This window comes from Esox lucius, chromosome 1, assembly GCF_011004845.1.
Source record: "Esox lucius isolate fEsoLuc1 chromosome 1, fEsoLuc1.pri, whole genome shotgun sequence".
NCBI lineage: Eukaryota > Metazoa > Chordata > Actinopteri > Esociformes > Esocidae > Esox > Esox lucius.
Genome location: NC_047569.1, coordinates 10,747,169 through 10,819,257, shown reverse-complemented (window position 1 = coordinate 10,819,257; position 72,089 = coordinate 10,747,169). Strand labels below are relative to the sequence as shown.

The 72,089-nt window shown below is 45.3% G+C and overlaps 2 protein-coding genes across 6 annotated transcripts; both read right to left on the bottom strand.

The window, feature by feature from the left end:
* Positions 1-24,931: 24,931 nt before the first annotated feature.
* On the bottom strand, positions 24,932-28,054 carry phox2a (paired like homeobox 2A). Its single transcript, XM_010902278.4, has 3 exons — positions 27,420-28,054; positions 26,004-26,191; positions 24,932-25,632 (listed from the first exon to the last, which is right to left on the bottom strand). The coding sequence occupies exons 1-3, from the start codon at positions 27,640-27,642 to the stop codon at positions 25,150-25,152; spliced, it is 894 nt and encodes a 297-aa protein (XP_010900580.2). The 5' UTR covers positions 27,643-28,054; the 3' UTR covers positions 24,932-25,149.
* Positions 28,055-36,756: 8,702 nt separating this feature from the next.
* Positions 36,757-66,972, bottom strand: clpb (caseinolytic mitochondrial matrix peptidase chaperone subunit B). Of its 5 annotated transcripts, none has more exons than XM_034292471.1 (17): positions 66,876-66,972; positions 66,326-66,769; positions 66,144-66,195; positions 62,844-62,930; positions 54,829-54,932; positions 53,485-53,613; positions 49,867-49,964; positions 47,440-47,554; positions 42,925-43,002; positions 41,448-41,503; positions 41,317-41,361; positions 40,025-40,186; positions 39,747-39,903; positions 39,037-39,110; positions 38,796-38,915; positions 37,495-37,599; positions 36,757-37,094 (listed from the first exon to the last, which is right to left on the bottom strand). In XM_034292471.1, exons 2-17 carry the CDS (start codon positions 66,765-66,767, stop codon positions 36,873-36,875), a joined length of 2,046 nt encoding a protein of 681 aa, XP_034148362.1. In that variant the 5' UTR covers positions 66,768-66,769; positions 66,876-66,972; the 3' UTR covers positions 36,757-36,872. The 5 variants fall into 5 exon arrangements, with proteins under 5 accessions (XP_034148362.1, XP_034148360.1, XP_034148359.1 ...); XM_034292469.1 differs by having other exon boundaries at positions 66,326-66,796; positions 66,876-66,957; XM_034292468.1 differs by having other exon boundaries at positions 66,326-66,969.
* Positions 66,973-72,089: the final 5,117 nt, after the last annotated feature.

Below are 72,089 nucleotides of genomic sequence, written 5' to 3'. Positions count from 1 at the left end.
TATTGCGATAACTGTATATCGTGCACCCTTAATATAGATGTATACACTTCTGGTAGTTTACTGCTGACCTTTGTATCATTTCAGGTTATTCACTGGATGTGAATTGCTTGAATTTCAATCAAAACTGGGAAAGTGGGGGTGTTCTAAAATGTTGTGTACATAAAAATATGTGAAAATGCAGACTAGAGATCCCTCAACAAACAGTTCTTACAGATCTAGTGGTCGTCGGCGACAGCGGGTATAGCTACTCTGGAAGGAAAAATCTCCCAGCGACAGTTCAGGGTTGAGAAATGTTTTACTTTATGCTAATTTCCAGCGAGCGGGCAGTGACGGAGTTCTGCGACTACCAATAGCAGGGAATATGTTCTCTGCAAGTCCCTTCTCTTTTCGACTCGCTAGCTAAAAACGTATTTGCTAACTAAAAAACATTGACAAAAGAGAAACATATGTTTGCGGTGTCCGGTTTCCCCATTATTTTTGGTGCTTTTCTGGCTTCATACGGAGATATAATAACAAAAAAATAGATGCATGGAAGGTTTCAGAGATCGTTGGGATCACGGTTGAGTGATACATGCATAACATAAATCGAAGTTAATTGCTATTTTAACATTGACAAATCATTGATTTGTCGTAAAAATGTAATTATACATTTTTAGTAGTGGAGTCACGTAAATACTAAATACTTGTTTCCCTTATACTGATTGACTGGTTGTCGCTGGCATAGATTAGGAAGACACAACCTGCCCGAGCAGGGAGTGTGCATGCTAGGTTCGGCTCTGTGACAGCTCACCAGAGGTTGGGCGATTTGCAAGTTGAGGGAGCGGACAGTGTGCACATAGGGTAACACCTAACCTTAACCCCAATTTAAACTTAACCCTAAACATAACCGTAACCCTTATTCTAACCCTAAACCCAACAAATGTCCTAATTTCTATACGTTGTCTATGGTTCACTATATTTGCTAAGTTTTTGAGAAATTTCAGCAAACACACAACCACACCTGTTTCCATAAGGATAACAAAAAAAGAATTGTGGGGCTTATAGCCAACCACAGAGACAACATTATGGCCTTGGGTGCAGAGAACATTTTACAGTTGTAACGGCAATATCTTCAAATTCTATCTACATCTTGAGATGCTGCTATTAAACAGCAGCTAAATTTAATATAGGGGAAACCCTGCACTTCTCTATTCCTCTCTGATTGTTCAAGCATTAACTCTCTTTCTCTCTGTGATTGGTCAGATGGGGAGGATGAGAAGCCCCCCCTCCCTCCACGTTCTGCCTCCACCTCCACCCCTACAGGCCCTTTGCCAGAACAACAGATCGACAGGTACCAACCCACACACAGTACCAACACACCCACAGATACGCACACATTAAAGTGCTCTCCAGAATTATTGCCAGTGTGGGGAATTGTTTTTTCCCATTACAGCATTTGTGCTGGCATAACAGAGCTGTCAAAGTCTAGTCCTGATTCTAGGCTTTGCGTTTGCATTTGTATTTCTGCTATTGGTGTCTCTCAACATGTCAATGGAACTAATGGAAGCCATAATTAAGCTGAAGATCTAAAACATAGCTGACATTTTTGGCTTTCAAAATACAACTGTTGGGAACATTGTTAAACATAAGGAAAGGACTAGTAAGCTCAGCACTCTCAACTGACCCAGTAGGCCTTGGAAGATCCCTACAGTGGATGATCAAAGAATGCTGACCAGTTCCTGCAGAACTCTGGAAAAGGTATTGCGAACCTTTGAGTCAAAGATTAGCTTGTACCAGTTTCATGACATGAGGAAAGTGTGGAGAAAAGAAAAGGTTCTCAGCGTAACACCTCATCTGTGAAAGGACAAGGTGAAAGTGGTATTGTGTTTTGGGGAGATATGTCTGCCACTGGAACAGGCTCACTTGTCATCATTTATGATGCTGTTGCTGACGGAACATTGTGGCCCAATCCCAATGTCCCCCCTAAGCCCTGAACCCTCACAGACTTAACTGGCATCACCTGGTGAGTGATTAAGTGCAAGAGGCTGCAATGGCTCTAAATGCTATAAATAGTAATGAGACAGCACTTTGTGACTTTATATTGTTACCTTGACGACGCTGAAACATGTTGCACACTATTGTGGGTTTGGGAATTTCATTTTACCTTTTTGAATTTTTTCGTGGCCAATGCACTTAATAGACTGACTGCCTGATTTATGTCTTGTAGGCTCTTGCCCTACAGAGTGGACAAGAGGTAATTGTCAATAACAATCTATATTTGTCAATAATCAGTGTACTATTTTTGGTCTAGACAGCATAAAAACTAAAATAAGTAGTTCAATATACTAGGTGTGTAATAAGGTGATTACATTCCTCAGATTTCATGTTTTCTATGTGCCAGCTTAAAACCTTGTTAAGGTAGTGTAGTTTACCATTCTCTTATAAAGCGGGCTTTCCAGGATTTTTCTGTCGCATCCGGCCTTCCCCTGGTAACCCGTGTTTCACGTCACAATGCTATGAACTGTGGGCAATTCCCTCAGGCAAACTGCAGAAATGCAGACTTACGAAAACGGTGCATAAAGGGCTCAAAATGTCTGCAAAAGAGCCCTTGCACACTTGACGATTTGACAGTGGGACTGCCCTAAGACCTCACAGACGTAATGCGAATGCTTCAAAGTCTGTGAGTGTGGACATTGGGATTGGGCCTGTATCTGCCTAACTGCATGCCAGTACCTCCACACTCATTGGGCTGTATTGCATCATAAAGCAAGACATTGACCAAAAAGATACAGCAGTAGAGACTTTGGAGTTTATCAGGACAGATAAGTGGAAAGATCTTCAGTGGCTAGTCACTGTCCATATTTAAAGCAAATTTAACATAGCTTTGATTTTCTATGAACTCTAAGACCTGAAAAGCAACAGGAAGTGAAGATTGCTGCTGTACAGGTCCTGCAGAGCTACACCGGGGAAGACACCTGAGATCTGGGGATGTCCGTGGTCGCTCACTTCAGGCAATTCATTTGTACTTCATATTAATCTGACGCCAAACCTTTGGGGCACTGAAATAGGGGGTCTAAATAGGTTTTCTGTTTCTAAATGGTGAACCAATATCTATTCTCAAAATAGCCTCAAATAAATACAAAGGATCTATAATTTAAATTCTCAGTAATGGTCTGATTTCAAATCCCAAGTTCTGAAATAGAGAGGAAGAAATTCCTTACCGCCCCACTTACTACTTAGTAAACGGTATACAATTTTGAGTGACCTGATAAATGCTCCTAGTCCTGAACTAACTGTTCAGTTTCTCCCCCTGAGATAGGAAGACCACATCCTGTTTGAAAGCAGCCAGCTCAGAGAGGATGCTCTGCTTGTGTGTGTTGTGTGTGTGTGTGTGTGTGTGTGTGTGTGTGTGTGTGTGTGTGTGTGTGTGTGTGTGTGTGTGTGTGTATTTGGGGCTGGGGTTGTATATGTGTTTTATTAGTTGTGTGCTTGATTGCAAAACTATGATATAGCATTTTGAAAAAGGCTGATCTAGCCGACGTGTCTCTGTCTCACCCAGACTCGGCAGAACACTTCCCAGTGTCTGTGTGTCGGGTCTGCAGTGAGTCAGCAGAAGTCTGCGCCTGAGGAAGTCTGTGACTGGTCAAAGTCTCCGTTGTCATGACGCCTACGCTGGTGACAAAGGCCCTCCGTTGACTTGTTGGCAGCTACGGAGGGTTTGAGCCCTGGGTGTTTCATTAAACCAGTTCCAATGTCGTTCCTTCCTTAGTGCCCCTGCGGCTAACGGCCTGAGCACCATTTCCCATGAGTACCTGAAGGGGAGCTATGCTCTGGACCTGGAAGCTGTCAAACAGGGAGCCAGCTCTCTGCCCCACCTCAACAAGACTCTGGTGTCGTCCTGCAAACGCCTGAATGGGTAACACACACACACGTGATATATCTATATATAGATATAGATATATATCTATATCTCTCACAAACATCTATCTCTCTCTGTGTTTAGGGAGGTGGATAAAGTTCTGTCAGGATTGGAGATTCTGTCCAAGGTGTTTGACCAGCAGAGTGCCTTCATGGTCTCCAAGATGATACAGCAGGTACTTGTGTGTGACTGTACCAAACCCACCAGACACTGTTATTGCGGGTGGAGCCCAGAGGGTGGTCATCTAGGAAGTGGGCTGCTCATGTGACCGCTACATGGAGCTACATTGGCTGACAAAATCCTAAAATATCAGACCCTTGTGTCAAGCCTGATCAGCCTTGGGGATTGATGCAGACTTGTAGTTCTGGTATCAAGGAATCTCTACGTCCAAGGCTTAGAGCCTGGTGAGGCACTGATGGGTCAAAGGTTATGGGCAGCCTGGTGGAATGGAGAAGTCCATCTGCCTGTCAGAGTACATCCATTACCATTAAATAGTTTAAATGGCGAGGGCTAATGTGGATCCTTGACGCGCCTCTGACACAAATGCGTTGGATATCGTCCAATCACTATTCAGCAGCTGTCTTGAGCACCGACTAGCTCTGTTCTGTCAGGCAAACCTGCTTTAAACATTTGTTTAACCGGTAGCAAAGCTATGCTTCTAATAGTTTTTAATTCAAATGAAGAGGTTCATAATTATGTTAAGGAAATTGTGAAACATTGTTTGAATGGAGCACTGTGTAGAATCCAGCCTCTAAAGTTCACAAAAATGTAAACAATAACACGTCTCTCTTCCCCGTCTTTCATAACCGAACCAGACTAATAGTATTTTGTCCTGGGTGGTTTAGGGTGTCAATGACAGTACTGCAAATGTCTAAAACCAGTATGAGAAGATTACAAGTCAATGCAAACTGATAGACAGACAGGTGAGAATGTTTTAATGGTGAACATCTTAGGCACTCTGAACAATTTTTAGAAAAAATTAAATCTGAAATGTTAACTTAAAACATTAACTCCAGATGTTTTCTGGTCATTTATGCTCAGATTTATGCTAGTTAGACAGTAACAATCGTACATATGGCTCCTTTAATAATTGAGTTCTAAATGCAAAATAATATGTATTTATAAGGGCTGCACAATTAATCGGAATATAATCAAAATAGCGATACTGACGTGCAATATCCAAATCGCAGACGCGATTTTTAGCTCCAAAGAGGTAATTGATATGCGCTTCACGCGAGGCAATGGCATGAATTGTACGTCTGTATTTGTTTTTCTTGCGGTGCTGTAGGTATTTTTGTTGTTTACCTAAAATACCTGGACTAATTTTCTTTAAACACTTTGTTTTTCAATATTTGAGTTAACACTGCCACTGCAAGCGAAGATATCTGTTTCAAGTTAAGGAGTGGCATCAAGATATTGTCCCACATACACAACAGTGTTGTTATTAAAATGTTTGGCTTCAATGTCAGTGCCTACAAACAAACTTAATATGGGAGAAAATATACCTCAAGTGTTGAGAAATTGTGCCTAACCAGCTATGGTAGCGGCACAAACATAGCAAATGCTGCAAACGCCATTGCATTAAATGAGCAGTTAAACGAATAGTTAGGCAATATGATTTTTTTTACCCGTTTCATGACATGAAACTGAACTTGAAAAAGATTTTTATTCAGTTTAATAGCACATTATGTAGGTTATTATCTCTATTTTTAAGTGAGATTATCTACGCTGTTTACACCCATGTTTGAAAATCGCAAATCATAAATGTAATTGCAGTATTTGTCAAAGATATCGCAATTCAATATTTTATCCAATCTATTAAGACATCCAGTTATAAACCTCAGTAAGGTAGTTATCTGTTAGCTCTTACATACCTGATACCTTTTCTTTAGGCCTTGGTCTTGGGCTAAAAGAGATGAGATTGCCGACTACAAACATTTAAAGGCAGAAATTGGAAACTAATTACCCTATTACTTTCAACTTAACCCTTGTACCCCCTTCAAATTTACTACCCTTTGGACACCTTGGTGGACAAAAATGTACATGTACAATAAACTGACATAAAATATTTGTACATTAATATTTTTTAAGCTTTTTTTCCCATAAATCTCTTAAACAACTTGAAACCTGCTCAAAACAACCAAACATTCAATAATCTTCAGGATTTTAACCCTTTAAATGCCAGCTTGATTGTTTGAATTACCTCATTATTTATTACAAAAAATCATTTAAAAAAGTATATTTTCCATATAATAAATAGTAGGGACACGGGGCTTTGGTGGTGATTAGAGTCTTGGATATGTTAAAGATTAGCAAGAAAATTGATATGATTGCATGTAGAGTCAGATACTCCCTCTGTACACCTTCGTGGACAAAAATGTCCCATTGACTTCCATTAAAAACATTCTTTATTATCTCACTGCCATTACAGTATGAAACCATGCATTCTGTAATGTAAGCATTTCATTTTGAAGAAAAGTAGTGATATTTGACATTTTTACTGTATTCCACCACACCCACACACATATACAGACAATGTTTTTAATGGAAGTCAATGGGACATTTTTGTCCACGAAGGTGTCAAGAGGGTGCAAAATTCATTAACAGAGTATGAAAGAGTTAAAGACATTGGATTTCAAAAATTTTACAAAAAATAAGAGTTCTGCCAAAAAGCATACCCCTAGCTGCAACACAGACAAAATGATCCCCAAATCAAAAAAAACATTGAGACAATTGTACAAAAATGCCCGAGGGGCGCACAGGGGTTAATAATTTAGCAATCACTTTAAACGTGGAACCCGTCATCTAAGCTATGTATGCCATGGAAGGATAGACCAATCCCAGAACATTTGCTGTCAAAACTCTGTAAAGCACACAAGCCGTCAGCTGAATAGTGATTGGGGGATATCCAATGCATGCGCCACATGGGGACACGCCAAGGATCCAGAATAGCACTCACTGTAATGAGATATCAAAAAAGTATTTTGTGTGTGTCTGTTTGTCTGTCTGTCTGTCTATCTTATCTACGTGTGTGTCTCTCTCTCTGTCTGTGTGTGTCTGTGTCTGGTTAGACAGGAGGAGACTGCTGGTGGGGTGAAATGAATCACTCAGGGAAGCACAGGAAGTTTAGTTTATGCCTCACCTTGGTTTCCTCCTTAACACACACACTCTCTGCTTCTGGGTGTAATGGGGGTCATGAGGAAAGAGCTCTTTGTCTCCCAAAGCGAAACAACAAGAGTTCCTGGAGACAGCTGGGCTTCAGTGTCACACTGTAAATACAGGCACACAATGGGTTCAAGTCTGCATAACGTGTGTGTGCTTGAGAACCGGTGTGACTGTGTAAATGGGGACAAAAACATCTCTAAACAGTGTCTGAAAAGGAAAACGTTTAGTGATTGGGCCTTTTTTCCTGTCCATGTTTTGAATAAGGATAGAGGTTTCAGGCTGAACGTTAGAATTCTGTTCATGGTTAAGGTTTGGTTTATGAGACCCCTCCATAAAACTATTAGGGCTTGGGAGAGTCTAAGCACAAAGGTTCGGTTTTTGAGGTCAAGGTCACTTTTCCGACAAACCTCTCAAACACCGGCCCCTTGTATCTCAGCTAGACAGCCTGGGTATCTAGGTCATGGTCCTAATGGTTGTCTCAGCCCCATACACAGCCTAAATGTATGTGGCCTCTAGATTGCCCACCCAGCAAAGATCAGAGCGAGGCAGCTGGCTAGGCAACATTCTTGGTTGGCCGTTAGGTGCAGTGTGGAGATTCTAGTAACCTTTTCAATGTTTGAATGCTTTATCGATATTAACTGTCTCGTTTTCTTGTGTAGTCGGTCAATCAGGGTGGCGATCAGGAGTTGGAGAATCTAGTCACAAAGCTGGCTATCCTCAAAGACCTGCTGTCTTCAATAGAGAAGAAGGTAACACAAACACACACACACACAGCTGTTAGTGAGTGTTTAGTTGACTCCTCCCTTTGATGGATAGTCTGCCATGGGGGGGTGGTGGATGGCGACTAAACCAGCGGGTGTGCTCTAATCTGGGTTAAAGAGAGGGGGAGGATACCCCCAATCCCCAATACAAATATAATCTAATAGTCATTCTATTTCAACCCCCTGTTCTCTCTGGGCTCAGGAGGTCAGGCTACACATGAAAGGGGTGGGGAGGGGTGGGAAGTATCAGTGACATCACAACCAGGAAGTGAGGTGAGCAGAAATGTTCTTAAAGACAAGCTTCGCCTTTGCGAAGAAGAAAAATGTGTCTTTTTAAATGAGCCACCCATCATTTCCCTCTCTCCAGGCTCTGAAGGCGGTTCAGGATATGAGCTTGTCAACTCTCTCATCCCCTCCTCCTCTGACACGCCACTGCAAAACCATCCCTGTGCAGGCCTTCGAGGTACATGGACAATCACACGCACACACATACGTGCACTCACACACATTGAAGTAGGCATGTTTGTTTTCCATTTGCTAGGGTGGCCAGGGTGGGCGGAGCTTGGCCGTTTTTGCCCGTTTAACTGGTCCGTCAGTGAAATCTCCACCCACCCAGTGCACCGGGCTATGCAAAACGAATTGACCAAGTTTCCCCTGGAAGCCAAATATGTGAACAGTCCTTCTTCTGTGTGTAGCTTTCTGTTCTGTGACATCACAGGGCTAGCTAGTTGACTGGTCAGAGTGTTGAGCCTCGAGTCCTTAACACTGTGTTCATTGGCGACGCTAACTGCTGGTTTGGGGTGAAGGGAGTATGATCACTATCAGGAACCGGAAGCAACTCAACTCTCGCTTTAGGGTGGTCAACAGGCTGGGGCATTGTTCACTTTAAATCACCATGCAGAAGACTTTTCATATCAGAAATGAAAGATGGCGAACTCTGTTGAGATTACAGTGAATCATGAGATTTCTGAAGGTTGGAGTGGCAGGATTTGAGAGGCTGGCATCTGTTGGTTGGAGCTCACAAGTTGAACATCGATTTACTCGTTGATTGGTTTTCCACACACTGGGAGCTTGTGGTCATGTTCGACGGCATCAAACGTCATAATGTCGGAAAGCTCCGTGGGTGGCGCAAATTGGCCAATATGGTACAGTGAGGGATGCCTGGTCAGCAGGGATTTCCTGGGCCAGTTTGGCCCCTGGCTCCTGCAAAGGTATTCAGGTGAGGCATGCCAACTTTGTGGGGGGTTGTTGCAGTCAGTCAGAGAATACACAAAGAATTAATTAAATTCAACTTTTACGTTCTGCTTCCCTATTTCATGATATCCAGTTTGTTATTAAGGCCTTAGCTGAAGCCACTCAGAGTGGACTTAGGAAGTTGAGACTAAAATCACTCTTGATTCAGCGCATAGTTGCTCAAGTCGCCACAAGGTGCCGCTAGAGTCTGAGGAGGCAAGGCAAACATTTGTTTTCCAACCGGACAAACTTTGTGTTTTACCAGCCAATAGCACAGCTTTACACTGGACCCTTCGGCTAATCCGCAAGCTGGACTCAAACCCGGGTCTCGCAGTGACCCAGCTAACAGCTAGGCTGTGACGTCACTGACATTTGTAATGGTTTGGTAATGTCCCTGACATACGATGCATCTGTATCTGGCCAGGACAGTTAAGTCCATTTTCACTGTCGTCTGAGAACTGTATTTGGAATGTTTCAGATTGTTCGCAATTCAGGTCAGGGCACAGCACCATCGCACGCACGAATTCTGCTGCTTTCTGTCGTTTTGTGCTTCATTGGACAGTATCGATGTGTTGGATTCAGATCCACGCTGCGCTACATGCGCCAGAGGAAGTGGCTGGCACATGACCATCTTGGCCCACCACAACTTCAGCTGTAAAAGATATCATCAATGTGTGGAAGCTAAACCGATGTGCTGCTTTAGAATTTTTACTGACCGGTTTGCCTCGATAGGCTTGGGATAGGGAGCCTATTAATGGTTTTAAATACCTATTCATGACTATGACCAACATCCAGCAGCACTGAGTACATTTTTCTCTGCCCGTTGCTGGACCCCTGGGCACTTTCAGGATACTTTGACCTGGATTCGAACACCTGGCTTCAATGACTCCTGTGTTCTGCGATACAGCAGGCATCCATTTTGTGTCATCATTGTATCCTGAATTAAAGGGTTGGCTTGACCTCAATTAAGACCCACAGATTTCTTAGTTTTTGTGTAGAAAGCCTTACTACGTAATCTTCACAGTTACGTAACTAAAACCTCAGTTGCAAAACCATTTGGCCATGATTGGTTAACTCTTGACATTCCCATGATCTCTGCGATTTTGGGTGTATCTGTGTTTAATGTCCACAACCATTCAAACGTGGTCTTAATAGTGCTACAAGAACAATTTTTCCCCTGCAAAACTAAACCAGGCCTCTACAGTATGACAATTTCGATCTTACATGTGAAAAATAACGGAGGTACGCACATTTATACAAGTTTTAGCGTATGTGCAATTAGCAATGTCTACTCAGAAAACCAATGTGGTGGTAGGGGCCAAATTGGCTATACAAGGACAATTTCACACAAAAAACAAGTACGAAGGATGTGACTGAATCTTTGACATTGACTGCCGTTTTTTCTTTAAGTAAATAAAATATTAAGATTACTAAAAACACTGGAATTGAGAACTGAATTTACATAGCCCCTTTTACAGTATTTATATACCCAGGTGTGTTGACAGAAAACATTTGTGTGAATCACTTGTTTTGCTTTTAATAAAAGTTGCTCTCATACCCGGAAAGATTGGAGAACCCTGCCTACACATTGATGTATATTACGCAAATGTTGAAGCAAGCCTAGTTGGTTCTAACTGTGGTTCATATAGTGGTTTTCACAGATAGGGGGATATATCCGATGGTTTCACATCCACTAAATGCGAAGTGAGTCTTCTACTTTTTTTTCTCTCATTTAGCCACTTCCTGTTTACAGGAGAAGTAGTATGGGTGATTTTATTTGGGGGGTGGGGGGGCTGTTCATCGGCAAAACGACCACATCGGATTCAACCCAGACCGTATGAGGCCTTATTTCTAAATGTCTACTGAGCTCTGTGATATTTTATTGTTATATTGACACTAAAAAAATCTGGGACAGAGTCCACTGAGAATCCAGGGCGAGCTTGTCGTTGCCATGGAATGCCTGGGTTGCAACATGGAGGACGGTGGTTTGTGGCGCCTGGCGTGCATCGACTCACTGAGTCCCCCTGGTGGTGAAACCTACGGTGTCACAGCTGTTATGTCACACTGAACACATTCTACACGGCGTGCATGCGGGGGTCAGGTTGCCTGGGTGTAATCGCTCGGTCTGTCCAGGTGAAGTTGGACGTGTACCTGGCGGACCTGACGAAGATCGGGAAGAGCCAGAAACACAGTCTGTCTGTAGACGTGGAGGGCGGGAAGCTGGTGGTGATGAAGAAGATGAAGGACAGCCAGGAGGACTGGAATACCTTCACCCATGACAAGAGTGAGGACACACGCCTCCATAATTAACACGCACACATTCAAACATGTCAGATGTGAGGACACAGACACACACAAGTTCTCTAACACAGTTCTTTCCGTCCCGTGTTTTTCTCCTCAGTTCGTCAGCTGATTAAGTCTCAGCGTGTTCAGAACAAGCTGGGCATCGTATTTGAGAAGGAGAAAGACAAGAGCCAAAGAAAAGACTTCATCTTCACCAGCGCTAAGGTTCTCTCTCTCATACAATCACTCATGATGGGGCATATCTGTCTAAATGTCAGATTATATTCAAATAAATGTTTGTATAGTGACATGATGATTGATCACTAATTTGCTAGCATAAAATATGAACACACACTACATTCTAACGTTACACTGTGTGTTTCAGAAGCATAAAACACACTCCATTCTAACGTTACACTGTGTGTTTCAGAAAGATAAAACACACTCCATTCTAACGTTACACTGTGTGTTTCAGAAAGATAAAACACACTCCATTCTAATGTTACACTGTGTGTTTCAGAAAGATATAACACACTCCATTCTAACGTTACACTGTGTGTTTCAGATGCATAAAACACACTCCATTCTAATGTTACACTGTGTGTTTCAGAAAGATATAACACACTCCATTCTAATGTTACACTGTGTTTCAGAAGCATAAAACACACTCCATTCTAACGTTACACTGTGTGTTTCAGAAAGATATAACACACTCCATTCTAACGTTACACTGTGTGTTTCAGAAAGATATAACACACTCCATTCTAACGTTACACTGTGTGTTTCAGAAAGATATAACACACTCCATTCTAACGTTACACTGTGTGTTTCAGAAAGATATAACACACTCCATTCTAACGTTACACTGTGTGTTTCAGAAAGATATAACACACTCCATTCTAACGTTACACTGTGTGTTTCAGAAAGATATAACACACTCCATTCTAACGTTACACTGTGTGTTTCAGAAAGATATAACGCACTCCATTCTAATGTTACACTGTGTGTTTCAGAAAGATATAACACACTCCATTCTAACGTTACACTGTGTGTTTCAGATGCATAAAACACACTCCATTCTAATGTTACACTGTGTGTTTCAGATGCATAAAACACACTCCATTCTAATGTTACACTGTGTTTCAGAAGCATAAAACACACTCCATTCTAACGTTACACTGTGTGTTTCAGAAAGATATAACACACTCCATTCTAACGTTACACTCTGTGTTTCAGAAAGATATAACACACTCCATTCTAACGTTACACTGTGTGTTTCAGAAAGATATAACACACTCCATTCTATACTGTGTTTCAGAAGCGGGAGGCATTTTGTCAGCTCCTGCAGCTGATGAAGAACAAACATTCCAACCAAGATGAGCCAGACATGATCTCAATCTTCATAGGGACCTGGAACATGGGTGAGTAGTGCCCAAACACACACACCAAATACACACACACTACATTTTAACGATAACTCTCGAATCACGTAACTGAATTTTTCTTGCCGTGTGTGTGTTTAGGCTCGGTGCCTTCCCCCAAGTTGGTGGGTTCCTGGGTGTTGTGTCGGGGGCTGGGGAAAACGCTAGACGAGATGACCGTGACCATTCCACACGACCTGTATGTGTTCGGAACGCAGGAGAACTCCGTGTGCGACCGCGAGTGGGTCGACTCTCTCCGCGCCGCGCTCAAAGAACACACCGAACTGGATTACAAACCGGTGAGAGGGGACGAGCAAACGGCCGGGGGGGGACGGGCAGACGGCCGGGGGGGGACGGGCAGACGGCCGGGGGGGGACGGGCAGACGGCCGAGGGGGGGACGGGCAGGCTGCCGAGGGGGGACGGGCAGACGGCCGAGGGGGGGACGGGCAGGCTGCCGAGGGGGGACGGGCAGACGGCCGAGGGGGGGACGGGCAGGCTGCCGGGGGGGGACGGGCAGACGGCCGGGGGGGGACGGGCAGACGGCCGGGGGGGGACGGGCAGACGGCCGGGGGGGGACGGGCAGACGGCCGGGGGGGGACGGGCAGACGGCCGGGGGGGGACGGGCAGACGCAGAGGGGGGACGGGCAGACGGCCGAGGGGGGGACGGGCAGACGGCCGAGGGGGGGACGGGCAGGCGGCCGGGGGGGGACGGGCAGACGGCCGGGGGGGGACGGGCAGACGGCCGAGGGGGGACGGGCAGACGGCCGAGGGGGGACGGGCAGACGGCCGAGGGGGGACGGGCAGACGGCAGAGGGGGGACGGGCAGACGGCCGAGGGGGGGACGGGCAGGCTGCCGAGGGGGGACGGGCAGACGGCCGAGGGGGGGACGGGCAGGCTGCCGAGGGGGGACGGGCAGACGGCCGAGGGGGGGACGGGCAGGCTGGCCGAGGGGGGGACGGGCAGGCGGCCGAGGGGGGGACGGGCAGGCGGCCGAGGGGGGGACGGGCAGGCGGCCGAGGGGGGGACGGGCAGGCGGCCGAGGGGGGACGGGCAGGCGGCCGAGGGGGGACGGGCAGGCGGCCGAGGGGGGGACGGGCAGGCTGCCGAGGGGGGGACGGGCAGACGCCGAGGGGGGACGGGCAGGCGGCCGAGGGGGGGACGGGCAGGCGGCCGAGGGGGGGACGGGCAGGCGGCCGAGGGGGGACGGGCAGGCGGCCGAGGGGGGGACGGGCAGGCGGCCGAGGGGGGGACGGGCAGGCTGCCGAGGGGGGGACGGGCAGACGGCCGGGGGGGGGACGGGCAGACGGCCGGGGGGGGGACGGGCAGCAGATCTGTAGCTTGATATGCTTTTTGGTGTTTCCCACCTCACCCAGAAAGCAAAGTTTGAGTCCTGTTCATTCGTATTCCTGTACCCACCTTGGCGTGGTGTTTGACCACCTGGAGACTCCTGTTACCCCTCTCGGTCAAGCCACTGTTTTTCTTTTCATCCTGTTACACCTGACACACATTTTCCAGGAATATAATCATGTTGCTGAATTTATCCAGAGTTTTATTCAGATTCATTTTTCTTTTATGAACAAATGCAGAGAAAATTACACAAATGGAGAAATGCACATCACATCAATAGTTTGGATCCAGTCGTTTGTGCTGTTTACTACTGTGCTCTAATAATTGGTCTGACAATTTCCCCTAATGTAATAAAACAGTTTTCAATGGCCCCCATTGCATGGTTTTTATATTTGTTCTGTAAGACACGTTTGATTGTAGCTCAAACCCAATCAGGCCAATACCAACTAGCGTAAGGGGTTAACATCAGCGTTACTCTTCCATCTCCTGGGTTCTAGATTGCGGTTCAGACACTGTGGAACATCAAGATAGCGGTGCTGGTTAAACCAGAACATGAAAACCGAATCAGTCATGTGGGAGTGTCCAGTGTTAAAACTGGCATCGCCAACACATTGGGTAAGACCTTTATACACGCAAATATACACACAGACATTTACAAACAGTTCACGACGCTCACGCTGTTTGCCTTTTCTTGCTAGGTAACAAAGGGGCTGTGGGCGTGTCTTTCATGTTCAACGGAACTTCCTTTGGCTTTGTGAACTGTCACCTAACGTCAGGCAACGAAAAGATCGGCAGGTATACACACAAACCCACCGAAATCATACAGCATGCTGAACGTGTCGCTGTGACTGCAGTCTGACTGGACCCCTCCCCCTTAAAACCCTACTCGACCTCTGAACCCTGCAGGAGGAACCAGAACTACCTAGATATCCTGCGGCAGCTCTCTCTGGGTGACAAACAGCTGAGCTCATTTGACATCTCCCTACGCTTCACTCACCTCTTCTGGCTGGGGGACCTCAATTACCGGCTGGACATGGATATACAGGTGGACTGATGTAGACGCTTGCAAAAACACATGTGTTCCTGTGTGAGTGTGTTTTTCCCACTCCGTTCCTCTCTCACACACATCCAGGAGATCCTGAACTACATCAACAGGAAGGAGTTTGAGCCTCTCCTCAAGGTGGACCAGCTTAACCTGGAGAGAGAGAAGAACAAGGTGTTCCTGCGCTTTGGTCGGTAACGTGCGCATGCACACTTATTTCCATCTTTAACGATGCGCTCAGCTGACTTCTGTGAAAGACCACATCAGAGGGGTGTGTGGTAATGTGGTTGGTTGGTTCCCTGTTTTAGCGGAGGAAGAAATATCCTACCCTCCCACTTACCGCTATGAACGAGGCTCTAGGGACACATACGTGTGGCAGAAACAGAAGGCCACAGGGGTACGTAAAACACACAGACACACAAAGATTAAAACATCTCCCATTGTCTGCCTTCTCGTCTCTTTCCCTCTCTCCTCTGTATGTCCCTCTCTCCTCTCTGTACGTGTTTGTCTTTGTATCTCTCTCTCTCTGTGTCTCTGTTACTGTATCTCTCTCTCTGTGTCTCTGTTACTGTATCTCTCTCTCTGTGTCTCTGTTACTGTATCTCTCTCTCTGTGTCTCTGTTACTGTATCTCTCTCTCTGTGTCTCTGTTACTGTATCTCATTCACTCTCTGTCTCTGTGAATATGTCTCTCCCTCAGATGAGGACTAATGTCCCTTCCTGGTGTGACAGGATCCTGTGGAAGTCGTATCCAGAGACTCACATTGTCTGTAACTCCTATGGTAAGACCCTGTTAGCCTCTTTAATAACCCATGAATACATCCTGTTTCAGTTGTCTTAGGCCCCTCCCACTGGCTTGTGTTACTTCGTCTATACAAAGTAGATTTACTGGAAGCGTTTGTAGTTGGCTGAGTGGTGTTAAGTCACAGGTTTTACAGTGCAGCTGTAGGAATTTGAATCCTGGTTTCAACATACCAACAGTTGTGAGAGGGTCCAGCAGAGGGCACTTTAGAGTTGCTCAGGGTGGGAGGGTGGATGTCGGACAGGGCTGCCTTGGCTCATCACTCTCTAGCGACTCCTTTTGGTGGGTCGGGCACCTGGGAGATAAATAGAAGTTTCCTACCTAGGACCGTGTTCTTCTACGTAGGCGACGGAAAATGGTTGAGCGAGCAGTGTGAGAAACAGAACGACTTGATGAAATGCACATCGAAGGAGGCGTATCAAGTTGTATTGATGAGGCAAGGCCGTAACACATTAGATATTTGATTCATAGGTGTGAAATAAAACTACTAGAAAAAGTACAGTGAGGGGAAAAAGTATTTGATCCCCTGCTGATTTTGTATGTGTGCCCACTGACAAAGACATGATCAGTCTATGGTTTTAATGGTTTATTTGAACAGCGCCGTGTCCTCCAAACACGGCGAGTTGAGTTGACGCCAAAGAGCTCGATTTTGGTCTCATCTGGCCACAACACTGTCACCCAGTTCTCCTCTGAATCATTCAGATGTTCATTGGCAAACTTCAGACGGGCCTGTACATGTGCTGTCTTGAGCTGGGGGACCTTGCAGGCGCTGCAGGATTGAAGTCCTTCACCACGTAGTGTTACCAATAGTTTTCTTGGTGACTATGGTCCTTGCTGCCTTGAGATCATTGACAAGATCCTCCCGTGTAGTCCTGGGCAGATTCCTCACCGTTTTCATGATCATTGCAACTCCACGAGGTGAGATCTTGCATGGAGCCCCAGACTGAGGGAGATTGACAGTTCCTTTGTGTTTCTTCCATTTGTGAATAATCGCACCAACTGTTGTCACCTTCTCACCAAGCGGCTTGTCGATGGTCTTGTAGTCCATTCCAGCCTTGTGTAGGTCTACAATCTTGTCCCTGACATTCTTGGATAGCTCTTTGGTCTTGGCCATGGTGGAAGAGTTTGGAATCTGATTGATTGCTTCTGTGGACAGGTGTCTTTTATACAGATAAAAAACTGAGATTAGGTGCATTCCCTTTAAGAGTGTGCTCCTAATCTCCGCTTGTTACCTGTATAAAAGTCACCTGGGAGCCAGAAATCTTTCTGATTGAGAGGGGATCAAATGCATATTTCGCTCATTAAAATGCAAATCAATTTCTAACATTTTTGACATGTGTTTTTCTGGATTTATTTGTTATTCTGTCTCTCACTGTTCAAATAAACCTACCATTAAAATTATAGACTGATAATTTCTTTGTCAGTGGGCAAATATACAAAATCAGCAGGGGATCATATACATTTTTCAGCTACTTTAACCCCCTCATGCCTGAAGAATGAGATGCACAGCTTCCACTCCGTACCCTCAGAGTCATCCAGGACTGGCGCTCATGTCGCTCTCATACTTTCAACACCAACGGGGTCGCAGCGTGGTCGCTAGCAGTAGCATTTTTGCGAGGCCGTCTACTTTCTTTAAGACACGCCAGATGGAAGTGCTCAGCGTCATGGTTGATGGACCGGTCTTCCTTTCAGGCTGTACGGATGACATCGTGACCAGTGACCACTCACCAGTGTTTGCCACTTTTGAAGTAGGGGTCACCTCGCAGTTCGTCTCCAAGAAAGGTACGTCTTGTCTATAACCTCCGCTGTTTGTCATGATGTCAGCGGACCTGGCGGGGTTTGTAACGCTGTCCTTCTCCCCGACCCTTTTCTCCAGGCCTCCCTAAAACCTCTGAGCAGGCCTATATTGAATTTGAGAGCATCGAGGCTATAGTGAAAACTGCCAGCAGAACCAAGTTCTTCATCGAATTCTACTCTACCTGCCTGGAGGGTGAGATCCACACACACCAGTTGCCACTCTGAAGGGGTATAGACGACTTCTGGTTCTGAAGGTCCAAGACACTTACAGTGGGTATAGAAAAGAATCAGCCCCCTTTAAAATGATCACACTTTGTTGCTTTGCAGCCTGAAATGAAGACAGACACAGTTTTTGTTTCATTCCGCTGTATTTACTCAGTGAAAATTATAACATCCAAGTGAAAGATATAACACCAACATGTCAGAAAAAAATACAAAAACATAATCACTGAGTTGGAAAAAGGATCACCCCCTTGTGTCAGTATTTTGTTGAACCACCTTTTGCTTTAATCACAGCCTTTAGTCTGTTGGGACATGTCTCTACTAACTTTGCACAACTAGACATTGCAAAATTTGACCACTCTTCTTTGCAGAACTGCTCAAGTTCAGTTTAATTTGATGGTGGTTTAAGTTTGATGGTGGTTAAAGTCCGGGCTCTGACTAGGCCATGCAAGGACATTCACCTTTTCTCCTTCAACCTTTGTGTGGTCAGTTTTGCTTTGTGCTTTGGGTCATTGTCATGTTGGAAGGTAAATCTTCTTCCCATTGACAACTTTCTGGCAGAAAACAGCAGATTTTCCTCAAGAATTGACAGTATTTTGCCCCATCCATTTTTCCTTCTATCCTGACAAGTGCTCCAGTCCCTGCTGCAGAAAAACAACCCCATAAGATGATATTACCACCTCCATGCTTTACTGTAAGAATGGTGTTATTTGGATGGTGAGCTGTATTGGATTTTCGCCAGACATATCGTTTGGCATTGAGGCCAAGTAATTTTTTTGTCTCATCTGACCATAACACATTTTTCCACGTGGCCTTAGAATCTTCAAGGTGCGTTTTGGCAAAGCTCAGTCGTGACTGCATGTGGCCTTCCTTGAGGAGTGGCTTTTTTCTTGCAACTCTCCCATACAAGCCACAATTGTGGAGAATTTGTGATATTGTTGTCACATGCACACAATGACCACTCGTTGTCATGAATTCCTGCAACTGCTTCAGAGTTGCTGTAGGCCTCTTGGTAGCCTCTCTGACCAGTTTCCTCCTGGCTCTTTCATCCAGTTTGGAGCGACGTCCTGACCCAGGGAGGGTCTGTGTTGTACCAAATACCTTCCACTTCTTAATAATAGACTTCACTCTGCTTCTAGGCACTGATAAAGCCTTTGACATTTTTTTGATCCATCTCCTGACTTGTGCCTGTCCACAATTTTATCCTGGAGATCTTTTGACAATGCCTTGCCCCCCATAGTTGATTGTTTTCTTCAGTTGCACTACCAAGGATTGAAATGCTTCAGGAAAAGCTTGTTTCATGCTGAGCAAATCAAAATGACCACAGCTGATCACAGCTGAAAGTCAATTGGCTTTGTGTGCTATTGAGAAGGTGATTAACTACACCTGGTTGGGTTTACAAGTGATTCTTTTTCCAACTCAGTGATTCTGTTTTTTATTTTGTAAAACAAAATTCTGACAAGTTGGTATTATGTCTTTTACTTGGGTGTTATAAGTTGTAAATACAGCTGAATTAAACAAAAAAAAATGTCTGTCCGTTTTCATTTCAGGCTGCAAAGCAACAAAATGTGATTCTTTTAAAGGGGGGTGATTCTTTTTCTATACCCACTGTAGTCAATGTACTTTTCATCCTGAGAATTCAGTCCTGGGAGACCAGATGTGTTTCTGTTCTCCGGGACCATAGGTAGAGGGACCCAAAATGCATCTTAAAACACAGTTCGTTAGTCACTGTCAATCTATCAAATGTATTTTATAAAGCCATTTTTCCATCAGCTGTTGTCACCAAGTGCTTTTACAGATACCCAGTCTGAAAGCCCGAAAAGCAAGCAACAACTGAGTTGATGTACGGTCAATGCCCGGTCGGGTCCGGGGGACATCGGGTAAGACTGGATGACGCGTGATCATCCTTCTCTGACCGTCTCTGTCGGTCTCTCTATCTCTCTAGAGTTTAAGAAGAGTTATGAGAATGACAGTCAGAGCAGTGACAACGTCAACTTCCTCCGCGTGGGCTGGTCCAATAAGCAGCTAACCACGCTGAAGCCCCTCCTCTCAGAGATAGAATACCTCCAGGACCAACACCTGCTGCTGACGGTCAAGTCCCTGGATGGATACGAATCCTACGGTGCGTGCGTGCGTGTGAGCAAGCTTCATCTACAGTTGTGTGCCTTCGGCTCATTATGTGTTTTCGACGGTGTGTGTGTCTCCAGGAGAGTGTGTGCTGGCTCTGAAGTCCATGATCGGGAGTACAGCCCAGCAGTTCCACACCTACCTTTCTCACAGAGGGGAGGAGACAGGCAACATCCGGGGGTCCATGAGGGTCCGCGTGCCCGCTGAGAGGATGGGCACCAGGGAGAGGCTCTATGGTAACCGCGTGTGTGTGTGTGTGTGCGTGCGTGTGCGTGTGTGTGTGTGTGCGCGGATTCAGGAGTAAACACGTGGTGTGTGTGTGTGTTCTGTAGAGTGGATCAGTGTGGATAAGGATGAGACGGGAGGCCCTAAAGGAAAGTCCACCCTGCCCCCCCGATCAGGACACGACTACGTCAAGTGCGTACCCCCCCGAATCATCTGGAACGGAGTCTGTTTCTGTTTGAGTCCCGCCGTGTTCTAAACACATTCCTCCTGGTCCCGCAGGCCGTCGCTGACACGCAAACATGTGGGGGCGGAGCTTGGGAAGGTGAGCGAGGAGGCAGAGAGGAGCACCAAAGAGGAGGGGACTACAGTCAGGTAGTACAAACACAAGCATACTCGACCTCGCTCGCTCACACACGCACATGTTCACACTCCTCATTCCGTGTCTTCCAGGGCTAAGCAGGACTCTGAGGTCGACCCGTCCGCCTGTAAGAACAACAGCTACAATAACCCTGCCTACTACATCCTGGAGGGTGTTCCTAACCAATCGGCTGCAGCCCTGTCCTCGGAGCTCCTCCCCTCCCCTTGCTCCCCCCCAGCCGGCAAGGCAGCGCCCTTTGGAGGGGGCCGGGGTAAGCCCCCTTCTGGGCCCTCCCAACCCCGCTGGCACGCGGCTGGTCAGCCTGTCCGCGCTATCAGTGAGGAGGGTTCTTCGGAGGAGGACGGGAGCGCTGTGGCTGTGGGGGCGGCGGTGCAAGCGGGGGGAGGGGCCACTCTGAACCGCCCTCCTCCGGACTTCCCCCCTCCACCCCTCCCTAAAGGTGCCCTGGAGACGGTGGACGCTTCCTTTCCCAAGTCCCGCCACCTCTACCCCGACCTGGCAGAGGTGAAGATCCCTGCAGCCAATCCCGGCCCTGCCTTCTGCCTCGGGGAGGGCTTTAGGAGAGGAGGGGGAGGGGCCGGGGGGCTGGACGACCAGTCATGCTCGGTGCTGCAGATGGCGAAGACGCTGAGCGAGAGCGAGTACTCCCCGACCCCGCATGCCCCCTCTGCGCCACCCCACCCCAGAGGTCAGGGGTTGGGGGATGCCTGTCGCACCTTCCCTCCCCGCGCTCCCATCACCGAGATCATAGCTGAAGATCTGCCAGAGGAGGTGCGCGTGTGTTTGTGTGCACATACCTGCATGTTGCTCTTTTACTATCTTAGTGAGGACCGATGGTCTAGCAAATTACAGACCGGCAATTTAGTACCACTTAAAAAAATAAAGATTAATCCTTAAACTTAACCTTTACCCTTAACTTAAGCCACCTAACCTCAATAACCTACCTTTCTTCCCAAAATATAACCAAACCCTAAGCACAATCTAACCCTTTCTTTCAGGTAAGGTAAGGCTTCTTGGCCATGAGTATTGGCCAAAAGTCCTCACTTTTATCCTTTTACTGTAAGAATGTGTCCCCTTACTAGAAACAGGGTTGTATTGTTTAAATGTGTATGCATGTGTTTGTGTAGGCGCTATGGGGTAGCAGCAGTTTGTCGCTCTCTGTCGGGGAGTCTTCTGTTGGGGAGTGGCTACTGAGGCTTGGCCTGGAGTGTTACGAGGAGGGACTACTTCACAACGGCTGGGATGACCTGGAGTTCCTCAGGTAGACATGAACACCCCTCCGATTAAAAAAGAAAAATAATGTAACGCACTCCTTCCTGAGTCTAATCAAATCCGCTTCATCCTTCACAGTGACATCACAGAGGAGGACCTGGAAGAGGCGGGGGTTCTAGACCCCGGCCACAAGCGGATTCTGCTGGAAAGCCTGAAACAGCAGGCACAGCAGAAATGAGCTGAACCAGCCGAAACTAGTCCATACTGGGTCAAACCCAGTTTAACTGAGCTGAACAATCTACGCCAGACTGTGCCTTTTGAGAGAAATTGCACTCAATTTGACAAACAGATTTGTTAAACGTCCTTTTTTTAAGACCGTCATTATAAATGTGGCTACCGCGTTTGCCAGCCTTATTTAAACAGTAGAAAGATTTCAGTCCTGCATTAGACATCACTACACGGATCTGCCAACCTCCTAACTGTCCGACACCCCCGAAACCTCCCCTCTTCTTAAGAAACCAGTCTGCTCCCGAAAGGAAGCAAACCTGGAGTGACAAAAGAGATGGGAACTCAGAAGTGACTTCTGGGAGCAAAGTTTTCACATGCGAACTTGAGAACACCAACAAAAAGTACAGCGATTATGCTAGTAAGCATATTTAACTGTTCCGAAACGATATTAATAGATTGATTTTAAAAATGGTTAAACTACCAGAAATGCTGTTATTAAGGTAACATGCTTATAACAGATGTCAAAGTTCAGTGTGTGTGGGAAGTCTGAGCTCAGGAATGATTTCCAACCAGTAACGAAAGTGGATTTTCCTCAGTCACATGGTCATATTGACAAGATGGTATGCACGCAGCGAGAGCTTTTCTTTAGGTATCACTCACATTGCCTCAGCCAACGAGAGCACCTTGCTGAAACTACATTTAGTATTGTTCTTATTCTGCTCATCAAAAGGAGTAATAGGAGGATCATTCGTGTTGTTCTTAGTGTGTTTTTATGTTTGAGATAAAGGGAATGCAGAGGACCGAGCCAGCACTGTCCTCTGTGTGAGTAACCCTGTTCTCCTTAAACCAATATGTTGTTTTTTGTTGTATTGTGACGGGCTCCCGTGGCCCTACTTCCTCCAGTCGCACAAACTTCTGTACCCATCATGCAGTAGTCCATGTACTAATTAGGACCGGAGGAAATGGGACCGGAGGAAATGAGGATATTCCAGCCAACGCAGTGGGACCCCGGGATCCATAGCGAAAACACTGCCACATATCACAGGCTGCTGATCGCTCATTTCACCACTTGATGGTGCTGTTGTCCTCTCAACCTCAGTAGGCACAAGGGTAAAAAAAAAAAAAGGAAGACACCAAGTTTGTCTTGTTTTTGACATTATACTGTAATGTTCACGTGTTTTATATGAATGTATATGTTGACCCTTTTTGACTGTGGTTAAAAATGGACTGTCTCGCACAATAAGTGGAACCAGGAGTGATGTGAGTGAATGTCTTTTTATGTGTAGTTGTCAACAGTCCTGCCATATAGCATGAAGTAGATTTATTTCATTCCATAGTGCCTTTTCCCATCAGGGCCTTCTCCCTGTTGCCCTCTCCAGTTTTCTTTCTCCAGCCACGTGCTCCGACATCCTTTTTGGGTAATTTGTTGTACAGAATGTCTGCATCTCCAGACTTGTGCTGTAACTGTGTAACCATTGACCTCATGTTGTCGGTCAGTCGCTAATAAAAACTAATATTTAATCTGTAAACGCCATTTGTATATTGTGGCACTCGGAGGTGCTTGTGTTTCTAAGGGTAAGACCAATATGAGAAAGCACCGTTATTGTTTACGTTAATGCGACACAGACTGTATCGTACAGCAGCACATTATTAAAACCGAGGGACTAAAAACGGGCTCCTGTCTTAGAGAGAGAGAGATGTGTGTTGGTCAGGTGATCAACTAACATACTATAGTGGTCCCTTGGTTGGTCTCTTGGCTTCCCATTCATTTTCACAGAAAGTGAAACACAACCACATTGTTTAAGAGTTTAAGCAGTGCTTTTATAGTGTAGATTTATTTGACAGAATATTACAGCAGCTCTTTAACCCTTCACACAACTGCTAAAAACCTTCCCTTTAACCTTATGACAAAATGGCCCATGAGCTGAGAGATACGCTCTTTGGGCACATTAAAGCAATGTCGAGGGTGGAAAAAAACACTAGAACTAATATTTATATTACTATTTACAAATCATTTCAATTACAACATTTTGATATCTGTCTATTTAAAAAGGTTCTACTCCTTTTGGTCACACAAAAACACTTCTTTATTGTTATTCCATTATTTTCTCATTAATAAATAAACCCACCACTAGTATAGTTGTCTTGGGGACTTTCACAAACCTCAAGTGATGCTTGGGTGCGAGGTTCTATGTTTTATGCAGTAACATCGGCCGACCACCGGACCACCACTTTTCACGGTCAGAGAAATTCTTGCTCACCTCCTGAATCCCTTAACTGAACTATTTAACCTTTGCTCTCCTTTCCTCAGTCGGTCAGTCAGGGGGGGGGGCACTTCTATGGAAAGGGTAAAGGAGTGAGGCTCATGAGATGTTTGAGCTGCTTGCCTGACCGTGGTAACTGTCTCGAGGGAGGGGGGGGGGGGTCACTGGCTGAGGGACAGTGAGGCTGTGAGAAGGGGTGTGGACTGGCCTTCAGGGGGATAATTGGATTTGGGGGTTCCTTGCTCTCTGCCAGCGGTATTAAGGAAGTTGTGCTTGCTGTTAACAGTTTTGGGTTTTGTCCCCCTGATTCTCCCAAGGGAGACAGACTGTTTACCTCCGCCCTGGCTGGCTCACATACCAGGCACAGGGCCTAGGAGCTACTGTTACTAAGTGCATGACAATGTCTCCTAATGCCTTTTTTGTGTTGTGTGTGTGTATGTGTGTTTGCGAGGGGAGGGAGGGTGAATATGTGTATCTTTGTTGGAGTTTCAACATACAGAACAACTAACACACACACACACACACACTCCCCATATGAGATGCATGAAACACACTTCAAACAAACAGTCACGCACCCTGACACACTACAACTGACACTTAGAGTCCAGGTGGTAATAAATTAAAGGGTTGGTCCCCTCCAGAAGCAGAAGTTAGAGGGGAAAGGGGAGTACAGATATAGTTATACTGGAGATGTCTGCTCCATGTCTTTATCATCTAGAAGGGAGAGTACTGTGTGTCTCTCTCTAGAACAGGTTAGTCTTCAGGGCATTGGGTTTCCGATGGAAGGAGGAGAGCACTCCAGCGAAAGGCCCTGTCATACTGTCTGCTGGCTGCCACGCCTTCAGCAGCTCAGGAGCCTGGGCTGCGGGTTGGGCCATGCCAGGGTTTGAAGGGCCTAGGCTGGGCCAGCCAGGGGGTTTGAGCCCCTGGAGGACAGGGGAGCTGGAGGTGTTAGAGTAGCCGCCGTTAGGGGCGGGACTGGGGCTGAGGCTGGCTGGGCTACCCATGTTGCCATTGGCCGAGCCGGGCAGCGAGGCGGTGCTGTCAGGGGTCGGGCTGCAGGTGGACTCTTTCGATTCGTCGTCGTCTGAGGAAGACCTAGGCTCACCCTTTTTCCCACCAGTACTTCCATTACTCCCTCCTGAGCCCCCGGTCCCGTTGCCTGATTTAGAGCTAGCAGCACGCTCCACCTTACGGAACTTGGCCCGTCGGTTCTGGAACCACACCTGATGCACAAAGACACGTAGTTTAGTCTTATTCAACCATCTTAACACACAACTATTAAAACAGCAGCAACAAAATCAATACATAAGACAAACTAGTCCTAAAACAAAACTCAAATAAAGGAATTATTGTGTATATAGGTCTATATTGAGAAAAGGAGACAATTAAGCAAAATGGAACATTTATGGTTATGGAAATCTTTGTACCCGGTTTTCACAATACTGATTTTTTCTATTTACACACTGTTTATCTTACAGACATTACAATTTCGTGGATGGCCACAATATTGACAGTAAAAGTGCGTCTATTTTTGTAATTATATATTTTACTAGACAGACATGATAATACCTCACTACATAACCACTGGACTCACCTGCACCCGCGCCTCGGTGAGGTCGATCTTTAGGGCAAGCTCCTCGCGCGTGTAAATGTCGGGGTAGTGGGTTTCCGCAAACACGCGCTCCAGCTCTTTCAGCTGTGAGCTTGTGAAGGTGGTCCGGATACGCCGCTGTTTCCGCTTCTCGTTCAAACCGGACGGGTCTGAGAAGAACTTATATGGAACTGCGGAATCAACCAGTCATAACAAAACAAATCATTGATTTGAATTATGGAAAAAAATCTCGGAAGTATTTTTCGACAGGTTATGTTATGGATTTGCTTTAATCTGACTATAGCTTGACTCTGAAAAATTGTTGTCCTGAACAAGAGGTTTTTAACTTACATAAGTTACTATCAATAGGCCTAGGTAATTCACATATTTATGTAATTGATAATTTTATTTACATTGATGTTTATATTTTGCATCAGTCTATTTCAAAGTAGCCCAGCATTTTAAATGTAATCATTGTTATGCAAATGCATAGTAAAAGTCTAATTATACTCATTATAGCCGTGTTCAAATCATTATAACAATGTGTTAAATAATACAATTTATAATTTGAATAAGAGCATTTAATGAAATTTTATAACCAAATACATACATTTTTATTTAACTGAAAATGTTTGAAATTAAAAGTGTCATACCGTTAATACATAACGATTATCTGTAATAAATCAGGGTTTTTTTCCACAGCATGGGAAAAAACGAATATAATGTTCTGTGCGTAGATAGATTAGATCCGAAATGGAAACGTCTTTTAAAAACTATTTGATCCAAAAAGTTAGAGATATTTCGTTTCCTCAGGAAATCATCAACACATTTGCGTTTTAGGTTTACGAAATCGAAGGGAGTGCCAACAAATCTTGCGTATTAATGAGCGTAAGATAAATCATATAGTCATGACGGATATGTAGTCAATAAAAATGTGTAAATAAGTGCCTAACAAATGAAAAAGAAAATTATGGTTAGACGAAATTATTAATGTTATGGTAATTGTCATGACATTTATTAAACTGATTACAAATTAGATTGGTTGAAATTACACATACATTGGCCATCTAACGAATTTTTCCCTGATTGAATTATTCGGATGCCAACAAACACAATAATGATGTATTTTAACCACCCTTCACTTAAATATATATGGAAATGTTAAGCAGAATATTTAGGCTTATTATTTCAATTAATCGTGTTTTCATCTATTTAACAAATGTTATACTTGGATTAGTTTGTATAACAAACACGTCGTTTTAACGTATACATTCCCAACAAAATCCAACGCTTTAGCCACGGCCTGTACCATCAACCAGAAATGTGCATCTGGAGATGAAACGATGAGCAATTATTTGCCTGATTACCAATTCGTCCTGATTACCTTTACCCGCTCCCATTTACAATGCATACTCTTACCTGTGGAGTAAGGTGTGGGCTGGTGCTCGCGCAGGGCGCCCAGTGTGCAGCTCGCGGTGCTGAGGGGCGGACAGCCCGGGTTTGCACCAAATCCTGTCCGGATCGGGTTATACTGGAACGAGCTGGCCTGGCTGCACGAGCTGAAGTCTGCATAGGCCGACGCCTCCATGGCCGCCATGCACGAGTCATAGGAGTTCAGGTAGGAGTAATCCATCTTATACATGGAGGCGCAAGGGCGGCCAACTCAGGGGCAAACCTGGATGAAATTAACTTCTCAGGATTTGAGAGTAATTAAAACGTTTAGAGCTAGAGAAGACAACAGAATTAGTTTATTTGTTTATAATTTCTCCAAGGACCGGCTTTAGGTCCCCAAGTTATCAGTTCCTCACTCCAAATCTGTTTTCTTGTTTCCCGTCAAACCATAATATATTTTACCATAGGCCTATATTTCGTCACGTTCTTCTCTCTTCATTGACAGCAATATTCCTGAAATGTCTTTATTTTCTGTTTGTATGAATATCTTCCTTTTCCATTCACGTCCGTGTCTCTCTTGCTCCCTCCCTGAACTCCTCCGCGTAGTGTTCGGTATGACAGCGTACCGGCCAGCTCGCGCAGTGTTTATAATAAACTTGGCAGTCCGCGAGACAATAGCGAGGCGGTGGTCTCTTTCCATGACAATGTCTCGAGAGTCTATTGGGGGGCATCGCGCGGCCAGCCCCCTCCCACTGCTCATGCATTACTAATGCGTACGAAGTTAACCCTCTCAGCTAGACGTCTTTACTATTCGAGAGAAAACTGATATGATTCAGATTCCTGAAATTAAATGTTTTATTTGATCTTCTAGTATACGATGCCACCGTCTCGGTATGAGAATGAGATGCATGGGGCTTGGCAGTGTCAACTCAGTGTCTCACTCCAGAATCAAACTAAACGCGTTTCAATCTGTGGATGGATCCCATGGAACGCGTTCATAAACGCATTGACGCCCCATAAATTGGTTTAGTTATTGTTCAGTGGCACCCGATGTGATATGAAACACACTGAAGCGCTTTTTTGGCCTACCAGCCAGGACCACAGTGGTTACAACAAAGTAGCATACCAGCATCTACTCTTATTTCGTGGCTTAAATGGAAGTGAACACTGAATCGATTTAGCTCCATTAAATATATGTAATCAGTCGCAAAAAGCAGGGTTGTCCTCTGCTATCTCTACGCCTGGGTATTCTGTTTCCCTTTGCCAATACGTTTGAGAAATGAAGAGTATTTTCGTTAGATGAGAATGGACAAAATAATATTATCCAAACTCTAAATTATCTACGAAATAAATGGATTATGGGAATGTGGCTAGTGGCTTTGTGTGTGTGTGTTGGGTGGGTGTGTAATGGGGTTTTATATGTAAAAAGAGCACTTCTCCACAGCCGCCAAGGACTCTTCTCGTATTAACACTGCCTGGCCAGTGGCTGCGTCTAATGACATTATAAACCGCCGCCCTGCCATGTTTATCCCTTAAATAACCCGCTTGTGCTGTAAGTATTCCATACTAGGGGGTTCTCATCATACAATACTCCAACAATATCAGTACCGTCAAGAATCTTCGAGAAAACGTATGCTGTCTGACCGGGTGGCAATTGGTGGTGTCGCCAGGGCAGCAGTCAAGCCCAGTTTTCAATGAGTTATGTGTGGCAGGGCAGGGAGCGCCGGGAGGGTCCTCACATATTCAGGGTCATTCAGCCATTAAAAACCCGGTGGTTCAAATACAGATTGACAATTTTCTGAAAGCCGCGGTATACGATGGGACACCAAAGATTTTCTAAATGTTCTCATATCTACGGTTGCGAACATCCCAAAGGTAGGGAAAGAGAATCCGTTTTACTCTCTAATTTGCCTTTGTAACCTTTACATTAATTTAATTAAGGCTCCACGGGGGGTTGTGGTATATGGCCAATACACCACGGTTTGTGTCGCCCATAAAACAGTCCTTATCCAGTGAATATTAGCCATATACCACATCCAAATAGTCTTTAAGTAACTATACTTTTTCATGTATTGACTTGTACATCACTTCATAAAAACGAGGAAGTGGATAAGGACTTAACTTACAACAACGATTATACAGCAGTGTCTAAGGCCTACAATAATATCGGCTTACAATAATAGCATTTTAATAACATGCAGTCACAATTTATGAGTTCATTTTATTTATCGGTTATTCATAGCTTATTCATGGACATACTCGTGCCCATACACTATCATGTGTATTCATTTGAATGCCTCATAATCTCCCGTGGTCCCTATTACCATTGCCACACATATATATAAATATATATATAGACATAGGCCTATTGAAACTTGCATTCTTGACTTTGGTAGGTTTCAATTGCCGTTTTTTTTTTCATTCCAATGCTAACAATTTGCAGCTTACAAAAGTGAAATAATGTTAGGAGTGCATTTCAATCATTGATTGATTTTATGTACTATTTTACGATGCACCCTTTCCTTTAACATTCGTTTGTAAACATTAATTCAATATACTGTTCAATATGTTGTTTTAACACTGTTTTCACTTAATCGATTTACTGTAGTTAATCAACTGGATAAATGTATTATCTTAACAAAATGCCCAATACATATTTCCACACAATGCAAACTGGTATGATTGTGAAATTTTTGAAGAATCGTTTCTGATTTATTGGTACGGTAAATGTCTTGTTTTGCACGTTCTCGGGGAACAGAAGAAACTCGTTAGTTGGACCCAGGATCATACCCGAGGCCTCTGAATATGTTGTGCACCCCTTTCTTATTCTCTCTTTTCTCTCTGTTCTTTCCCAACACAGACCTGGCACCACTAGTCATAGAGCTATCGCGCGCTCTGACTTTAACCGGGTTAGACACGGGCCGCCTCGAGCGGGTGCGTCACGGTGCATTTAGGTAATTCGGGATTGAATGGCTGGTGTGCCGACGGGACCCCATCGCGCAACGTCCCTCATCCATCACCGGGTAAATCATATGCACGCGCTAGTTCTCTCTACACTCAAATGTATACAGACGCACCGTATACCTAATTCTAATACCCGCACAGAGCAGAATAAAGGAAATACATAAATACAAAACGTGTTGAAGTCACACTTTCATCTTTGCATTGACAGCAACAGGTGCATGGCAGACCGCCGGACACACTAGCTTTCTATCGCCGTTTCAGCAACGTGTCTACCTCAATGACATATAAAGGTTAAAATGAAGCAGGTGAATGTGACAGACTGTTGGCCGCTGAGTTCTGCCTCTCAACTGAAAAGTTTGTGTTTATGCCCCGTGACATGCTCTAGGATAAGGTTGGTGAAATAACCTCTAACTAATACGCTGAATCTATAGTCTGGCTGACACGAGCTCTCAGTGAGTCACGGCATCAAGATGTGCAGCACGGTGGTTCACGTCAGCCTGGCTATATGCATGCTAGGATTTTGGATGCATGCTAGGATTTGGGATGCATGCTAGGATTTTGGATGCATGCTAGGATTCAGGATGCTTGCTGGGATTCAGGATGCATGCAGTTCGTGTGATTGTTTTAAACATCTATGACTTTCTAAAATACTGCATTAAATTGACTAAAGCATAATACAATGCCACGTATTATATATTTAAAAAATAACGATTTAAATAACCATTAGACACCTGTGAGCAGACTACCTACACCTCCGTGAAAACCGACAGATATTGGCTAGCCTATAACAATTTGATTAATTTACTTTTAACAGACGCTGTGGCTTAGGGTGATTTATGCCAGTTAAAGTATTCATCAGGATAGCTAGGTTACAAAACCCACATATCACAGTCGTAATAACACAAGTAATCTGCAAAGTCAGTGATAGTAGGATTATATTTACAATTAATTTAAAACTCTTAATTGTTTTGTTTGTGTTTTATTTTAATACCGCACTGAATATGGTTATGAGCATCATTGTTTACTAATAGCTACAATTTTAATACAATGTTTATTAGAGCAGGTTCGTTTTTCCCTTTATATTATCTTAAGCAGTCGTCACACGTGTGATATGATTTGAGTCTTGATTTATGAACGTAGTGTTGTTAGTTTCAGAGTGTAAACAGTTTACAGCCTATTTTACACATTGACTATGGTTATTATTTGTGGGAAATATTTATATTATTAATTTGTGATAATATGTTTTATTGTCTTTTTTGTTTTGCATAACCCGTTAATTTAATAGAAAATAACATATTTATATTTTTCTGAATCGCATTATAAACATTTCTTCAATCACAGAACTGATTGCTGTTTTGGTTAGGCTACCAATACAGTAATGCCTTATCATGAGGTTGTAATCACGCTTATCAGGACTGGTCACTATTCTGTTCTCTTGACGGATCGGTTAGACTCTTTTGATTGACACCCCTGCGCGCTCCAGACCACCACCGCGTGCCCGGGGACAGATACCGGCTCGGCCCCCCGCGCGGCCTTTCTCTTAACCCTGTAGCCTATCCGTCCCATCCTTTGCTGATCCCTCATTCCCCCCGTTTCCCATCTCTCCATTTCTCCATCCATCTCCCTCTTCTCCAACTATCCATCACTGCGGCACCAGTCTCCCTCAGTCTCATCAATCTTTACTCTACCCCCCACCCCTTCCTTCATTAGCCCAATCTGCATGCAGCTATCGGTTTTACCGCCCGGTCTACGGTAACGGCGGGGAGTTGGCGAGGAGTTGCCCCGTTCTAATGGGAGGACCATCGGAAACGATTACTGTCAGACCGATGGGAAAACCAAAACCATAATGAACTGAATTTGATTAGCAATTATGAGACGTGCCACGTTTTCTTTTAAAATGAGACATTTTTGAATGCAAGGCAAAAAAACTGCAGATATACTTCAATGGGACAACCAATAGATGGATTATACCAAGCATCTAGTCCATACAATACCAATTTGGTTTAGCAAGGTGTCTAGAGGCCTATACGAAGTGAAGACACATTTGGAGCTATAGGAAGAGTCTTGCAACTTCGGGAGATCGTTAGAATCCCACTCCGGGGTCTCGAGGAGCCTCTTGTGGCTATTGTTACCGCCTCTGTTGACTCAGACGCTATGAATGCGAAAGGCCACCGTTACTGTTTCCGTTAAATCGCCCATGAATTTAAAAGTCCAAAGTTAAACCCCCGTGCGCCCACTCAGGCCCCCGCGCAAAGGCATTATCCCGGATTAACGGCCCTCGGAGACAAACACGCAGCAAGCCGCTGTGGCTCTTTGAAGGGATTAAGTTTTAACGTTTAAACTCTTAAGTGAAGGTCACTGCTCTTTTTCGCTGCATTGGAAAACAGGCAAGGCAAATCTAACTTTGGAAACAGTTTAACTTTCCCAGCAAACTCACCTCTGAACCCGACAGACGGGACCAACAGACACAGACGACCCACAGGACCCTGACTACTGTTGCCAGGTGCAGACAGACCCCTATTCAGTTCAGCAATGTCACCGATCATTTTAAGTTTTGGGGAGTACGGCGGAAAGGCCTATATCAGGAAATAGATAGGGAATAAGGATTATTTAAATTCACGAAAAGTGTTGTCATTAAAATGTATGCTCAATGTTAGTGGTCGTCATGCACATGTTGAAGCAGTGACAATCTCAGTAACATACACGTATGCATTAAACCAAACCAAAACAACTGGATAGATTGTAAGAACGTCAAGCACCATCATAGGGATATATTATGTATGCCATCCACATCTCAGGTTTATACTGCAGTGTTCTAAATTAGACGGATGGATCTATGTAGAAAAAGGCTTTTTAGTATAAAAACCAGACCAACTGTCCCGAGAGAAAACACACGCAGGCGGACATACACAAGCGCGCGCGCACACGCACGCACACACCACAGCTGGAGGAGCAGAGATGGCCGCGCGCAGGAGAGCTTCTCCAAACACGCTAATTAGATCTCGAGCTCTGGCCCTGCGCTCTGAAAGCAGGCCGGCGGCGGGGCGCGCGGAGCTGTGGAAAGTTAATTGAATTAAATTCCCTCTAAACTAATTAGGCTGCAATCTGCCACGCGAGCTGTCCCTGAGCAAGGTTCGAATTAGGGAGAATGGATTTTTCTTTTCTTTAGGAGAAGGGGGCAGTCTGGTTGTGTTTTGGGGGTCTTTTATTCCCTTTTATGCTAATTCTCCCGGTGGGACCGGGGAAGGCGTGCGTAACCGCAAGGTTTTTTTGGGGGCAGCTACAGTCTTGAGATGCTCTGGTTCACGTCTCCATCCCATCCGCACACTCCTGCTTACCGTCACCATGTCAGGAAGCAGACTGTCCCTGTGCATCTCTATTATATATTTGGCCCAAACTCTGTGAAGGGAACACTTGTCAATATCAGAATATCAACCATTCATCTTCTACAAGTTCGTTGTGACATAATTGCTCATTACAATGCACGTCTTCCACATGCGTTGACTTCCAGGCGCCTACGGTTGTATTTTCATTCAGATCTCGATAGCTCATGCTGGTATATTGGCCTCTCTTTCCCAGTCTGGCACGGGATGAGTTAAGAGCAGTGTAATGGCGGATCGATTCGTCCCTGCAACGGGGGAAAGCGAAAGAGAGAAGAGGTAGAAAGGGGAGGGGAACACGGATGAAAATCCTCCGTTAAGGGCGCGGACAGATATGATAATGGAGCACGAGGCTATCCGAGCTCTGAGTGATGCTCGCAGGCCGAGCTGAGTGCTCTCCCACCAGTCATCACCACTTCTGCATGCGGCCTGTTGACGCGATAGAAATAATGGAGATTACTTCAAACAAATTATTAGGTATAATAGAAAGATAAAACCTTTTTGCATATATTAAGAATCTAAATAGCAACACGTGTCATAGGTTACAGATGTGGTTGTTTGAATTTGTGAGTGTGGAGATGGAGTTGAACTCATTCACAGTGTGTATGTAAAGACAGTGCAGTTTGTGTGTGACTTGTGAGAGACAGAGTTCTAGTTTGAAGCTGCATCCCCCAATAAACACCAAGCAGTCAAATAAGAATCAAACCTGCTACCCTGATGCAGAGACCCGTATCTCTCTCTTACCCCACATTCCCATTTCCCCCACCAGTCCCTAAACCGGTTCCCCTCGATCTCAGTCCACTTTCCTTACTTCTTTTCCTCCACATCCTCTTTCTGTTTCACCATCTCCTTGAAGCAGTAGCTGCTCTGTCTCTCAGGGCGTGGGAGGGTGGACGGGGAATGAGAGGTAGAGGCTGGGTTTTCCGTTTCCCTGTAATCTAATCAGAGAAATGGCATCAGGCAGAAATAGCTGGACGGACAGACTAAGAGGCTCTCTTATTCCTCAGCCTCTTTTACCTTAGGATGGGGAAACACTGAAAGGGATTGTGTGTATTACTCTAAGTACTGTGATGTGCCTTCCAGAGTTCTCCACCTGAATATGTGGCTGCGGACTAGGGCCAAAGCACCACCATAGACTATAAACATCCTATAAAGTGACAATCTACACATCTACAATACTAGCTGTTCTGTCCAGCAGGGGTGAACAGACCATCCATGTATGCTGCTGTTGCCATTAGGGGTCCTGGATGTCCACGTTTTTCTGAGGGGTCTAGATTGGACGGACTGAGGTGCCTGTGCATCTGGGATTGGGGAAACTGAGGTACAGTGCGTGTGTGCGTGTCTGGGGGATCCAGAAGGACCCAGTTCATGGGGGGGTAAATGCATCTTTTCCTCCATTCTAATTCCATCCCTGCAGGGAAGAAGGGCTTCCACAGCTCTATGGGACTGGGATTGAGGGCCATCCCTCTGTCTCCCTCCACGCCAGTCCCATAGAGATGTTGAAGCTCTTCTCCCCTGCTGGGAAGGAATTAGAATGGAGGAAAACGTATTCACCCCCCCCGAACTGGACCCTTCTGGACCCCCCAGATAAATACACTGTACTGCGTCAGCTTCCACCCAGCCATCACACACACACACTCAATAAATTCCTCAGTCATGTTATGTCACCAGAATGACAACTGTTATTTGTTCTCGACTCCCCACCCAGGCTCTGTGACACGAACTGACAGCAAAACACAGGCCTCCGACAGTCCCCAGTGACAGGCAGAACCGAAACAGAACAAAGACAGGAATCTCCATTGATCATCGCAGCTTTATTTACAACATGATGCCGTTGGTACACATGGAAAAATGTGTCGCTTCTTAACCCTGTTCCTTGTAAACACCCCCCCGGACACATTGAGATGTTTGAACAACATTTACATCTTTACATTTCCAGTGTGAGACGGATTGGCCTTTGAACACCACCAAACAAGACTGAACACATGACTGAACGTATTCACGACAAAGACTTCTAACACCTAACAACCAAAACATTTCACAAGACAATCTGTTGATATGCGTCATTTATAATCGATAAACCTTAGTTACTATTTTCTTTGTAATAAACATATTTTACATGACTTAGATGAAAGTCATGGTCTATTAGAATGTTTTTGCAAGACCCAATGCGTTTCTGAGACAACACTAAGCATTAAGCTTTGGCTTAGCTTTTGATTTCTTTGAATTCTGTAATCAAGCAAAGACAACTCTACACTTACATATTGCTCTCCATGTATGGATATATATATATACTTGCTATCTTAATTTCTATACACATCACATAACTATTTGGTCTTTCCTCCAGCTTTCATCAGATAAATAGTGCTTAAGAACAATGGGGTTTCAATCCCCCAGGCTAAGTCTGATGTGGATACGGGTTCAAGTCACTGACAGGTTTGTGTTTTGGGTGTATTTTGTGTGTGTGTTCTGGGTATATTTAGAGTGTGTGTTCTGGGTATATTTAGAGTGTCTGTGTGTGTTCTGGGTATCTTAAGTGTGTGTGTGTGTGTATGTTCTAGGCTGTGTATATTTTGTGTGTGTGTGTGTGTGTATGTTCTAGGCTGTGTGTGTGTGTATGTTCTAGGCTGTGTATATTTTGTGTGTGTGTGTATGTTCTAGGCTGTGTATATTTTGTGTGTGTGTGTGTATGTTCTAGGCTGTGTATATTTTGTGTGTGTGTGTGTATGTTCTAGGCTGTGTGTGTGTATGTTCTAGGCTGTGTATATTTTGTGTGTGTGTGTGTATGTTCTAGGCTGTGTATATTTTGTGTGTGTGTGTGTGTGTGTGTATGTGTATGTTCTAGGCTGTGTATATTTTGTGTGTGTGTGTATGTTCTAGGCTGTGTATATTTTGTTTGTGTGTTCTGTGTATATTTTGTGTGTGTGTGTGTGTATGTTCTAGGCTGTGTGTGTGGCGTAGATACAGAATAAAGTGAAACAAACAGCCAGGTTAAGAGAGGACATTGAGAGGGACCACAGTGATGTTCTGAGGCAGGTTTATTTCCTATAAGCTTCAACTCATTGCTATGTGCTGATATGTGATGATGGCAGTGCGCTCCTCAGGGAGTCAATTTACATATGCATGTGTACTTCCATTAGTGTCCAGGGCTGAGAGGAGGCCGTATGTCCAGCATCCGTGCTTTACTGTCCTTACCCACCACCTCCAGGCGCAAACTGGGTGTGCCCTGGCCCAGCCCCTCCCCTTCCTGCCCCCCACCCCTGTCCTCTGAGTGGACAGACAGGCGGAGGGTGCAGCCTTTCGGAAGGAGCTCCTGCTCGTAGGCTGCCGCCAGTTGGTTCACCACCCTGCGTTCCACCTGGCAACAACACCGGAGCAGACCGTTGGCTGACAGCACAGTCTGATGCAGCTCAGCGCAAACTTACCCTGCCGAAGAGTCTGATTCAATAACTGTACGGGTCGAACTGAGTTCAATGTTAACCAGATGAACAGAGAACGGCACTGAAGTCTCTCAAGTACTAGAAGCATTGTGTTTTTTCATTTTCGCTGGGTGTTTCTGACAGTTGGGCGCTAATCTTTTCTTCCCTTACATATATTTCCCTCTTTATTGAGACAGTAAGAAAAGTAATAAAGCACTCCGACAGGTACGTGGGAGGGCTCTGCATGGACCAGAACTTATCTCATCGGTAGTTGTAGATGAGAAACACTGGTGTGATTTGATAATGACTGAAGTTACTACAGATATGTTCAGCGTGTACCTCATGTTTGATGGAGCGGGCTCCATAGTGTAAGTTGTAACCTCCAGCCAGCAGGTCCAGAACTGGGCGATCCCAAAGAAGAGTGATTTCATGCCTCTGCTTCGCCTAAAGAGGGAGGGAGGGAGGGAGGGAGGGAAAGAGAGAGTAAGAGAGAGACAGGATGTAGAGATGAGGGCAAGACACAGGGTGTCAACAACTATTTCTCCCTGTGTTAAAGAACCACAATCCTGTGCTAATGCACTTAGCTTTGATTCATCAGCCGAGCTGACAATGCAAGCCTCGGCTAACTACGCCTAATCAAACACCTTTGATCACTCCAAGAAGGAGCAGGATGAATGATCCCTGAACACTGATCTGATCTAAGTTTGGCTTTACACCCCCCCCAGGCGGTTGACGTTAGGAGTTAGGAAGGCTGGTCTGATTCTAGATCTGTGCCTAAGGTCAGCTTTTATCCGGGATGCCACAGCAGCTAAATCCCTCTGGAGTTCTTCTAATAACAATTGCTATTATCACCATTCATCACTTGGCAGAGGTAGACACAGTCATGCACACGGCCATGAGTCAGGTCTCTATCAGTTCCCAGAGGCCGCCAGGGCTGACAGAAACAGAGTGATATTGATAATTAAATATTTATGAAGCCTCACGTGATGTTAAACACTACAATCAGATCACATCAGACAAGGACGCGCCTAGTATTGATCTCAGCAGAGAATACATATTTGAAAGTACATATCACACAGAACACATCTGCTTAACTAGGCAAGCACTTTTAGGAGTCATTTTGTGTATTTGACTTAATCTGTAAGTAACACCAAAAACCTAAACTATATGTTTTACTTTAAACATAACACCTAAATTGGAAATATCCTTTTCCTTGGGGTGACGGTCAAAAGGTGCTCAAAGGTCAACTTGTCCTCTTACTATGATTTAGAAAAATTTATACAAACACATAAACAATCTTCCTTAACCCTTTGACCTAACCCCACAACACCTTACTTAAACACAAAATCCAAACCTAACCCGAGGCATAAAATGTATTTATTTTCTAAGAGAAGACTGGACAACAAATCCTCACTAGAATAGTTTGCAGCTCAAACCGGTCCTCATTTCGATAGAAATTTTAGTATATTCACTCACACAGGTTTATTTAACTATCTAAATGGGGACACCAAAGTCGATTTACCTTGAAAAAATAGCACTTTGACTAATCCTAACCCTTATCTTAAATGCAACCTCAACCTAACCCTAACCTCAATAACCTAACATTCAGGCCTACACACACACACACACACACACACTACCTTCTTGGCCCAGAAGTTGAGCTCTTTGCTGACGAGCTGCTGCAGTTCAGAGGGGCAGAAAGGCAGAAAGTAGACAATCTCATTGATTCGCCCCAGAAACTCGTCCCTCCGGAAATGCGCCTGGGAAACGAACAAGGACATTCCCTATCAGACCTTTTCCGAACATAGGCTTCATCAGTCCGTTTTGGAGACTGACAGTAAATGCAACAATTGGGCACATGGCGAGGAGGCGGGACGTTACCTTCAGTATGGGACGAATCACAACATCCTTAAACTGCTTGGAGATTGTGACGTCATCACTCTTCTGAACCTCATCTGGAAAAAAAGGAGCATTGAACAACCTGGACAAATAGTCCCTGTGGAAGTCTATAATGGAATTGTAACAATGGAAGTCTATACTGGAACTGCGACTATGGAAGTCTATACTGGAACTGCGATTATGGAAGTCTATAATGGAACTGTAACTATGGAAGTCTATAATGGAACTGTAACTATGGAAGTCTATAATGGAATTGTAACAATGGAAGTCTATACTGGAACTGCGACTATGGAAGTCTATACTGGAACTGCGACTATGGAAGTCTATAATGGAACTGTAACTATGGAAGTCTATAATGGAACTGTAACTATGGAAGTCTATACTGGAACTGTAACTATGGAAGTCTATACTGTAACTATGGAAGTCTATACTGTAACTATGGAAGTCTATACTGTAACTGTAACTATGGAAGTCTATACTGTAACTATGGAAGTCTATAATGGAACTGTAACTATGGAAGTCTATACTGGAACTGGAACTATGGAAGTCTATACTGTAACTATGGAAGTCTATACTGTAACTGTAACTATGGAAGTCTATACTGTAACTATGGGAGTCTATAATGGAACTGTAACTATGGGAGTCTATAATGGAATTGCACCTGTGGAAGTCCATGTGTCTGTGTCTCTCACCTAGGTTGTCGGCCATTTTCCTGCGGCTGAGCTCCTGGGCCTCCTGGCGAAGCTGCAATGCATGCTGGGCGATGTCGTCACTGGCCACATTTGATGTCATAATGAAAATAGCGTCCTTGCACTCAATGGTCTTCCCCTTCCCATCCGTGAGACGGCCCTGACAGATGGAAGGAAATAAGTTTGACTGACACTCTAGGATGCAGAACAAAGACAGTCAAATCTGCTATTGTGACAGGTTGTGACAGTGTGTGTGTGTGTGTGTGTGTGTGTGTGTGTACTTCGTCAAACAGCTGTAGCATGATGGTCAGCACATCTGGATGGGCCTTGTCCACCTCGTCAAATAAAACCACAGCGTTGGGACACGCCTTCAACTTTTTAGTCAGTTGACCTCCTTCCTCGTGACCCACGTAACCTGGAGGAGAACCTATGAACTTGGCCACCTAGAGAGGAGTGGTGGATAGGGTTGAAGGCACAGTCATATTTCCCTCATATCATGCAAATCACAAAGAATTTGAAAACATTGTCGGTGGGGTCTCTGGTTCATGTGGACCACTGCGGTGTGGGTTCGAGTCCGACCTACTGATTTGGCAAAAACTCTCTGTCTTTCCACACCATCATGTGCAATGATGCTTAGAAATACCAGAACAAGTCTTAATAAACACAATCAAGATGTATCTCTTCAGTTTCCCGTTATTTCGACTTTCATTACACAGATGTTATGTATAGGTAATATGTATCCATTTGAAAATGTTCAAATTGTATTTATTATTTAAATTTTATCTTACTTTTAATTTTCCAATTGCTTAAGCAGTGTGAACAAATACTTGTGCTATTAAAGCACTTTCATTTGAAATGTGGACAAAGAGGACATACAGTTAAACTGCATGAGAAAGATGAGCTCAAGCAACTGAAGACGAAATATGTCGAATTTCAATCCTTTGATACAAAAACATGTTTAGAAGCCCATAAAGAAGAACGAGATGTTCCTCGCTTCTGAATTTCTGTAGGTACCCGGACAAGCCTCTTTAAACTCAACTGTGGGAGACGAGTCGTAGAGTGCAAGGTTTTTTAGCCCAAAGCTAAACAGTTGGTGACAGTGCTGATGGGAAAGTATCATAATGAAGACCTAAGTGATCAACACAGGCTGTGGTCCGTAGCGTATCCTACAGCACAGGGACACAGGCTGTGGTCCATATCGTATCCTACAGCACAGGGACACAGGCTGTGGTCCGTAGCGTATCCTACAGCACAGGGACACAGGCTGTGGTCCGTATCGTATCCTACAGCACAGGGACACAGGCTGTGGTCCGTATCGTATCCTACAGCACAGGGACACAGGCTGTGGTCCGTAGTGTATCCTACAGCACAGGGACACAGGCTGTGGTCCGTAGCGTATCCTACAGCACAGGGACACAGGCTGTGGTCCGTAGCGTATCCTACAGCACAGGGACACAGGCTGTGGTCCGTAGCGTATCCTACAGCACAGGGACACAGGCTGTGGTCCGTAGCGTATCCTACAGCACAGGGACATTCCCCCTTTTGGGGGAAAGGGCCACCGATGATGTCACACCTCGTGCTTCTCCTGAAATTCGGACATGTCCATGCGGATGAAGCCCTGAGAACAGAACGGTCATTGGTATAAAAAAGCAGCAATAATGCACAGACGGAACGGTAGAGGATGTGTGTAGCCGTGACACAAACCTTTTTGACGTCCTTGTGCATGTAACGAGCCACCTGTTTGGCCAGCTCAGTCTTGCCTGTTCAGGGAGGATGAACCCTTTAGAGGACAGCATGGACAAAACAAGGAACCTAGCACCTGTACATTAGTCTAAGTTTAACCAAGTGTAGCGGCATTTGAGATATTTAAAGTTAGTCTCAACTTTAAGTGGAAAAGGAAGTTCAGTTGAAAACACCGGTTCCCTGAAAACTGGAGGCTTCCGTATTCTAACATCAAATAAACCCGACCTCTGAACTCTCTAAAGATGATCTGGGTGGAGCTACTGAGTTACTGATTGGTTATGATCCTAATGTAACCTCTGAACTCTCTAAAGGTGATAAGGGTGGAGTCTCAGGTAAAGACTTTGAGGGTTTTTCACTGCAGCCTGATTCATGGAACCATTCCTATTTAATCTCTGTCAGAGTCACAGGTGAGTTGGCGTTGGTTTATTATAATTTTGGCAGTAAATCGCTCTCTTTCTCCCTCCATCTCCCTCCCTGCCTCCTCCCCTGTCCCCCCACGACTCTCTAACTCCCTCCCTGCCTCCTCCCCTGTCCCCCCACGACTCTCTAACTCCCTCCCTGCCTCCTCCCCTGTCCCCCCACGACTCTCTAACTCCCTCCCTGCCTCCTCCCCTGTCCCCCCACGACTCTCTAACTCCCTCCCTGCCTCCTCCCCTGTCCCCCCACGACTCTCTAACTCCCTCCCTGCCTCCTCCCCTGTCCCCCCACGACTCTCTAACTCCCTCCCTGCCTCCTCCCCTGTCCCCCCACAACTCTCTAACTCCCTCCCTGCCTCCTCCCCTGTCCCCCCACGACTCTCTAACTCCCTCCCTGCCTCCTCCCCTGTCCCCCCACGACTCTCTAACTCCCTCCCTGCCTTCAAGAAAGTCTCTCTGTATTTCTTTGTCCGTCAAGGATAATGTTTGGCAGTAAAATATTCCTCTTATAAATGTTAATCTCAATATGGATGGCATATGCATAATATTCATATGGATTGTGTGTGTGTGTGTGTTTGTGTGTATTATCTGCCGACTAAGAGAGATGTCAGACTTGTTGCTGCTCCTGTGTTAAATATTCATGTCTGCGATCCACTGTCGCTGGAGGCACAGAGAATATGAACACTGCCTCTTCTCAATCCATCTCCCAGCTGTCATATCTGACACACACACACACACACACACACACACACACACACACCTCTATCTACAGTAAGTCTCCTTCAGCCTGGTCATATCTCAAAAACAGACACTGCTGCTTTCCCTGAAACAGACTGTGTGTGTGTGTGTGTACACAAGTACATGTTTTACATACACATAGAATAATTTCCCATAAGTTGCTTTTGGTACCATATCATGATGACTTATCAAAATGTAAGTGAACCCTTATCAGAAAATAGAAAGACTGACTTTATAGCCGAGTGGTACGAACGGGAAGAGCCAGGGATGGGGGGAGGAGTTACCGATTCCAGAGGAGCCGAGGAAGAGGAAGACCAGGGGATGTTCTTCGTCATACCAGCCATTCTCCTTCCTCCTGATCGCTGTAGACAGAAAGAGAGAGAGGGGGGGGGGTTAGAGAACTAAGGGAGAAACAAAGGGAGGGGTGGCAGATAGGGTCTGATAAAAGAGACAGGAGGAGGGGATTGAGCTAGGTCAGGAGCACCTGGTAGAGAGACAGAGAAACAGAGCAGGGAGAGAAAGGGAGAGAGTGAGAGGGAATGAGTGAGAGAAGCGAGACCTCTAAAGTTGTATCCATCCCGGCAGAGGGGGGGATAATTATCGCAGGCTATCCTGCCTCCCCCCACCCCTCCCCTCCCCCACCCCCTCTCTCAGTCAGTCGGGCCATTAGCCAGAGGTAATTGTGTTAGCCTCCCCGGCGCGGCCAGGGCTAAATCAGGTTAGCATGGATCTAAACCTCTCTCTCCCCCTCTCTCTCCACACAGACCTCGCCCAGAGAAAAGCGTCTACTTTACCCCACCATCACCCCAGCAACCACACACACACACACCCCACCCGACTCACCCCCTCCCCGGGCGGAAGGGAGGGAGGGATGCGGGGTGTAGTACGAGATGGAACACACAGACAGATAGAGGGCACTTAGGTCTGGTACAAGCTGCCAGAAAACAGACAAACACACATTACAATAAACATATTCATATCTCACTCTGCTTACACATGCAGGGGAAATGGCCAAGCGCCACAATCAGCCCACGTTGGTGGTGTGTGTGTGAGAGAGTGTGTGTGTGTGTGTGTGTGTGTATGTGAGAGAGTGCATCCACTTGTGACAGGTACGGTGGATGAGAGAAACCGACTGGTCCGCCCACCTTGACGGCAAACGCTGCCCGCCGAAAACGTCATGGAGCGGGAGACGGGGGCTACGGATGACAGACGGGCGCTATGGATGACAGACGCGCGCTACGGATGACAGACGGGGGAAGAGGTGGAGGAAAGAGGAGACGGACAGATGAATGGAGAGATCGAGGAAACAAAAGGAGCTTAAGGGAAGGTGGGGGCTGAGGAAAAGATGAAACCCAGGGAGGATGGAGCCACTGGAGACGGAGGGATGGACTGAGGGAAGGAAGATGAATGATGACGCCCACAGGCTGCACTTCAGAGACTTGGTCTCCATCTTGTGTGTGTTGAACAGAATGAATGACAGGACAAGCTCCAGTAGTGTGAGCCCCTGAGTGTCTATGGAGACTGACTTTGGCAGAAGGACACACTGACATCCCTTAAAGGCCGGGCGGACAACACACACACACACAGGCAGAAAGACAGACAACACACACACACAAGCAGACACACACAGACCGACAACACACACAGACACAGGCAGAAAGACAGACAACACACACAGACACAGGCAGAAAGACAGACAACACACACACACACACGCAGACACACACAGACCGACAACACACACAGACACAGGCAGAAAGACAGACAACACACACACACACACGCAGACACACACAGACCGACAACACACACAGACACAGGCAGAAAGACAGACAACACACACACACACGCAGACACACACAGACCGACAACACACACAGACACAGGCAGAAAGACAGACAACACACACACACACGCAGACACACACAGACCGACAACACACACAGACACAGGCAGAAAGACAGACAACACACACACACACGCAGACACACACAGACAGACAACACACACAGACACACGCAGAAAGACAGACAACACACACACACACGCAGACACACACAGACCGACAACACACACACACACAGGCAGAAAGACAGACAACACACACACACACGCAGACACACACAGACCGACAACACACACAGACACACGCAGAAAGACAGACAACACACACACACACGCAGACACACACAGACCGACAACACACACAGACACAGGCAGAAAGACAGACAACACACACACACGCAGACACACACAGACCGACAACACACACAGACACAGGCAGACCGACAGACACACGCAGACCGACAGACACACGCAGACCGACAGACACACGCAGACCGACAGACACACGCAGACCGACAGACACACGCAGACCGACAGACACACACATGATTGAAATACTTTGTATCCTTATCTACACTGTGACTACCTGTAGTGAACAGGTACATTTTCACCCCGGCCCCCTGTGAGGACCAAATCCCTGTGTTGCAAGTGCCTTGCTCAAACGACTGAACAACAGCGGACGCACGCACACACACGCACACACACACACACACACACGCACACACACCTGACATATTGACCAGGTCCGGTGGACTACAGCACTGTAATGTGATTAGAGCAGGATCATCCTCTTCAATAACTTTTAGCCTGAGAGCTAAACAAGGATCAATCTACTCCTTCCCTCTGTGTGTGTGTGTCACAGAGAAAGGTGTGTGTGTAAATGAGACAGAAGGAAAGGGGTTGTGTGTGAGCCCGATGGAAGAGCCAAATAGTTCTCACCAGTCTCTAAACAGGGACAGTATTAGTTGCTAGAGGCCAGTCATCAGTCATCCAAGTAGAAACCTGTCTGTCTGTCAATCTGCCTACCTGCCTGTCTGTGTCTGTCTGTCTGTCTCTCCTATTGTCTTTGTCTCTCTTGCTTCGTTCACACGGTCTCATCCCTCCAGGCCGGAAGGTTCCTCACCATCAGCACCTCAGTTCTGCCAGCTGATATTTCCACTGTGTGCGCGCGTGTGTGTGCATGTGTTTGGGCACACGGAGGGGGGCGATATGATCGTGTGTCTGATATATTCACTATATTACTTCACAGGGATCAATAATCTCTTCCTTTATCGTCGCGGCGATGTGTCTCAGATTGCTTTCAGGACAATTTGCTACGGCAACAACTACCATTTATCACATCAGCTGCGGAGAGATCTCGCCCACCGCGCTGAACTATGGATCCTGGAATGCAGTCTGTTTCACCGGGTCGCCACGTACTACAAATCCCAGTGTCCCCCCGCTGGTCATGGCCATTGTCTGGGTTGGCACTGACAAGCGTTCACGACAGTACACATTCACACTACGAGGACATTCCTTTCTGGTTTTGTGCCGGCTGCCGTTGGCCACCCACCACATGCCGCCTGGCCACTACAGGCACCGGGCCCAATGTCTCTCAGTGGCCTGCTGATCGATACCCGTCCTCCATAGATCCCAAATGTAATATCAGCTATTTACTGGCCTTCAGTGTTATTGTACTCCCAGGCACCTCTCCTCCGCCTGTTCCTCCTCCCTCTCGCTCTATCCTGCCAACTGTCATCCACTACGGCTCCAGCTCGTCCCTGCATCCCTCCATTTTAATGTCTCCGCCATCTTTACATCTTTGGGTTCTCGCTCTCTCTCTCTCTCTCGTTCGCTCACCCCGCTCACTCTCTATCTCAAACAATGAAGTCGTGTTCCAAGATAGCATCACTTCCTGGTTCATTTCCTCCAGGAAGACGCTGGCCCGGGAAACGATAGGAGGTATGGATGAAGAGGGAGTCATTGAAAGATGGAGGCGGGCGATGAAAATGAACAGAACGGGCAGAGACTGAGAGATGGAGAGACAGAAGGGGGGAGGGAGAGATTGAGAGAGGTCTGGAATATGTCTCTCTGTAATTGTGTTACGCTGGCGGCTTGAGGCCTGGCCTCTACAGCTGTTCCAAGTGCGCACACACACACACACACACACACACACACACACACACAAACACACCACCTGTGTCTGCCTGACGGACAGCTCATTCATCACAATTAACCAATTACAGCTTCAGACTACCCGACTGAACCCGCCCCCACAAGGGGAGGGGGGTGAGCGGAAGGGGTTGGAGAGAAAGGGTGAAGGGGGGCTAAGTGAAGGTCATCTGTAGGGGAAGGGGTGGGAGAGAATGGGAGAATGGAAGAGCAGGGGTGAGTGGAGGTGGACTAGAGAAGGGGGGTGAGTGGAGGTGGACTAGAGAACGGGGGTGAGTGGAGGTGGACTAAATGAGAAAGGGGGGTGAGTGGAGGTGGACTGTAGGAGAAGGGGGGTGAGTGGAGGTGGACTAAAGGAGAAAGGGGGGTGAGTGGAGGTGGACTAAAGGAGAAAGGGGGGTGAGTGGAGGTGGACTAGAGGAGAAAGGGGGGTGAGTGGAGGTGGACTAAAGGAGAAAGGGGGGTGAGTGGAGGTGGACTAGAGGAGAAAGGGGGGTGAGTGGAGGTGGACTAGAGGAGAAAGGGGGGTGAGTGGAGGTGGACTAGAGGAGAAAGGGGGGTGAGTGGAGGTGGACTAGAGGAGAAAGGGGGGTGAGTGGAGGTGGACTAGAGGAGAAAGGGGGTGAGTGGAGGTGGACTGGAGGAGAAGGGGGGTGAGTGGAGGTGGACTGGAGGAGAAGGGGGGTGAGTGGAGGTGGACTGGAGGAGAAGGGGGGGGTGGGTGAGTGGAGGTGGACTGGAGGAGAAGGGGGGGGTGGGTGAGTGGAGGTGGACTGGAGGAGAAGGGGGTCCTATGGGTCTACCTGAAGCCACAGTGTTGATGGCCCCCTCCTGGCCAATGATGTGCTCCTTCAGTCTTCTCTCCAGTGGAAAACGCCTCCTCTCCTCTGCCTCTCGCTTTGCCTGAACCTCCTGGAACTACACCCACACCCCCAGACACGCCCAGACACACACACACACACGCCCAGACACACACACACGCCCAGACACACACACGCCCAGACACACACACACACACACACGCCCAGACACGCCCAGACACGCCCAGACACACACACGCCCAGACACACACACGCCCAGACACACACACGCCCAGACACACACACACACGCACACACACACACGCCCAGACACACACACACGCCCAGACACACACACACACACACACACACGCCCAGACACACACACACACACACACACACACGCCCAGACACACACACACACACACACACGCCCAGACACACACACACACACACACACACACACGCCCAGACACACACACACACACACACACACACGCCCAGACACACACACACACGCCCAGACACACACACACACGCCCAGACACACACACACACACACGCCCAGACACACACACACACACACACACACGCCCAGACACACACACGCCCAGACACACACGCCCAGACACACACACACGCCCAGACACACACACACACACGCCCAGACACACACACACACACACGCCCAGACACACACACACACGCCCAGACACACACACACACGCCCAGACACACACACACACACACACCCAGACACACACACGCCCAGACACACACACGCCCAGACACACACACACACACGCCCAGACACACACACACACACGCCCAGACACACACACACACACGCCCAGACACACACACGCCCAGACACACACACGCCCAGACACACACACGCCCAGACACACACACACACCCAGACACACACACACACCCAGACACACACACACACCCAGACACACACACACACCCAGACACACACACACACCCAGACACACACACACACCCAGACACACACCCACACACGCCCAGACACACACCCACACACGCCCAGACACACACAGGGAAGAAAGGTCAGAGGATGCATCTTATGAATCATCTGAACAGGCCACAGCAGAAAGGGAGGTAGGCATGGTCCCTCTGAGGTCCCTCTGTTCCCAGCAAGGCCCCAGTGACATGGTTAGAGACCACCGGAGACACACAGTGGGAGTGAAATGTAGAGAAATGAAGGAAATAATGTCAAATTAAGTCACTGGCATTAACAACTGTGTGTGAGACTCTCCTGCATCCTGTCCCCCACCCTCTTTAACACTCTCCTGTCTGTCTTCCAATATACTTGCCTTACAGAGGCAGCTTGGAAGAAAGCATAATTTCCGGTGTGTGTGTGTGCGTGTGTGTGTGTGGGGGGGGGGGGGGGTTAAGACATTCACCTGTCCGGGCCCTCCTTAACCTTTCACCCCTCTCTGAAGAGCCAGGTTTCAGTTTAACCACTAAAGCCAATCCTTTAACCCAGTAATATAACCCAACAGCCAGACTTCCCTTTTAAACACTTGGAGAACAACTTGGTTATGGCATTTGGTGACACGCTGGATTGAGTCAGTATTCACACCCATGCAGTAAATTGTGGTTGCATTGTTTCAAATTGATTTGTGATTTCTAGTCTCAATGCTGGAATGTTCTACAGTGCAGATATCAGGGCAGATCTAAATCCTATTGGAATAATTGAGGATTTTGAGACAAAATACTTAATACTGAATTATTTGAAAAAGGACGCCAATGAATCATTGTTGAAATAAAATACCAGTATAGCTTTATCAGATAAGACCACTAGGATTGTGGGACATTGTTAATTTATTCCAGCAGACACTTTCCTCCAGAGTGAATGACAGTAGTGAGTGGATCCATGTTCATACTGGCCCCAGTGGGAATCGAACCCACCACCCCAGTGTTCCACACGGGGCTCCTCAGAATCACCCTAGTTACTTGAACCATTCTCCAATAGGCTGTCCAAAATATTCCCAAACCTGTTCTTGGGCACCCCAGATTTTTTATGGTTTTGGTGAAACCCTAAACTAACACACCCGATTAAAATAAATGAGTCAACTAATCAAATAATCCAATCAATCCCAAAAAAGTTGGAGATGAATAAGTCCCTCCTAGTGGGGACTAGAGGGAAGGCTTGGGTGGGGGGGGGGGGGGGGGGGGGGGTTCGGAGGTGCATACCTCTGCCTGGTCCTCAAACACCCCGCTAGTTCTGATTAACCCCTTTTAACCCCAGGCCAGTGTGAACCGGCTATGGAAGCCCTCAGAGCCAATAGCACCTGTCACTTCCCAGTGGGGAGGGCAGATGCTTCCGGAACCGAAGTGCTGACTCGTGCCGAGGAGGCTGGTTGTAGCTTGCCCCTCACGGTGTGGGCGTGTGTGTGTTACCTTCCCCTCCCACTCCTGCAGGAGGGTGTGCAGCTCTCCCTCTTTGGCGTAGGCTCTGGCCGTGTGTCCCAAGGCATTGGTCTGCAGGGGGTTGGCACCTGCACAGAGCCAGAGAGGTTAGGGGTCAAAGGTCAGGGGTCAGACTGGAGCCTTTACACTGCCCCTTGGGGTGGGGGGGTTGGGGGTCCATATCTTTGACTCATGTCAATAATACACACTCTGACCCCTCAACACACAGGTCTTTGCCTACTGCCACTCCACGTGCACGGCACACTAGGACAGGAGTTAACCACAGAGTAGCAGGGGCCTTTACATTTACATCAGGTGGGGAGACACGCCGGAAACCACAGCAGTAGGTCTTCACCGCTACACCACACGCACGTGTTGGAGAGTGTGTGTTATCGCAGAGAGGGGAGCCGGTTGTGGTGTCTGTAACGCTAGTTAGCCGTGCCTTAAGCCCCGACCCGGCCTGGGTGCTAACCTCGTGTCAGGCTCACACAAGTTTAACACTCTTTCAAAGAACCCCAGTTTTTTTATATTTTTTTTACAGAGAGTGTATTATTTCCATCAAAACCACGCATATTATTATCCCATTTCCCAGCAGGCCCTACAGCAACCTGAATGTATAGCATTGTTTTTAAAATATGACTTTGCATGAACATTAATGAATGAAAAGTGTAAACGAATCCACTTATCCAATCGGATATTGTTGCTGTTACTGAAACTGCTGTTTGAGTTTAAATGGTTTAGCTAGTTTCCTTTATAAATGTATATCCAGCTGTCATTCCAGCTGTTGGATATTCTTACCCTGGATATATTCCAACAGTAATTACAGATCCCTTTTCAAGCCAGTATTACATGACCTTTAGGCTGGATGTGGTTGACATACCAGGAGTGTCCTAACAATACTGTATTAGGGTCATGAAGAGCTAAATCCAAACCTTACAGAACACAGTGGCTCATGGTTTCCATTTAAGTACCAGCCTTGGACATCACAGGTTTTTTAAGTAGACTGATGTTCACAGGAGAGAATTCATTTGATAGTTAACTCCAGAGAATGAAAATACTTCTAGTTAACTCCAGTTCAGAGTGAAATACTAATTTGATAACTCCAGTTTAGAGTGATATACTAAATAGCTAACTCCAGTTCAGATCAATACATCCTCAAGTTCAGTTAATTGTATAGTTAAATCCTTACTAGTTCTCTCTAGTGTATAGTGAATTTCAAATTGTTTATATTCTACTTAAAGGGTTAAGGAAACTCTACATCAGGGGTATTCAAGCTGGCCCTCCAAGCCAGTTCCATTGCATTTTTCCATTGCAGCCCTCTAATCATGGACTTTCTTAAACCTGGGACAACAGGTGGGTGACATTAACGATGAGGTCGATCAGAAGGCTTAGTCCCTGTATTAGGGGGTTGCGATCGAAAAAATTGAGTTAACTGGCTTTGAGGGACACATTTGAATACCACTGCTCTACATGTTGACATTTCAACTCCGTATTTGAATGAGTGAAATTCATTCTGTCACAGAGTTGCCGAAAAATGACCACAAAAGCGCGTTGGTTTGACGAGTCCTATTTTGCTTTTGTAGCGGACGGCCGTTGTGTGTGTAATCGATGTGGTACATGGTGGCCGTGTTGTGCGGTGATACGACCAGCCAGAGTAATCGTTGTGGTGATTATTGATAAAGACCTAAACGCCGGCCTTGCTCCCAAACCAATCGATGGCAACGATACAAGCCTCAAAACATAAAGGAGAAAAGCAATAAACCAGCTGCCACACACACACACACACACACACACACACGGTCTCCTCACCTGTCTCTCACTCACACACACACACCCCTCCCCTCCTGTTTCCAACATAATAAATAGGATCATTTAGGCCTTTAATATCAGCCCAGCCCGCTGGGCCAGGGTACTTTATAAAGGATCAACCCTAACGACCGCTAACCCCTCTGGGAGAAAGAGTCACACACACACGCAGCAGGGACTAACACTCAGACACAAGAAAGGATATTAAGAAGGACACCCTACAAAACTAAAGTGGTAAATTAATTTACAAAACTCCCTTCATTAGTGCTTCATTAGTTCTGGCTATTAGAAACGGTTCCCTCCCACCGTTCATTCGTTCTTCTCTCCCTCTGACTGTTCCCAGAGCAGCTGGTGGGACAGGGACCTTGCTGGTCTTTGTGTGTGTGTGTGTGTGTCTCTAACCCCCTGGTCAGGGCCATGCTATGCTCCATTAGTCCCTGCCAGGCCTGTGGAGCCTGGGGGCCGGGTGGAGAGCCTCCCCAGGCAGGGTGAGGGCTACTGGGGCAGTGGTCACCTTGACATGGGCCTACAGACGGTGATGGATGGCGGCCGTAGACTGAGGGCCAACTAAGGGCTAAGAGAGCGAGGCAACACACACGGGAAATAAAGTGATGCACTCTCAAACACAGGACGCACGCGTCCTCATTACTGACAGGTGTTATTCATCAAACAAGTTCTTACAGCTCTTCTGGAAGATGGGGAGATAGCAGGGGAATCTCTAACATTAGGAAGATAAAAGTACAGTGCCAACATGAAACAACTTCTCATGTTGTTGTGTGTGTGTGTGATAGAGTGTGTGAGTGAGAGAGAGAAAGAGGTCACAGATGGATTCTGATTGGCTGTGATTGCGGCGCCGGTCGGGTGTGGTCCAGTCGTCTGGGTAACAACTCTCACATCTTTAATGCGATTGGTTTAGAATAAATGTTTTTGTTTTGAGACATTTCTCCCCTTTTTAATTTAAAAATGCATCAGGGACGAGGAAGCAGAGGGGAAAGGCTCTTCCATTAGGTGAGTAGAATTTGATTAAGCACTCAGATTACTTCTTCTCTCACCCGCCTCCCCCTCTAACTCTCTCCTTTCTCAGTCTCGGTGCTCCTGGTTAGTTAGAAACAGAGAAAGAGAGGGAGAGAAAGAGAGAGATGTGTAATCCAGAGCAGTGTGCGAGATGTGTAATCCATCATAAACATAACATTATTCCTGTAACTCAATCATGGCTGTGTGTGTTTGTGCGTCTGAGTAATGTGTGAGTAACGTGTGTGTGTCTTACCGAGTCTGTTTGATAGAGGCCTAAGTGTTTGGGCTATATTTAGGGTGCTCTTGCACAGTCGTATATTAGCATGTATTTATTTACACATATCGGTAGTCATTTTATTTATTAATTAAGAGAGGTTTAGCGACATCCGCACTCCGAATGGCCACAATCATTTTTAATAACAATCGTTCTTCACTTCAATTTCCTTTGAGATTTGTCCTAATCTTCGTTTTTACCTCACATTCAATACACACTTAACACAGACCATCCCCCCAAATACTAATATAATACTCATATAAATCACATCTCACGCACGCGCACACCATGTCCCTGTGGTGGCGCCCTGGGGCAGGTTCAGGGTGAGGGTCAGAGGTCAATCAAGGCTGGAGGAAGTGGTTGTTTAAGAAGCGTTGGTCTGGAGCAGGGAGGTTCTGCCGGCCGCGCGTGTGCGTGCACGTGTGCGTGCACGTGTGCGTGTGTCAGAAGAGCTAAATCAAGGACAGGTGCGACCACTCAGGACGTTTTGCTGGGCCCACGTTCGGGCGACTCACCTTTCTCCAGCAACATGCGTACGGTTACAGGGTCGTCAGCCAGCGTGGCGTAGTGGAGGGCTGTGCAACCACGGAAACCAGCCCGGCTGCTTAGTCTGCTGCTGAACTCATCCTCCCTGGAGACCAGCACTGAGACAGGCAGATCACAGACGCACACAGAGACAGGCAGATCACAGACACACACAGACACAGGCAGACCGGCAGACGCACACAGACAGACCGGCAGACCAGAGGGAGCTTGAAATGTCTGTAATTTTGTGAGATCAATGTTCACTGTTCATAAGAAAATATTAATAAAATGCAGATGTTGTTTTTTTACGTTTCCCATGTCAATAAAAGCCCTTTGGATTGGATTAAGAGAACGAGACAGACAAGAGAGAGAGAGAGACGGAGAAAGAGATACAGGAAGAAGTAATGAAAGAGAGATGAATCTATTTCCATCTTTCTCTGTTCGGGCAGCGTTATTAGAATCCAACTAATTGGGACATTACAGAGAACCAGAGATGTTTCTACTGGAAAAACAAAAGCATAAAACCCTGATTATGTGTGTTCAACAACCCTGGATCATGTACACAGAATGATAAATAATCTTCCGGGCTTTTTTATTAGACACACACATCCCTCCTCCCCATCCTTTTTAAACACATCGTTCTGCTCTTCCAACCGACCCTCCTATTCTTCCCTGCCTCTCTCCTGTACTTCCTGTCCTTCACTTCTTCTCCATTTCTTCCCCATTAAACTTTCTACCCCCCACCACACACACACACCCCCAAACCCCCTCCCACCCTCTGCCTCTGCCTCCCTCCCTCTCTGACAGGCAGGGTGGAGTGTGTATGGATGTCTAAGAGGGATAATCACAGCAAACCCAATAAAGCGTCGCGCAGGCCCGCCTAGCCCATCCATCAGCGCGCGTCTGGGAAATGCTTCCCCGCGCAACGTCGCCCCGCGTGGACCCGAAAACTGACAGCTATATAAATGTGTGCAATATACATATCACATATAAATATGTCTGCCGAGCCAGCAGAAGCTCCGCGCGCGCGTTTCTGTGCGCATGCACGGAAAAAAACAAATAAAACACAATGCCACCCACAGAAAATAAAGGGAAAAAAAGAATAATAGGAAACAACTCAAACTTCAGTTATGCAAATGTGAGGAGGAGGGGGATCCTAATATCCGTTCTACGGTTAGATTTCCATGTAATAAACTAACGACCAGGGCTTAATGTGTGTGTGAATCTCTGTATACATTTGTCCTTATTATCTGTCCTTCTTTCTGCATCATTATCCTTAATGTGTGTAAGAGCGCTCGACTGGAAGTTGGTGCGGAAGGGGAGTTTACAGTCACCTTCTAGGGAGTGGATGCCCTTCTCCCTGGAAGTGTCGTAGACGTTGTTGAAGTGGTCTCCTGCGTTGGGGTCGGCACCGGACTCCAGCAGAACCTTCACCACGCTGGACGAACACACAGGGGGAGAAGAAGCTTGTGAAACGACGGCTGTGTGTGTGTGTGTGTGAGTCTGTGTGTCAACGAACCACTGAACCATCTCCAACGTCCCACAATCCTCCAGGGCAAAGGTTGACCAAATGGGGTCGGGGGTTCATCATATCTAGGCTAGCTGAAAAGTAATAAACCCCGCCTACTCCTAAAATTTATCTTATTCAAATCGGATTTTAACCCTAAAATCTCTGCTCATTTTAGGAATATCCTCAAATTATAACTGAGTCAGATTTAGTTCTGAAAAACTCCAACAATTGTAATTCTGACTTTGTCTCTGGTCCATCCAGGGGGAACCGAGCAGGGGTTACCATGGAAAAGACTCAGGGTGGACTCCAACCCAAACACACCAGTGTCCCACAACCATGGCTGCTGGCGGCCATTTTGGGCACTGGAGCGGACCGACCCGGCAGAGTCACCAACGCGTCAAAAGGCACACATCTCCCCTGGCAACGCCGTTCACCGTGAACCCCCGGCGACATTCCAGGTACTGTGTCTGTCCACACACTTGGATGTGGGCCCCCCCACATCCTGTCCCCACACAATGTCTGTGACATTGAGACACATTGGACAGCCAACAACTGAAGGTTTGTGGGGTTGATGGTTTATTGATTTTAATGCTATTTTCTCTAAACTGTATGTCAGTGTGATTTGGACATGATTTATTTGACGGGTAATGTAGCTTTGTGTGTTAATTCACACCTGCCAGGTGTACCAGCCGATGCACCACAAGCCGATCCACTACCAGGCAGTCAACAACCAGCCAGTCCACGACCAGCCAGTCCACGACCAGCCAGTCCACGACCAGCCAGTCCACGACCAGCCAGTCCACGACCAGCCAGTCCACGACCAGCCAGTCCACGACCAGCCAGTCCACGACCAGCCAGTCCACGACCAGAGCAGCAGAATGAGACTGTATCCAAAAATCTCTCCCTGAGTTGAGCTAATCCATGTAATCACATTCATGATTATCAATAGGCTAAAACGATCAGTGCTCCTACTTGGAAGTGCTTCGCAGATGCTCTGTGACGAGGATCTCTTGTGGCAAGCGTGTTAGCAATTTGTACATCTGGCGCGACAAAGTCCAAAGAGTTCACTATGGCCTGCAGGTTGGGGACCAGGGGAAATCCTTCGTTAGTTTAGTCGTCTCTGCAACGATACGGTGGCATGCTAGTCTATATGGTTACAGTTGGTTGACCACTGTGCTTCCAACATCCCAGGGTAGCCGGTTCAAAATCCCAGGGGACCACCCACATTTCAAATGTAGGTTAAATTTGGAACATATACTGTAATGTTGTACATACAATATTGTATAATGTAACTAGCATATATTGTAAATAGGATAATTTGTAATATTACGAGCCCTGTAAGAAAGCGGATCCCTTCAGAGACAGCATGGCCTTGCTGGATGGAAGGGACATCTTTCTTTGTCACTGTATCAGTTTGGTTGGGGGTGAGGGAGGCAGTGACCCAAAAAGGTCTCTCACTCTCTCGCCCTGGCAAGCACTTCTACAAACACATCTCCTTCCTTTCGTCTCTGTCCTCCGACTACACACACACACACACACACACACACACACACACACACACACACACACACACACACACACACACACACACACACACACACACACACACACACACACACACACACACACACACACACACACACACACACACACACACACACACACGGTTTTCTGCTTGAATAGGGTTAATGGTATCGAAAAGGTAAACACTGACAGAGAAAGAGAAGAACAATTGACGGACGAGGAGGAGACGAGGAATAGGAGGAGAGGAGGAAGGGGAGAATGAAAGAGGGGAGGAGGATAAAAGTAAGAGGATTCGATTAAGGGAGGCTGTGGGACTTATCGAGGCTGATAACCAGTTTATGGTTAGTAGTAATCAAGTGCTGATAAACTAACTTCACTTGGGCTGTCTGGGATGCAACACAAACCCACTGCCAACGTATAACTAATGTGTGTGTGTTAACATTCAAGGATATGCATCATAACTAGGTCAACATTACAACGTTGCTTTGTGCGTTTTGAGTGTTGTCATTAAACCCTGGTAAAAACAGACAGGATATGATCCAGGATATGATCCAGGATATGATCCAGGATATGATCCAGGATATGATCCAGGATATGATCCAGGATATGATCCAGTCAGGTACAGGATCCTTCTAAGTCGAGGTATCCCCATTTCTCAGCAGGCCTACGTCTCAACCTCTCTCTCCGTCGCCTGCTGTGACTTTACCAAACAGCCCTGGGCAGCAGGAAAGGAACACTTCCGTCCCACCTGGCTAGACAGCCCCCCCGCCAAAGAAAAAACACCTGGGGTCACCTGGTGCGTCAGTCAGCTAGGTGGTCAGTCCAGCTGTCCACTTCTCAACCCCCCCACCCCTGAAGGCCTCTGGGTCATGGGTTGGGGTAGTTAACAGGACCAGGCTGCTAAAAGCTGGGTTCCGTACCCGCCAGGTCAATGAGCCTCAGTCAAGGTCCGGAGGGGAGTGATGGCTTGGTTTCACAATCAGCAGCAAAGACCGTTCCCACTGAGCTTGATGACACTGATACTCCCAAATGTCAGTCCGTCAGGCCGGGTGACTTAAGTGTCAGTGCCCCATAATGCTGTCCCGCTCCCACCCCACGCACCCCCTAAAACCCTTCATCCCACTCTAGGACCCTCCCTCTCTCCGTCCCGCACGCTCTCCAGGAGCAGAGGACAACTTCTATTAAATTTGTTCCCAACGAGGCGCTCAGTTGGAACAGTCAACAGGCGTTCCACTCGGGCGAACGCTCATTGTGCACGTGAATGAAGGGAGGAGGCGGAAGGGTTGGGGGACAGAGAGACAGGCGGGGGGAGGGGCTGTGTGTTGCAGAGTGCAGATGGAGGGGGGGGTACACTGCCCGTCGCAGCTTTTAGTCACATCAAAGCTACACAAACACATACACCCTCAACCCCTACCCTTAACACGCACATCCTTAACCCGACACCCCCCACACACTTAAATCCCATGGGCAGAATTCCAAGAGCAAAATGTTTTATAGGATGTTACATTTCAAGAGTCCGTTGACCACCCGATAACATACAGTAACCTCCAGAATGAAACTAAAGACGAGCAAAGAAACTATAAGACGACGTTATCAGATGGCTAGGTATTTCTTTCAAGTTCATCTGAGTCCTTACGAAGTGTTAACTGGTCATCTATGACTTCCTGTTCCATTGGGGTATTAATATGAGGTGAAACATAGGCCACACACTTTTATTTAACAGCATGGTAAAGGTCAGAAAACCCAGAATCTATTTAAGACAAAATTATGTTAAATCAACTGGCGCTGTGATGTACCTGCTTGTAAGTGTATACTGCCCCCATGCACAGTGAAGACAATGATTTGAAAAGGTAAAAAATTATCCATGGATCACAGTTGAAAAACGGCAGAAGTTGGAAGAATCTTGGGGGTCACCAAGTCACCAAAATTACACGCTAACCTTATGCAAACAAGCTAATTGAATGTCTTACCTGAAGAAAGCCTCTACTCTCTATAAGAAATAAATGGGAGCGCCTGGAGTTGGCTAAATGTCACTGGAATTTTGATTTGGAAAATACATTTTATCTATGGTCTCATCTATGAGACAAAACTCCCCAAAAGCTTTTTGAAAACAAAGACCAGTTAGGTTTGGTGCAATAAGAGATAGTCATGTAGAAAATAACCTAATTCCCATGGTAAAATAAGTATGTAATGTTTTGGGGTTGTTTTACTTCCAAAGGTCAAGGATCCTTTTTAAAACATGAAGCTTGTACATGAAAGCTAAAACTGTATTGTCGTTGGATCTTCCAGCAGGAAAAGTGTTTATTCGTATCCAAACCAAAATGTCTCACTGACCAGGGAGTAATGCTTTTGCAATAACCATTTCAGTCCCCTGACTTAAACCCTGTCGAAAACCTGTGGGTTGAGCTGGTTGACAAGCAAGGAGCAAAGACTCTGAAGTATCTGGAGAGATTCTACATGGATGCATGGTCTCAGATCCCTTGCTATGAGTCCTCTGACCTCATCAAACATTATAGAAGACTCAGCGCTATTCTCTTGGCAGGGGAAGAGTGCACAAAGTACTACAGTGGATATAAAAAGTCTACACAACCCTGTTAAAATGACAGGTTTTTGTGATGTTAAAGAATGATACAAAGATAACTCATGTCAGAACTTTTTCCACTCTTAATGTGAACAATTAAATATATTTTTTTTGAAATATTCAAGGGGGAATAATGAAAAATAAAAACCTTACAATAACCTGGTTGCATAAGTGTGCACACCCTCTTATAACTGGGGATGTGGCTGTGTTCAGAATTAACCAATCACATTCTAACTCATGTTAAATAGAAGTCATTACACACCTGCCATCATTTAAAGTGACTCTGATTAATCACAAATAAAGTTCAGCTGTTCCAGTAGGATTTTCCTGACATTTACATTTTAGAGCAAAAGCCATCGTCCGCTGAAAGCTTCCAAAGCATGAGATGGATCTCATTGTTGAAAGATATCAGTCAGGAGAAGGGTACAAAATAACTTCCAAAGCATTAGATATACAATGGAACACAGTGAAGACAATCATCATCAAGTGGAGAAAATGTGGCACAAAAGAGACATTACCAATAACTGGACGTCCTTCCAAAATTAATGAAAAGACAAGAGGAAAACTGGTCAGGGAGGCTTCCAAGAGGCCTACAGCAACATTAAAGGAACTGCAGAAATTTCGGGCAAGTACTGCCTGTGTGCTACATGTGACAAAAAGCTCCCGTATTCTCCATATGAATGGGCTATGGGTTAGGGTGGCAAGACGAAAGCCTTTTCTTACAAAGAAAAACATCCAAGCCTGGCTGAAGTTTGCAAAAACAAACATGAGGGACAAAAACAAAGTCCCCCAAAAGCATGTGGGAAAATGTGTTATGATCTGATGAAACCAAGGTTGAACTTTTTGGCCATAATTCCAAAAGGTATGATTGGCGCAAAAACAACACTGCACATCACCCAAAGAACAATGAATCATGGTGGTGGCAGCATCATGCTTTGGTGCTGTTTTCTTCAGCTGGAACCGGGGCCTTAGTCAGGGTGGAGGGAATTATGAGCAGTTCCAAATAGCAGGTAATTTTGGCACAGAACCTGCAGGAGTCTGTTAAAAAGCTGAAGAGGAAGTTCACCTTTCAGCAAAGTTCTGACATGATTTATCTTTGTCTCATTCTTTTACATCAAAAGAACCTGGGATTTTAACAGGGGTGTGTAGACTTTTTATATCCACTGTACATGCTGGGGTGGCAATAATCTTTCCACAAATTTTTGAGGAAAAAAAATATTGATTTGTTTTTCCTTTGAACAAATTATATTAAAGGTTGATTTCTCTTGTATTTTGAGTGAAAACTCAAACCGATGAACAACAATAACATTTTGTCCATAGCTATTTTTGACCAAGGGGTGCAAAGATTGTAGAGGGCACTGTAGCTTCAATAACATTAAAAGTGCCTTCCTTGATCTTCAACTACTCAAATTTGACACCTCTGTTACTCTCTATAAAAACAAATTGTCTGAGCTGTTCTCTGATCACTCTAAGTAGCTTACGTACCTGCTATACAAACCTAAAATGTATACAAACCTAATGTTTGTATACACCCATAATATGGTATGAATCTCAATGATACTCATCTCCTATCAAGTACTAGTTTTGTTTGTACTGATGAATAACTGAGTGTTGTTTGAGATGTTCTGCGATGGGCCCCTGACTGAATGAGGGTGAAAATCTATGTATCAGTTGGTCTGATGCATTACACCGCCCCCCCCCCCCCCGTTAGGAGTTGCTGCAATAAGACAAAGTCAAAACAACAAATTAGCTGAATGGGAGAAATCGCAGAAACCAAAATGTAAATGTATTTTTGAGGAAAACCTGGTGGGAATACTGTGTTGTGTATTGCCATAAGTGAGCATTTCCCAAAATTTGAGTTGACAAAAGCTTTACAACTCTGACTCTGAACACTCTCTGGAAAAATTACGGCATTTGATTGGTTTACGTGTTGCCTGGGCTCACAGATTTCCACCCATTTTTTAGCTACTCTCTGCCATTGGCTTCACACCATTTTTCCAATTTGGGAGGCCTAGTCGTGGAAGAGGCTAATGTGTGTGTAATTACATGAAGTACTACGGTGGACATTTATTCAGCGACTGTTTGGACGTGACAGTCATAAACCAACAGCCTTGTGTATCTGATAAATACACTGTGTGGGAGTACGCTATACTTCAGGAAAATGTGGCAGGGAGTGGCAAATAATAACAAGTGTTCATGCATGTGTGTGTGTGTGTGTGTGTGTGTGTGCTGATGCATGGATCATCTGTGCCTACGTGTGTGTTGCCTCCAGCACTGAGAGCTCACTGGGGGTTTGAGGGGACAGGATGAAACACAGATGGGTGTCATGGCCACACTGAGTTATAGCACTCATAACACACACTCATCCGGAGCAACACACACACAGTAGAGTACAGTACAGTGAATCACGGCGCTAGTGTGAGTCACCAGACAAGGAATCATGAATCAAAATGACACGCGATCCATTCGTCTGAACCCGGACATCCACACTTCATAGGCCAGCACATAGCTGATTGTTGCAGCTCGCACTGGCATTTAACAGTGGGGGTGGGGGCTTTTGGGCACCAGGAGAAACAGTGGGTGGTGTGGGGAGCTTATAAAGTGATGGCCAGGGAATAAGGGCACAGGGGGAGATCGGGTACTGACACAGATGGAGTGTTTGTCTAGTTTTAGCTGGTATAGTGTAGCGCTACACGATTAATCGAATTCCAATCAAAATTATAATTAATATTGGACGAGTGCAACTTCCAAAAAAAATTGCCTCCAAAAATAAGGTGATACGTGAGTCACCACGTGAGCTGACGAGCAAGCGTCGTCTGTCCGTAATAGATTTTCTAGCGGTTTCTGTATGTTTGTAGATTTCTTTAATAACTGGACTACTTTCAAATACTTGATTGGATTTCAATGTTAATGTTTGAGTTGCAACTGGAAGCGAAGACATCTGCTGTTAGCTATCGAGTGGCACCAATTGTCCCACATACACAGCAGCATGGTAATTAAGAGTTTCAGCTTCAATGTTTGTGTTGACAAACATACTTCATATAGGAGAAAAAACTTTTTAAAACACCCCCAACGTTTGAGACAGTTTGTCTAACTAGCAACAGCACAAACATAGCAAAGACCATTGCATTAAATGAGTAGATACTTCATTGTTTTGACACAGGCTGCACCTTCAAATCGGTAATAACAAATGTTAAATGTTTCAAAAGCACTTCAGTAGCACATTATGTAGGACATGATTTCTATGATCTCTAGAAGTGAGGTTATCTACGCTGTTTACACCCAAATGTTTCAAAAGCGTCATTCATAATCGTAAAATATTGTGATTCAATATTTTATCCAAATACTGCAGCCCAAGAATAGTGTGTAGGCCTGTGCTTCGGTTGTGTGTGTTCGGAAGATGGCGAGGTAAACTGTCAATCATCGCTTAGGAAAACCCCATGTTCCATGCAGAGACATGGCCCATTGGCCAGCAGTCCCCAAATTGGATTCACCCCACCTTAACCCCCCCACCTCTGAGCCACTGGCCCTCACTGTGTGTACAGGGGTGAGGGGCTAATTTAATTTAGGGGGCACAGGGAGGGAGGGTTGAGGGGACATTTGGGGCCGTCTGGCGTGAAAGGACCAGTCTGCACTTTTACTGTGGCAATTTGGCTGTGTGGGACAAAGTTGACACACACACAGACAGACAGACACACAAACACACACACACACACACAGACCGCCTCTCTGACCTGTGTTGGCGGTTCATAGCTGCCACCATCAGAGCGGTCCAGCCCAAACGGTGCCGATGGTTAGGCTCCACCCCTTCGGCCAGCAACCTGACAGGAGACAGAAACAATGAGGGGTTAAGACAGCTGTCTTGTTGCCACGGTCACGACTCTCAAGACCTCATACAGGCACGGCTGACAGACCTGGACACATCAAACCCATGCTCTCTGCGTGTGTGCGTGTGAGCGTGCTGGACGAGTTCTCCGCCCGGGGGGGACGACATCAGGTGGTGTTACCTGAGAGGGGGGGAGGGGAGGGGGTTACCGAGGCGTCTGTGTTGACTGTAAACACCCCTAGCCCCCCCACCCATGCTAGGACATAAACCCCTGCTCAAACTAAAGCACTTAACACATCTGTGCTGTCCCACCTTCGTCTAACGCCATCTGCCACAGGGCTGGAACGCCGGGGTGGGGGGGCAGGTAATCAGAACCGTCGGCGCATCAAACTCAAGAGTGGAAGTCGCGAAAGCCCGTCTGTAACGGGAGACCAGAGTGCGGACGGCGTGCTGCTGCTGGCATGACAGGTACCCGTCTTACGTTTCTCTCCAAAATACAATAACCTTCGTTTCACACGATTTACCGCTAGGACAGATGTAGGGGACTGCACCCCACCCCACCCCCCCGACCACCACACACTGCTTGGCGCTTCAGTCCCTGGTTCAGGGTGACTGGGTTTGGAGGGGGGAACTAGGAAACCAGAGGGCTGCATGTTTGACTTTCAGCTCATCTGGAGCCAGTGTGAATGTGAAGCTGGAATAGAGGTAGAGATGAAGAGAGGAAGGAGAGGACGAGAGTGCGGCAGAGAAGGAAATAGAAAGTGTATGTAAGAGAGTAGGTTTGTGTCTGCGAGTGTCTCCTCTACAGCCAGCCCCAATGAACAGCCATGGCCCTCTATCTCCCCCTGGTGGAGACAAAATACAAACACTATGTGCTATGATTTAACAGGACAGCTACATAACATGACACTTTTTGTATGGGGAATATGTATAAAAACACTTGTCAACTCTAAGTTGTGAAACCAATATCTACACAAATACCCACAACTGAAAGCTGAGAATATATACTTCAACTTAATAGTAACTGTTCACAATGACAAATCGAAATGTATGGTGTACAGAGCCGAAAGAGGAAACACGAGACTGGACATACTGTAAGGACAAGTGTTCTTCTTAATGTCCTAGTGGTAGCAGGGGGTAATGGAGAGGTTAACTGTTATCTGGTCAACACCAGCACACATTCCACTAATCCTTCATAATGATCTTGGAAACTTCAGAAACAGATCATACATAATGTAATGTTTGGTGTCTAACCATTTTTGTATAGCCTACACAATAAAAATGTTGGTTTCTCAAGGAAGGTTCTCTCATAGAACCCTAATTTGTGGTTTTAATAACGCAGTCAGCTACATACAGTTTGGGCACATCTACTAATTGAAGGGTATTTCTTTTGTTTTATAATTTTTTCCCACACTGTTGCATAACAGTTAAGATATCAAATCTATGAAATAACACATATGGAAATATGTAGCAACCAAAAGTGTTAAACAGATCATAACACACTTCGCATTGTAGATTCTTCTAAGTAGCCACCCTCTGACTTGATGACAGCTTCGCACATTCTTTACATTCCCAGAGTTACCTCTGCTGCAGAGGATAAGTTAATCAGCATGACCAGCCTTAGAAATCGCCAATTAACTGCAAGTCAGATTGCAGCCCAAATAAAAGCTTAATAGAGTTCACACAACACACACACACACATCTCAACATAAACTTTTTAGAGGAGACTGCGTGAATAAAGCCTTCATGGTCGAACTGCTAAAAAGAATCCACTATTGCAGGACACCAAAAGAAGGGTCTTGCTTCGGCCAAGAAAAATGAGAAATGGAAATCTTTCCTTTGGTCTGCTGAGTCCAAATGTAATATTTTTGGTTCCAACAGACTTGTCTTTGTGAAACTCAGAGAGGCTGAAGGGTGGATCTCTGCATATGTGGTTCCCAAAATGAAGCATGGAGGAGGAGGTGTGATGGTGCTTTGCTGGTGACATTTTCTGTGATTAATTTAGAATTCAAAGCTCACTCAACCAGCATGGCTACCACAGCATTCTGCAGCAACACACCATCCCATCTGTTATGTGGGACTATCATTTAGTGTTTTGTGTCAGGACAATGACACAAAACACACCTCCACCTCAAGGGCTATTTGATCAAGGAGGTGAGTGATGGAGCTACATCAAATGACCTGGCCTCTACAATCACCCGACCTCAACCCAATTTTGATTATTTGAAAGGAATAAGACTGCAGAGTGAAGGAAAAGCAGCCAACAAGTGCTCATCATATGTGGGAACTTTTGGAAATGCATTCCAGGTGACTACCAAATGAATCTGGCTGAGTGAATGCCAAGAGTGTGCAAATCAAATATACTCTTTTACACTCTTTTGGCTACTATACGATTTCGTAAGTTCTTAGTTTTGATGTCTTCGCAATTAATCTAATGTGTAAAATGGTAAAAATAAAGAAATACCATTAAATTAGTTTCCATTTTTTTTTCAAAATTTTGACTGGCACTGCATTTAACTTACTAGTTTTATTTCTTTTGTACTATTCATTATCACAATATACAAACAAATCAGCATACTGTCAACTCTATATCTGGACCTAACAGTCTCTCATAGCTGGTCCGCTGGCAGTACCCAGTAATCCCCAGGGAAATAGCGGCCTCTATGAATTGGCTCTGGTAATACAGCTATACCTTTACATCCAGAAATCCCAGGATACTACAGCAGTTCTTCATAGAACCTTGTGAAAAGTTACCATAATACAGGTTCAATTTATAATTTTTATAGAACTTCAAAAATAGGGTTCTGTGGCCTAGGCTGGTCCATCAGTCTAAGCTGCTCCTGTGGACATATACTGTGGAAGTGAGAGTTTGAATTCAATCTACGGCTTCTTCGTCAAAAAACCCCGATATCCTCAATCTATCAACACTTTCTTACCCAATAAAGCATAAAATGGCAATAAACTAAATTGGGGTGATGAAAAAGCCAAAAATGGACATGCCAAACATGACAAATAACCCCTATCTGGTACTGTTTTTTTTAAAGTGAGTATCTGACCGAATACATCAGGAAGACAATGAAAGGCTCCAGAGCTCTCTGGAACATGGAAGGCTTTTGTCTAAATAAAGCATTTCCCCCAGTGTGTGCTGCAAGAGTACAGACCGTCTGTGGGTGTGGAACATGTCTGTGTGTTTTTTTTAATAATATACCTTGCCACATCTTGAGAGTTGTTCGTCCTTGCTGCCTCCAAAAGTGCATCACCTGAAGGGAAAATGCACACCATTATAGCAGGCAGAATACACACATAAACAGCCGAGACATATATGCAGACAGTCAGACGCACGCACGCACACAAACACACACGCACGCACGCACGCACGCACGCACGCACCTTTAGTATCAGAGTCTTTCTTGAGACAGAAGGCAACGGCTGCAGCGGACAGTACACCTGCACAAGCCAGTCCATACGAGCGCTTGTTCCCGCTCTCTCCCTCGGTCTTTTCCCCGCTCTGCTCCCAGTACTGGTTGTTGTTGCACCCCTTTGAAGCCAGAGAAGCCCAGGAACTCCTACGATCCTGGAGGTTAGACAGCCACTTGGGGGCCAGATGGTGGTACTGCACTGCCGGACTCACACTCAAAGCTTTTACATCCTCCCTCAGAATACCTCTACGGGAGACCCTGGAGGTGGAAACGATGGGGTTGCGGTTGACCTCCGCATTCTCGAGGGTGATGTGGTTCCTTGCGGGGTCCTTGGTGTTAGTCTGGAACACGCGGCACGGCGAAAGGCTACGCGACCTTCGCATGAAGATCCGCGGGGGAACCGAGGACAACATGGCTAAAAACTCACCAAAAACACGTGAACCTTGTTAAGTTCAAATAATAGTCCTCAAATATATATATATATATATTTTTAAATTACAGCCACTATTCCTCTAACAGACCTTTATTTGGCCGGTACTAGTTGACAAGAGGTAGCCAGGTATCAACAACAGGATAAAAACAACCGCAGCATGGATGTCACTGGAAAGTGAACTGCATCACGGGAAGAGTAGTTCTGTGTTACAGAATAAAACGGCTCTTTTTCTTGGTATCACACTAGTACCCACGACTATCCAGTACCCATTACGAAAGTTAACTCAAGGCTTATTCAGTCTTGACATTTTACACACTGGTTTATCTAAAATAAGGCAAAATCCGTTTTGAAATATAAATGTTTTATCTAGAAAAAATACGTTCTCATTGGATTCGATTAGCCACCAGATGGCACTTGAATTATGTAGCACTGCAGAGGCTGGACAACGCAACATACAGCTAGGCTTGCAGAAGCAGTCAGCTGATCGACTAACTGTTTTTGGAACAATTTTGAAGCATTAGCTTGTGAAGTCTCTATAGTGGTATCCTTCTTGCGGTAACACTTTCCGGTAAGAGTAAATGAACTAGGATTAACGAATACAGTAGTTCATATGAACGAATAATGAACAGATACCAAAACAATCGGTTAATATTGATAACAATTTGATTGATGATTTTAGAAATACATTAAATTAAACACACTGTACTGTCACTTGTTAATGTGTTTGCACTGAACAATTGGCTAAGTAATATAACATTTTCATAAAATGATCGTTGTTAATATGATTACAATTGGTTAACTATTATTAAGGTACGCCAGATAATGATAGTTTAACATAATTCATTTATATTAACTAATGTCTGGTAAAGCAGTGGCTACTTGTATCATCAAGTAGATGTGACGCAAACAAATTGTATGTTCTATAAGGTTGTATCATTGAGATAAACTCACTACTGCTGGACAGTAGGGGGCAGCGAAACATGGTTACGTTGCATTGGGACTATACGATCCAACTGAAACCAACACTGCTTGAAGGAAAAGCCACGTTTTCTGTGTCATCATCGGTCATTGTTTTTCTTCTCCAGGTTGGTGAAGTACGAAAGTACACTGGGAATTTAAATTAAATTGTATAACTTGCCTTCTAGAATATATGTAGAGGGTTGCAACCATACACTGTATATATTTATATTCGTAGTTGGAACAGCATAGTAGGCCTAATCGTAGCCTATAACTTCAGACTAGACAGAAAACATGTTGAATGTTAGATGCAATGATGGCATATTCCTTTCAAAAAACGCATTTTTTACTCCTGAACATTTTTATTTTAGAAAACGACACTCCTAACGATATCCCAACGGTTTATATAATTTTTATGTGTAACTTTGTTTGAGAACTTTGTAGTTGTTGCCCTGCCAGTCGCAGCTGGAACCAGCTTCCAGAAGAGATCAGATGTGCTCCTACAGTAGTCACATTCAAATCCAGACTCAAAACACATCTATTTTACTTTGCATTTAATGAATGAGCACTGTGCCACTGTCCGTCCGACTGTTTTCACTGTCCTTTATTTTATTATATTTTTTATTCTAAACTGTATTTGACTTTAATATTCTTAACGGTTTTAATTTTTCTTATTTCTTCACTGTTCTGTATTTGATTTTATATTCTTAATGGTTTTTATTTTTTCTTATTTCTGTAACAGTACCTCTGTCAAATGGATATTTAAATTGTTTTTATGTAAAGCACTTTGAATGACCATTGTGTATGAAATGTGCTATATAAATAAAATTGCCTTGCCTTGCCTATAAGGGTTAGCCATTTCCTGGCTCCCGTTAGCTGCTAGTTAACTTTCGTTTGCAGTTTACTGGCTTCGGTTGGTTATTAGCTAGCCTTTTAAACCAGGCCTGGCTTGTCGCTAGGCCCGGGGATATTTCTATGATTTTTGTGGCAAAAGGGTGGGAAACACGTTTTTTTCAGGTAAGTCTCAAAACACGTTAACCTTTAAATTATGTTAGGGTCAGATTGACCCGTTTCAAGACTTTAATTTGTCTGAAATACCATTTCGTTTTTTTGATCTGCATGAAACTTGATGATATCCTTAACGGTGTGTTTATGAACAAATAAAACTAAAGGGGACCAAATAAAAAAAATATATAAAATTACATTTGTAATGTTACAGTCAAAATGACCCATTGGTGGAGAATAGATTAATATGCTTGCTCAATTGTGATGGGTCATTTGTGAACGATTCATTCTTTTTGAACAAATTGTTTTGCTGAATCATGATTCATCTCAGTAGGATCTTCTAATCTTGTTCACCGGTCGGAACGATGAACGGGGGTCTATGGCTCTTTCAGATCTTCAAATCTCATTCACCGGAAGGAACGATAAACGCTGGTCCATGGCTCCTTCAGATCTTTGAATCTCGTTCATTGGAAGGAACGATGATCCATGGCTCTTTCGGATCTCTGAATATCGTTCACTGGATGGAACAATGAACCATGATCAACAGATCTTCAAATCTCGTCCACTAGAAGGAACGATGAATGATGATCCATGGGTCTTTCGAATCTCATTCACCGGAAGGAACAATGAATGATGATCCATGGATCTTCGAATCTTGTTCACCAGAAGGAACCGTGAAGAAAATAAATGATGATCTTTAGGCACTTTGGATCACCTGAGAAATGATGGAAGGCGAACGACTAACGAGGAAATAAGTCTTTCACTCTCTGATCTCCAAGTATCTCCTTATCCTTAATGTTCCAAAGTAAGAAATGTTAGCTACAATAAATATTAGGACAGTAGGCTGTTATTCAGCTGTCAAGTGATTATGTACATATCTATTAGTAATACTGTAACTGTTAAGACTCGATTAAACTGATCAGATTTATTAATACACTTTTTCTCATGGTCCTATTCATCCATGCGATCAACAGAAGGAACGACAACGAGACTGACTCAAATGAACCCAGTGAGTCGAAAGATTTCTTTTTTAAGTATATAATATATTGAAAAGATCAGTATCAGTAAAGTGAGTCGAACTTCCCATTACTAGTTGAAAATCCTGCTGAGTGCAGAGAATGAGTGGAAACTCTCACTACACCTCAAAACACTTATATACAAAAACTATGCCTACCATGGTCAGTCTTTGTTTCAGTACTTTTTACCAGGCCATATGAGGTGAACAATTATCACGTTGGAGACATTTCACCCACTGAGACCCTTAGTAATGTCTAATATCACACACTAAAAGTTAATCATCCCTCACCTTTCACAAACACAAGCTATTATTATTTTGTACTCATTGGAACTGAACTTTTCTCACAGGAAAGGCTTTGTTGTGTAGTGTGTGGGAGGGACCAGGAAGTTCTATTCATAACTTTACTAGAAACATTACTTATAGGGCTTGCTGAGGGCCCTGTCCATATTTTACTTTGCTGTCTACAAGTCCAGAAATGAATCAGGGTCTCGCTTGTGGGATGCAAAGACAGGGCGAGATGTGTTCTGTGCAGTCATGTCACTTGGGCAATTTCATATAGCCTATTCTCTAGAGCAGTTTGCGTCAATAACTGTGACACAAGACCAGCTTGTGGTGTTGAGCGCCTTCCCAGAAACCTAGCCTCTGCAAAAATTGTCATGGCTTATCGTACAGAAATGACCAGCCCTGCACCAACTGATTCCCTAACTTTCAACTTGTGACATGATTTGACCCAAAACATATGTTGTCACTGTGATCATAATATCTAGACATATTATTAAGCAGAACATTAAAAAGTATTGGTTAATTTTGTCTATCATAGCAACTATAGATACATTTTGGTTTTTGGGATTAAAATAGTGTTTATTGTAAGGTAAATGCCGAAACAGAATTACATTTCCTCCATATTTGCTTCTTTTCTCATATTGCAAACTAGGTAGGAACTAAGAACTTTCAGGAAATGTGTTCAATCCAGTTCAAAGAAATAGTGAAATTATGCTAAGCCTGACTTCAACATATTATATTTTTTTAAACTAATATTCAATAGAAATCTTGTCGCTGAGAGTCAGCGTCAACTTTTTTTAATAGGTACATTTCCAGATCTCCATAGAGGCCAGACAAGATTGGTTAGTTGTTAAGTCCAGTCAGCTGTTTGCTGGGTCCAGTCAAGTGTTAATTAATTTGCTTCAGTTAGCACTTTTCTTGCTTGTAGGGATCAAGACGATACTGGGCTCATGTACTCGTACTCATAGAAGTATGCTGATACCACGCACTGATACCACGTCATGGCAACATTAAGTGAAACTCCATGGTTGTGTCGCCTCTGGACGCATAAGTATAGAATATACAACTCCGATTGGTAGAGCGGGATTTAACACAAGCAATTTGATCAAACCTCTTTAGACAACACAGCGCAGAGTTCAAGGAGTATGCTAATTCTAGCAGCGCAGAACCACAACAACAGCTAACTTTGCAGCAAACACTGGATAAGCAAAATAAATGTCCAGAGACAGCCTTCGGGCAGAAAAAATGAAAGCGCAGAGGCTCTTGCTGAGTTAATTGTATTTGATGACCAGCCATTGTCAGTAGTTGATAATGTGGGATTTTTATGGTAGTAATTATTTCTATGGGAAAATACTTATTAAAGCTGAACTAGATAGGATTATTTCAGTAAAAAACAATTACAGCCTTCTAGCTAGCACCGCCCTAGCCATCATTATCCTATCTCGGATTGTCTTTGTGCCATCAGTGATCACAACTGGTATTTGTTTCTCCCCCATTAGATGTGTGTGTGTGTGTGTATAGGTCCCTCTGTTCCCTGTGTCCTTGTGGGTTATTGTGTATGTTACATTTGTGTGTTTGTATGCTGTGTGCTACACCTTTAGAGTATAGAGTTGCCTTACGGTAATATCGTTCTTGTTTTGCGCCCTAGGTACGGGCTGGATTTACTTTGGGGTACGTTCTAACTTCTTTTTGTTTCAAGTTTCCTTTGGGTTCCAATAAACACCCATATATCCTGCCACTGGCTCTGCCTCCATTCCTGAAATGTGACACTACTAGTATCTTACTTCTCATGAAAAGTCATAAGAATTGAGCAATTGCAAGTGAGACTCAAGACAAACTTTACATTGAAAAAGTTATTTCATTTCATGGCACAACAACGTTCGTTTTTATTCATTTGTGAATGACATTGATACAATAATATTCAATATAGGTGATGATAACTGACTTTTTCGTCAAGTGAAAAGACGAGAGAATTGTGGAAACACCAGGACCCGGGCCACAACATGTGTATATAGGGGACAACATTTTTGTTTTTTACTG

Excerpts from the sequence above, each read along its gene's own strand:
- phox2a (XM_010902278.4), bottom strand. The coding sequence starts at position 27,642 with ATGTATAAGATGGATTACTCCTACCTGAACTCCTATGACTCGTGCATG. Across the intron at positions 26,192-27,419 it reads GCCCACACCTTACTCCACAG|TTCCATATAAGTTCTTCTCA; the intron begins GTAAGAGTATGC and ends TTGATTCCGCAG. Across the intron at positions 25,633-26,003 it reads TCACCGAGGCGCGGGTGCAG|GTGTGGTTCCAGAACCGACG; the intron begins GTGAGTCCAGTG and ends TTTGTGCATCAG.
- clpb (XM_034292471.1), bottom strand. The coding sequence starts at position 66,767 with ATGTTGTCCTCGGTTCCCCCGCGGATCTTCATGCGAAGGTCGCGTAGC. Across the intron at positions 39,904-40,024 it reads TGCTACAGCTGTTTGACGAA|GGCCGTCTCACGGATGGGAA; the intron begins GTACACACACAC and ends TCCATCTGTCAG. Across the intron at positions 37,095-37,494 it reads CCCGCTCCATCAAACATGAG|GTGGAACGCAGGGTGGTGAA; the intron begins GTACACGCTGAA and ends TGTTGTTGCCAG.